Here is a 72,089-nt window from a genome sequence, read left to right on the forward strand (position 1 = left end):
CAGTTAGTCTGCAGTTAGGATTAGGCTACATTTAGGGTTAGGCTGCAGTTAGAATTAGGCTGCAGTTAGGGATAGGCTGCAGTTAGGGTTAGGCTGCAGTTGGGGTTAGGCTGCAGTTGGGGTTAGGCTGCAGTTGGGGTTAGGCTGCAGTTAGGGTTAGGCTGCAGTCAGGGTTAGGTAGTAGTTAGGTTTAGACTGCAGTTAGGGTAAGACTGCAGTTAGGGTTAGACTGCAGTTAGGGTTAGACTGCAGTTAGGGTAAGGCTGCAGTTAGGGTTTGGCTGCAATTAGAGTTAGATTGCATTTAGCCTTACGTTACAGTTAAGGTCAATGTAGGCTGCAGTAAGGGTTAGCATTAGACTGCAGTTAGAGTTAGGTTTAGGTCGCGGTTTGGATTACGCTGACAAGAGCCCAGGTACTTGGAAGGAATGACCAAAACTGAAAGACATGGTCACACCCCCTCCAAAAAGTTTAAAAAGTGCTATGTACGGTGTCACTTTCGCTGCAAATTGGGACAATGCCCCTTTCAGCAGTTGACATGACTATCGCCAGGGCACTCCAACAAGCCGGGACCCAGGTAATCGTTACCCGCTTCCGCCCCTCTCGGCTTAAGCTGCAGTTAGGGTAATGCTGCAGTCAGGGTGATGCTGCAGTTAGGGTTATGCTGCAGTCAGGGTGATGCTGCAGTCAGGGTTATGCTGCAGTCAGGGTTATGCTGCATTTAGGGTTATGCTGTAGTTAGGGTTATGCTGCAGTCAGGGTTATGCTGCAGTCAGGGTTATGCTGCATTTAGGTTTATGCTGTAGTTAGGGTTATGCTGCAGTCAGGGTTATGCTGCAGTCAGGGTTATGCTGCAGTCAGGGTTATGCTGTAGTTATGGTTATGCTGTAGTTATGGTTATGCTGTAGTTATGGTTATGCTGTAGTCAGGGTTAGGCTGCAGTCAGGGTTATGCTGCATTTAGGGTTATGCTGTAGTTAGGGTTATGCTGCAGTCAGGGTTATGCTGCAGTCAGGGTTATGCTGCAGTCAGGGTTATGCTGTAGTTATGGTTATGCTGTAGTTATGGTTATGCTGTAGTTATGGTTATGCTGTAGTCAGGGTTAGGCTGCAGTCAGGGTTATGCTGCATTTAGGGTTATGCTGTAGTTAGGGTTATGCTGCAGTCAGGGTTATGCTGCAGTCAGGGTTATGCTGCAGTCAGGGTTAGGCTGCAGTCAGGGTTATGCTGCAGTCAGGGTTATGCTGTAGTTAGGGTTATGCTGCAGTCAGGGTTATGCTGCAGTCAGGGTTATGCTGCAGTCAGGGTTACATTTAATGTACAGTACACCAAATATGTACAAACCAGCAGATTGTCAAAGGCACCGATCATCAATGACTGTGACCGATAGATTAAAACCATGAATAGAAATGACTGCTAAGAACTTTTGACAATCCCCCTTCTTCCAAGTTAACCTAAGTTATCAAACTCTTTCCTATTCTATTTTATACACTCAGTCCTGTATAATTACGATGTGTTTTGCATATTGTAATGTGTTAGTTGTTGGTGATATATGAATGATTGTTACAGTAATAAATACAATAAAATAAAAATAAACAGAACACTTCATATAATAACATCTGTTAGTGCAAAAACTAAATGGAATCAAAATGACTTAAATATCAATTTTCAATGTGTTGGAAATGTACAGAAAATGTTACCGTCCCGTCTTCATGCAAATGTTCTTCAGCCCATTTCCCGGTTTAGAAAATATGTTGCAGAAAATGTATTTGGTAACAAAGTTATTTGAAGTATTTGTATGTTTATTAAAGGTTTTACAGTTAATATTCTCTCCCTGTGGCTGCTTTCCAATGCATTTTTGTGGCCCCTATCCTACTAGTAAATCTTCATAGTGTGTATACCCTGACATCATCCTTTCAATAAAAACATGCCCACAAACATGAATTCACAACATATGTGGGAAGAACTTGGGCTGAACTTATCTGTAAAACCCCAGGAACAGGTCACAGATGAGCTCAGGACAGCTGCTTGTGCCTCACTGATGTTTGCTATCAGATTTTTATTATTAGATCATATTTCTGTTCATCTTTATTCAGTTTTAATTCATATTTGTGCTTTAATTGCTTCTTCAAGAACTAACTAAGGAGGAGTCATTGTTGGGCCTAGGATATTGATGTATGCCGTCAGGGCTGCCATCAGAAATTGTGGTGCCCGACTCTGACGGAAAAGGCAGGACCCCCCCCCACACACACACGCACATTTCCCTCTGTCTCTAATATCCCTTCTCCACTTGATTGTCAGGTCGCACACGGGATTATGTTCACGAGCCAATCATGGGCGTGACCCGGCTGAGACCCCTGTCAGACAGGTGGCCTGACCCGGCACTGATGCCAGGTCGATGACACCATCTACGTCACGTGATGAGCCAGCACTTCCTATGCAGAGAACGGGACCCGGGTCACATCAACCCGGGTTACTCGTTCACACTGCATGACGAGCGGAGTTAAATACGCATTCAACCCTTATCCTGACCAGGATAAAAATGCTGGGTCATGTGACTCGGCTTATTATAACCCTGCCCTTTCACGCTGCACAATAACCTGGGTTACTGGAGCTAATGGAAAAGGGGTATTAGTGACCCCCACATTTCCCTCTGTCTCTCAGTGACTCCCCCCCACTCCCTTCTCAGCTGTAACATTATTATAATTGGAGTCCTGTTTGAGGGATCTGCCTCCTGCTGCCCCATGTTAGAGGAGGTGTCCGCGGATTTACCCAACCACAACAAGGCCCTCAGAATGATCCGGCCCATGGGTCTCAGGAGTGGGTGCTGCCTAGGGCGGTGCAGAAATCGGGCAATTTGAGTGACAGGTGCGTTCCTGCAGGGCAAGCCTGGGGATATATCAGGCACCCAGCAAGGATCACTCATTTACCCCCTGGCAGGGTGGGCTGAGAGTGGAAGAGAGGGTGGTCCCGACCCATGTCTGAGCTGGAAGATGAGCTCAGTGCAGACAGGGCCAGGGGTTCAGTGCAGCTCTTAATGTAGGAGCCAGGGACTGGCCCCCTCTCTGCCTGAGCCCGGGAATCCAGTCCTGGCTGCCACCCCCCCGGTGGCAGTCCTGTATGCCATAATTGCACATGGACACACCCTCATGCCTCAATATGACCAGTGTTATGTATGCAGACTTGTCATGTAAGATGAAGTAGAGATTGATATTGTCATTTATCCCATTACAAAAAATACATAAAGTTTTGATGGTACTCATGACCTCATTCAGAGTCGGTCGAAACGGCCGCACGGTCGTACGGAAAAAAGGGGCTGGATATTCAAATGATTCCCTCGCAAGTTGCGTCCCTAAGTTCGGATCGGTAGTTGGCCGACCAAGGGGAGGAAGCGGTCGGAAGAGAAAAAAAACGCCCCCTTCTCGTACGCATTGCGCGTCATCTCCGGGCATATAAGGATTAATCGAGACCATCGGGAACCATCAGCACTGGTCGTAGAGCTTAAGGTTGACCATACCCTCTCTTAAGCTCTACGATCATGTCAGTGTAAAAACCTCCCATGTCACATGTGCCATGACGCTACTTTGTTAATTATGCACTCCCATAAACCGTACGCACTCCCATAAAACGCCGTTCGCATAATTAGGCACGCCTGCGTTTGGATTTCCACTCCCCCGTTTTCAAGCACCTTCCCCTGTTACCACCCACAAACGCCTCAATCTGTCACTCAAACTACTGACCTGGCTGTGTTCAAGGAGAGAGAAATTTCTGATCGTAGCGGCTAGTTTGCGCACGCGCATTGCGAGCTTTACGCATGCGCAGTACAGCGAACATCGGTAGCGTACGACCATGCGGCCGCTTCGACCGACTCTGAATGAGGTCCTCAGTGTTTTGTCATAATGCCTCAGTCGATGTACTGTACTGTATTTTAATAAATTTTTTTTGGCTCCAGAAAGTTTTTAGCAAAAATACTAAACAGGGCAGTCCGGACCAAATCCTTGCACACTACAATGGAGCCCATATGTACGTCAGCAATGTATTGGGGCAACAGTACCATGATTTGCAGCTGTTGTGTAAGATATCTGCATTGTATGGGGTTCACCGATCGCCGATTCAGACCATAAAGTGATCAGAATCGGTAATTCAGGTTGTCCAACATGTTAGATTTCACTGACCAATCGGAGCTGTAGATTGCTAGTGTATGGTAGTGATCTGCCGATTTGCCATCCGTTACTGGTAAAATGATGAGACTTTCATGATGGACAGATCTGTTATTTGTTGAAAATGATCTGCAAATAATTGAATACTGACTGAGAAGTTTGAGTGCAGATTGTTAGATTGGAGAATCGTGAAACCAGGGGGAAAAAAGCATTTTTTCCTTAAGATAGCGTAAGATTCGCATTGTAGCCAATTACGGGGTCGCTTTTAATGTACTAAGCACTTAAGATTATTATTTTTGTTGCAAAGGGATTGGTATAAAATAAATCTGTATAAAGTGTAGTAGATGTGTATTATGGTCATGTCCAGTGGTCAGGACATGTTGGGGGTGTAGTGTCCTATGTCTGTATACAGTGTAATAGATGTGTATTATGATCATGTACAGTGGTCAGGTCATGTTAGGGGTGTAGTGTCCTGTGTCTGTATACAGTGTAATAGATGTGTATTATGATCATGTACAGCGGTCAGGACATGTTGGGGGTGTAGTGTCCTGTGTCTGTATACAGTGTAATAGATGTGTATTATGGTCATGTACAGCGGTCAGGTCATGTTGGGGATGTAGTGTCCTATGTCTGTATACAGTGTAATAGATGTGTATTACGGTCATGTACAGCGGTCAGGACATGTTGGGGGTGTAGTGTCCTATGTCTGTATACAGTGTAATAGATGTGTATTATGATCATGTACAGTGGTCAGGACATGTTGGGGGTGTAGTGTCCTATGTCTGTATACAGTGTAATAGATGTATTATGATCATGTACAGCGGTCAGGTCATGTTGGGGATGTAGTGTCCTATGTCTGTATACAGTGTAATAGATGTGTATTACGGTCATGTACAGCGGTCAGGACATGTTGGGGGTGTAGTGTCCTATTTCTGTATGCAGTGTAATAGATGTGTATTACGGTCATGTACAGCGGTCAGGACATGTTGGGGGTGTAGTGTCTTATGTCTGTATACAGTGTAATAGATGTGTATTATGGTCATGTACAGCGGTCAGGACATGTTGGGGGTGTAGTGTCCTATGTCTGTATACAGTGTAATAGATGTGTATTATGATCACGTACAGCGGTCAGGACATGTTGGGGGTGTAGTGTCCTATGTCTGTATATGGTGTAATAGATGTGTAATATGGTCATGTACAGTGGTCAGGCCATGTTGGGGGTGTAGTGTCCTATATCTGTATTAGGGGTGAGCGGGTTCGGATTTCTGAAATCCGAACCCCCCCGAGCCCCCCCGATCCGAGTCCGATCCGAGTCAGGCTCGACTTTTCCCGCCTGACTCGGATCTGAAATCGAGGCAAAACGTCATCATCCCGCCTTCCGAGTCTCGCGGGTTTTGGATCCTATATAAGGTACCCGCGTCGGCGCCATTTTCTCACTCGGCTGTGGACAGTGAAGAGGGAGGGTGGGAGTTAGGGCTGTGTAGTGTAGTGTAGTGTAGTGTAGTGCTGCTGTTGTGCACTACTTCAAAGTCCATAGGGGCTGGCTGTGTTGTGCTGTGCTGCTGTTGTTAATAGGGGCTGTGTCCACTACTTCAAAGTCCATAGGGGCTGGCTGGACTGTGTTGTGCAGTCAGTTCTCCATAGGGGCTGTGTCCACTCCAAAGTCCTGTGCAGTGTCCCAGTCCTAAAGGGGTGCTGTAGTGTTGTCCAGGGGGTGCTCTGCCATCAGGGGTGCTCCCCCCAAGTGCTAAAAAAATAATATATTTTCTGTGTTTGTGAATTGTGTGCGCAGTAGCCGCACGTGCATCAACAAAGTAGTGCCAAGCGTGCGCCTGTGTCATAAGTAAAGGGCCGGCTGGCTTGACCGTTAAAGGGTGCTGTAACCCCCGAAAGTACACTCCAGTCCAAACCAAAAAAAAATTATTTTCTGTGTTTGTGAATTGTGTGCGCAGTAGCCGCACGTGCATCAACAAAGTAGTGCCAAGCGTGCGCCTGTGTCATAAGTAAAGGGCCGGCTGGCTTGACCGTTAAGGGTGCTGTAACCCCCGAAAGAACACTCCAGTCCAAACCAAAAAAAAAATTATTTTCTGTGTTTGTGAATTGTGTGCGCAGTAGCCGCACGTGCATCAACAAAGTAGTGCCAAGCGTGCGCCTGTGTCATAAGTAAAGGGCCGGCTGGCTTGACCGTTAAGGGTGCTGTAACCCCCGAAAGTACACTCCAGTCCAAACCAAAAAAAAAATTATTTTCTGTGTTTGTGAATTGTGTGCGCAGTAGCCGCACGTGCATCAACAAAGTAGTGCCAAGCGTGCACCTGTGTCATAAGTAAAGGGCCGGCTGGCTTGACCGTTAAGGGTGCTGTAACCCCCGAAAGTACACTCCAGTCCAAACCAAAAAAAAAATTATTTTCTGTGTTTGTGAATTGTGTGCGCAGTAGCCGCACGTGCATCAACAAAGTAGTGCCAAGCGTGCGCCTGTGTCATAAGTAAAGGGCCGGCTGGCTTGACCGTTAAAGGGTGCTGTAACCCCCAAAGTACACTCCAGTCCAAACCAAAAAAAAAATTATTTTCTGTGTTTGTGAATTGTGTGCGCAGTAGCCGCACGTGCATCAACAAAGTAGTGCCAAGCGTGCGCCTGTGTCATAAGTAAAGGGCCGGCTGGCTTGACCGTTAAAGGGTGCTGTAACCCCCGAAAGTACACTCCAGTCCAAACCAAAAAAAAATAATTTTCTGTGTTTGTGAATTGTGTGCGCAGTAGCCGCACGTGCATCAACAAAGTAGTGCCAAGCGTGCGCCTGTGTCATAAGTAAAGGGCCGGCTGGCTTGACCGTTAAAGGGTGCTGTAACCCCCAAAGTACACTTCAGTCCAAACCAAAAAAAAAATTATTTTCTGTGTTTGTGAATTGTGTGCGCAGTAGCCGCACGTGCATCAACAAAGTAGTGCCAAGCGTGCGCCTGTGTCATAAGTAAAGGGCCGGCTGGCTTGACCGTTAAAGGGTGCTGTAACCCCCAAAGTACACTCCAGTCCAAACCAAAAAAAAAATTATTTTCTGTGTTTCTGAATTGTGTGCGCAGTAGCCGCACGTGCATCAACAAAGTAGTGCCAAGCGTGCGCCTGTGTCATAAGTAAAGGGCCCGGCTGGCTTGACCGTTAAAGGGTGCTGTAACCCCCGAAAGTACACTCCAGTCCAAACCAAAAAAAAATTATTTTCTGTGTTTGTGAATTGTGTGCGCAGTAGCCGCACGTGCATCAACAAAGTAGTGCCAAGCGTGCGCCTGTGTCATAAGTAAAGGGCCGGCTGGCTTGACCGTTAAGGGTGCTGTAACCCCCGAGAGTACACTCCAGTCCAAACCAAAAAAAAAATTATTTTCTGTGTTTGTGAATTGTGTGCGCAGTAGCCGCACGTGCATCAACAAAGTAGTGCCAAGCGTGCGCCTGTGTCATAAGTAAAGGGCCGGCTGGCTTGACCGTTAAGGGTGCTGTATCCCCCGAAAGTACACTCCAGTCCAAACCAAAAAAAAAATTATTTTCTGTGTTTGTGAATTGTGTGCGCAGTAGCCGCACGTGCATCAACAAAGTAGTGCCAAGCGTGCGCCTGTGTCATAAGTAAAGGGCCGGCTGGCTTGACCGTTAAGGGTGCTGTAACCCCCGAAAGTACACTCCAGTCCAAACCAAAAAAAAAATTATTTTCTGTGTTTGTGAATTGTGTGCGCAGTAGCCGCACGTGCATCAACAAAGTAGTGCCAAGCGTGCGCCTGTGTCATAAGTAAAGGGCCGGCTGGCTTGACCGTTAAGGGTGCTGTAACCCCCGAAAGTACACTCCAGTCCAAACCAAAAAAAAAATTATTTTCTGTGTTTGTGAATTGTGTGCGCAGTAGCCGCACGTGCATCAACAAAGTAGTGCCAAGCGTGCGCCTGTGTCATAAGTAAAGGGCCGGCTGGCTTGACCGTTAAGGGTGCTGTAACCCCCGAAAGTACACTCCAGTCCAAACCAAAAAAAAAATTATTTTCTGTGTTTGTGAATTGTGTGCGCAGTAGCCGCACGTGCATCAACAAAGTAGTGCCAAGCGTGCGCCTGTGTCAATAGTAAAGGGCCGGCTGGCTTGACCGTTAAGGGTGCTGTAACCCCCAAAAGTACACTCCAGTCCAAACCAAAAAAAAAATTATTTTCTGTGTTTGTGAATTGTGTGCGCAGTAGCCGCACGTGCATCAACAAAGTAGTGCCAAGCGTGCGCCTGTGTCATAAGTAAAGGGCCGGCTGGCTTGACCGTTAAAGGGTGCTGTAACCCCCAAAGTACACTCCAGTCCAAACCCAAAAAAAAATTATTTTCTGTGTTTGTGAATTGTGTGCGCAGTAGCCGCACGTGCATCAACAAAGTAGTGCCAAGCGTGCGCCTGTGTCATAAGTAAAGGGCCGGCTGGCTTGACCGTTAAGGGTGCTGTAACCCCCGAAAGTACACTCCAGTCCAAACCAAAAAAAAAATTATTTTCTGTGTTTGTGAATTGTGTGCGCAGTAGCCGCACGTGCATCAACAAAGTAGTGCCAAGCGTGCGCCTGTGTCAATAGTAAAGGGCCGGCTGGCTTGACCGTTAAGGGTGCTGTAACCCCCAAAAGTACACTCCAGTCCAAACCAAAAAAAAAATTATTTTCTGTGTTTGTGAATTGTGTGCGCAGTAGCCGCACGTGCATCAACAAAGTAGTGCCAAGCGTGCGCCTGTGTCATAAGTAAAGGGCCGGCTGGCTTGACCGTTAAAGGGTGCTGTAACCCCCAAAGTACACTCCAGTCCAAACCCAAAAAAAAATTATTTTCTGTGTTTGTGAATTGTGTGCGCAGTAGCCGCACGTGCATCAACAAAGTAGTGCCAAGCGTGCGCCTGTGTCATAAGTAAAGGGCCGGCTGGCTTGACCGTTAAAGGGTGCTGTAACCCCCGAAAGTACACTCCAGTCCAAACCAAAAAAAAATTATTTTCTGTGTTTGTGAATTGTGTGCGCAGTAGCCGCACGTGCATCAACAAAGTAGTGCCAAGAGTGCACCTGTGTCATAAGGGCCGGCTGGCTTGACCGTTAAAGGGTGCTGTAACCCCCAAAGTACACTCCAGTCCAAACCAAAAAAAAAATTATTTTCTGTGTTTAGCCGCACGTATATATCAAATCGATATAACATAAATGGAGGACCAAACTTTCTCCGATAAAAATAAAATAGAGAAAGATCAAGAACCACTTCCTCCTAGTGCTGAAGCTGCTGCCACTAGTCATGACAGACGATAACATGCCATCAACGTCGTCTGCCAAGGCCGATGCCCAATGTCATAGTAGAGGGCACATACAATCCCAAATGGCAAAGTTCAGGAAAATGACCTTGAAAAAGACATTTAAATCAGCTGAAGAGAAACGTAAACTTGCCAATATGCCATTTACGACACGGAGTGGCAAGGAACGGCTAAGGTCGATCCCTAGTATGTTCATGACTAGAGGTTCAGCTTCACATGACGATGGAAGCCCTCCTCCCACTAAAAAAATCAAAAGAGTTAAGCTGGCAAAAGCACAGCGAAGAACTGTGCTTTCTAAGAAGATATCACAAATCCCCAAGGAGAGTCCAAGTGTGGTGGTGGTTGCGATGCCTGACCTTCCCAGCACTGGACGGGAAGAGGTGGCTCTTTCCACCATTTGCACGCCCCCTGCAAGTGCTGAAAGGAGCACCCACAGTCCACTTGCTGATATGCAAATTGAAGATGTCACTGTTGAAGTACAACAGGATGAGGATACTGGTGTAGCTGGCGCTGAGGAGGAAGTTGGAGAGGAGGATTCTGATGGTGATGTGGTTTGTTTAAATCAGGCTTCGGGGGAGACAGTTGTTGTCCGTGGGATGAAAAAGCCCATCACGGTCATGCCTGGGCAGAAGACCAAACATTCCACCTCTTTGGTCTGGCAATATTTCTATCCAAATCCGGACAACAACTGTCTTGCCATATGTACCATATGTAAAGGTGAAATAAGTAGGGGTAGGGACGTCAACCACCTAGGAACATCCTCCCTTATACGGCACCTGCAGCGCGTTCATAAAAAGTTACTGTCAAGTTCAGAAACTTTGGCTAAGACCGTAAGCAGTCCAGGGACACCTAAATCCCGTTGTCCTGTTGTATCCAAGCGCCTGCAAACCACACCGTCAACTCCCTCCTCGTCAATTTCCTCCTTAGTCAGGATCGGAAGTAGTCCTGCAGGCCATGTCACTGGCATGACTGACTCTCCTATCCGGGATTCCTCTGGAGGATCCTGCATTGCTACGCCTACTGCTGCCGCTGCTGCTGTTGCTGCTGCTGGGAGTCGTTCATCATCCCAGAGAGGAAGTAGGAACACCACTACTTTTACTAAACAATTGACCCTCCAACAGTCCTTAGCGAGGAGGATGAAGTACGACAGCAGTCATCCTGAAGCAAAACGTATAACTGAGGCCTTGACTGCTATGTTGGTGTTAGACGTGCGTCCGGTATCCGCCATTAGTGCAGTGGGATTTAGACAATTGATGGAGGTAGTGTGTCCCCGGTTCCAAATCCCGTCTAGATTCCACTTCACTAGGCAGGCGATACCGAGACTGTACAGAAACGTCAGAAAAAGTGTCCTCAGTGTCCTGAAAAATGCCGTTGTACACAATGTCCACTTAACCACGGACATGTGGACAAGTGGAACAGGGCAGACTAAGGACTATATGACTGTGACAGCCCACTGGGTAGATGTATCACCTTACGCAGCAACAGCAGCAGCGTCACCAGTAGCAGCATCTCAGAAACGCCAGCTCGTTACAAGGCAGGCTACGCTGTGTATCACCGGTTTCAGTAAGAGGCACACCGCCGACAACCTCTTAGAGAAACTGAGGGAAATCATCGCCCAGTGGCTTACCCCACTTAGACTCTCCTGGGGATTTGTGATATCTGACAACGCCACCAATATTGTGCGGGCATTACATCTGGGCAAATTCCAGCACGTCCCATGTTTTGCTCACACAATAAACTTGGTGGTGCAGAATTTTCTGAAAAGCGACAGGGGCGTGCAGGAGACGCTTTGGGTGGCCCGAAAAATTTCTGGCCACTTTCGCCATTCAGTGACTGCGTGCCGAAGACTGGAGCGCCAGCAAACACTCTTGAACCTGCCCCGCCATCACCTGAAGCAAGAGGTTGTGACGCGGTGGAACTCAACCCTCTATATGCTTCAGAGGATGGAGGAGCAGCAAAAGGCCATACAAGCCTATACATCCACCTATGACATAGGCAAAGGAGGGGGTATGCACCTGACTCAAGCGCAGTGGAGAATGATTTCCATGTTGTGCAAGGTTCTCCAGCCCTTCGAACTTGCCACACGTGAAGTCAGTTCAGACACAGCCAGCTTGAGTCAGGTCATTCCCCTCATCAGGCTTTTGCAGAAGCAGCTGGAGAAAGTGAAGGAGAAGCTAAGACGGAGCGATTCCGCTCGGCATGTGGGACTTGTGGATGAAGCCCTTCATTCGCTTTGCCAGGATTCCAGGGTGGTCAATCTGTTGAAATCAGACCACTACATTTTGGCCACCGTGCTTGATCCTAGGTTTAAAGCCTATGTGGTGTCTCTCTTTCCGGCCGACACAAGCCTGCAGAGGTGCAAAGACCTGCTGGTGAACACACTGTCAGCTGAAGCGGAACGTGACACGTCAACGGCTCCTTCTTCATTTTCTCCCGCAACTGGGGCTGCCAGGAAAAAACGTAGGTATCCTAAGCAACCCGCTGGCGGTGATGCAGGGCAGGCAGGACCAAGTTTGGACATCTGGTCCGGACTGAAGGACCTGGCAACAATTTCTGACATGTCTACTGTCACTGCATATGATACTGTCACCATTGACAGAATGGTGGAGGATTACATCGGTGACAGCATCCAAGTAGGATGTACACACTGAAGAGGGTGAGGAATCGGTGGATGAGGAGGATGAGGATGACATCTTGCCTCCGTAGAGCCAGTTTGTGCAGGGACACATTAATTGCCAGCTTGTTTTGTGGGGGCCCAAACGAACCAATCATTTCAGCCACAGTTGTGTGGCAGACCCTGGCGCTGAAATGATTGATTTGTTAAAGTGTGCATGTCCTGTTTATACAACATAAGGGTGGGTGGGAGGGCCCAAGGACAATTCCATCTTGCACTTCTTTTTTTTCTTTGCATTATGTACAGTTTGGGGCCTAGTTTTTCTAACTGCCATCCTGTCTGCCACTGCAGTGTCACTCCTAGATGGGTCACGTGTTTGTGCCGCCCACTCGTGTCGCTTAGCATAGTCATCCAGCTACCTCGGTGCAACCTTTTGGACATGAAAACACTATTGTGAGGTGTGAGGTGTTCAGAATAGACTGGAAATGAGTGGAAATTAAGGTTATTGAGGTTAATAATAGCATAGGAGCAGAGAAACCAACAAATTCTGTGATTTTAGCTGTTTTTATGCTTTTTAAAAAAAAAATACAGATCCAAAACACAAAACACAGAACCCAAAACACGGAAGGGTGGTTTTGGCAAAACCAATCCAGATCCAAAACACGAAGAAAGATCCAGATCCAAAACCAAAACACAAAACACGAAAAGTGGCCGGTGCACACCCCTAATCTGTATACAGTGTAATAGATGTGTATTATGGTCATGTACAGTGGTCAGGACATGTTGGGGGTGTAGTGTCCTGTGTATGTATACAGTGTAATAGATGTGTATTATCGTCATGTACAGTGGTCAGGACATGTTGGGGGTGTAGTGTCCTATGTCTGTATAGGATGTAATAGATGTGTATTATGAACATGTACAGTGGTCAGGACATGTTGGGGGTGTAGTGTCCTATGTCTGTATACAGTGTAATAGATGTGTATTATGATCATGTACAGAGGTCAGGACATGTTGGGGGTGTAGTGTCCTATGTCTGTATACAGTGTAATAGATGTGTACTATGATCATGTATAGTGGTCTGGACATGTTGGGGGTGTAGTGTCCTATGTCTGTATACAGTGTAATAGATGTGTATTATGATCATGTACAGCGGTCAGGTCATGTTAGGGGTGTAGTGTCCTATGTTTGTATACAGTGTAATAGATGTGTATTATGATCATGTACAGTGGTCAGGACATGTTGGGGGTGTAGTGTCCTATGTCTGTATACAGTGTAATAGATGTGTTTTATGATCATGTACAGCGGTCAGGTCATGTTGGGGGTGTAGTGTCCTATGTCTGTATACAGTGTAATAGATGTGTATTATGATCATGTACAGCGGTCAGGTCATGTTAGGGGTGTAGTGTCCTATGTTTGTATACAGTGTAATAGATGTGTATTATGATCATGTACAGTGGTCAGGACATGTTGGGGGTGTAGTGTCCTATGTCTGTATACAGTGTAATAGATGTGTATTATGATCATGTACAGTGGTCTGGTCATGTTAGGGGTGTAGTGTCCTGTGTCTGTATACAGTGTAATAGATGTGTATTATGGTCATGTACAGCGGTCAGGTCATGTTGGGGGTGTAGTGTCCTATGTCTGTATACAGTGTAATAGATGTGTATTATGATCATGTATAGTGGTCTGGACATGTTGGGGGTGTAGTGTCCTATGTCTGTATACAGTGTAATAGATGTGTATTATGGTCATGTACGGCGGTCAGGTCATGTTAGGGGTGTAGTGTCCTGTGTCTGTATACAGTGTAATAGATGTGTATTATGGTCATGTACAGCGGTCAGGTCATGTTGGGGGTGTAGTGTCCTATGTCTGTATACAGTGTAATAGATGTGTATTATGATCATGTACAGTGGTCAGGTCATGTTGGGGTGTAGTGTCCTATGTCTGTATACAGTGTAATAGATGTATATTATGATCATGTTGGGGGTGCAGTGTCCTATGTCTGTATAGGGTGTAATAGATGTGTATTATGGTCATGTACAGCGGTCAGGTCATGTTGGGGGTATAGTGTTTTATGTCTGTATACTGTGTAATAGATGTGTAGTATGATCATGTACAGTGGTCCGGACATGTTGGGGGTGTAGTGTCCTATGTCTGTATACAGTGTAATAGATGTGTATTATGGTCATGTACAGCGGTCAGGTCATGTAGGGGGTGCAGTGTCCTATGTCTGTATACAGTGTAATAGATGTGTATTATGATCATGTACAGCGGTCAGGACATGTTGGGGGTGTAGTGTCCTATGTCTGTATACAGTGTAATAGATGTGTATTATGATCATGTACAGCAGTCAGGACATGTTGGGGATGTAGTATCCTATGTCTGTATACAGTGTAATAGATGTGTAGTATGATCATGTACAGTGGTCTGGACATGTTGGGGTGCAGTGTCCTATGTCTGTATACAGTGTAATAGATGTGTATTATGATCATGTACAGCGGTCAGGACATGTTGGGGGTATAGTGTCCTATGTCTGTATACAGTGTAATAGATGTGTATTATGATCATGTACAGCGGTCAGGACATGTTGGGGGTATAGTGTCCTATGTCTGTATACAGTGTAATAGATGTGTATTATGATCATGTACAGCGGTCAGGACATGTTGGGGATGTAGTATCCTATGTCTGTATACAGTGTAATAGATGTGTAGTATGATCATGTACAGTGGTCTGGACATGTTGGGGTGTAGTGTCCTATGTCTGTATACAGTGTAATAGATGTGTACTATGATCATGTATAGTGGTCTGGACATGTTGGGGTGTAGTGTCCTATGTCTGTATACAGTGTAATAGATGTGTACTATGATCATGTATAGTGGTCTGGACATGTTGGGGTGTAGTGTCCTATGTCTGTATACAGTGTAATAGATGTGTATTATGATCATGTACAGCGGTCAGGACATGTTGGGGGTGTAGTGTCTTACAGTATATCTGTGTTTTATAAATGTTTAATACATAAAGCATATTTAACAGTTCACCATGAAAGCTGCCAGGAAAATATTTACAAATGTAATGAAATATAATGTAAGAATTGAATGTTAATCACACTGTATACCCTGCTATTCTGCTAAAGCAAAGTCACCCAGAGATTGTGCTGTAGGTCAGGTAACTGTGTGACTAGAATCTCCCAGCATAATGACAGTATAAATAGCACAATCAGCTTAATGTTGTGATGTATCACTTCGGTACATTCTCACTTCTCTTGTGTCCAAATGGATTCTAATCTCTTTAGTCTATGACCCTTTTTAATAAGTTGATTGAACATATACCAGGTGGTATATAACGGGCACTAACACAACTCAGCTGCTCCTTTTAGAACATTTTATAACTAATCACTGAAATTTTCTCTAATGATCTGAATATTTCGCCAAGATAAAGAGTTTATGTTTTAACACATTACACTAATAAACTGCAATTATGCAAATGTCCAGTGACCCATGACAGCCTATCAGCTATTAGCTTTGATTAATCTAGTAACAAAACTTTCCCATTGTTCTAACAATGGTCTTATATTTCCAGCAGCTAGAATCTCCGTTCCAATGTAGAGAGGCTCTAAGTGCAGCCAAATACAAATAATTTACAAGATTCTATACAAAAATTAACCAAATTAAAATAAACAATAGATAAATGCAATTAGAGATAACGCTATATTGCTGGCTTTTTACAGATGTTTCCTCTCTCTGTTGCACTTGTCACATTTCTCAAACTACATCATTGAAGTCATATAGTTCTGACATATGGTTCTAACTTTACCTTATGGTGGGACATATAGCCCTGATTAAGAGTTACTAAGACCCCTTTTACACCAGAGCAAAAACCTGGGTTTTTGCTGGGTCTACCCGGGTCTCAGCTCAGTGTAAAAGGGTCCCTGAAAAATAATCCGGGTGAAGTGACCCAGCAATCCTACCCAGGTAGCTACCAGGGTCAGACCCAGGATGGACCTGGGTAATTGTTTCAGTGTAAACAGAGCAACCCGGATTATCAGACCTGGGTCATGCCTAAAATGAGCTGATTGGTGGTTGTGGAGCAGTCACCTCCCACTTTTTATGACCTCACAAGTTTAGCAGGGCAAGCCCAGGTTCAGTGTGAACGTGGCTGACCTGAGAATAACCCAGATCGATGGTGCTGTGTAAACGGTGTCTGACCTGGGTCTGAATGAGGTCCCATGTCTGAAAACCTAGGTCGGACCCGGGTTTTTGGTGGAAAAGAGGTATAAATTACAATTAATAGCAACTATTGCTAATTAAGGAAACTTTCAAAAGAATAAGGCCCTCATTCAGACCCACTCGCAAGCGGCTGTCCGCTCGCAAGTGGGTCGATGGTCCGCACTGCGCATTCGCACGACGGAGGGAGCTCCGTCGTGCGCATGCGCGAGACCCTACGAGCGAAGGACTTTCCTTCGCTCGGAGTGTCTCATCAAAGGGGGCGTGCTGTCGATGTTGACTGACAGCACGCCCCCTTTGGTGGGCGTGCCGGGGGTGTGCCTGCCAGACGGAGGTGCTCCCAAGGGAACGCCTACCGTCTGAAGCCGGCCCAACTGACATCACTAGTGATGTCAGTAGGAGTGATTTTGGCTCTGTAAGAGCCAAAATCACTCCGGGCCTTGCGGTTGAAAAACTCAACCGCAGGCTTCTGCTCGCAGTTTTGATGGTCGCGATGGTCAAGACCATCGCGACCATCATCCTGCATGCTCGTATATGCTGTGGGTGGTGACCCACAGCTATACGAGCGTCCAGGAGGACGCTCCATATTAATGGAGGTGGGCCCTGATTCAGAGCGAGCGCTCTGGTCAGAGCATCTGGCTCTGAATTAGGGCCTAATTACTTTAGTTGCCCCTTTCATGGATTCGAAATTTTTTTATCCCCAAAGCAGCAATATTTACACCAATTCAGATATTGATATAACGTTTTTACTAGAGTGCACAATCTCATACAAATGTTACTATTCCTGCTGATTTAAGTCTTTTGTTGGTCAACTCAAACCCACATGTTGAACCCTGTTAGGTGTGTGATTAAAGTCTGACTTTCTTTGAAGGACAGGTGTTTTGTAGGAATTATCTGTCATTGGACCATGGAAAGGGGATGAAGGGATTGCTAAATTACATTAATATGCACATGTAAAATCGCAACAATGCCAGAACATAAATGCATATAAATGATTTTACCTGTAAATATCATGTCAGTGGTCAATTTTACATAATTAAGCTGGTTCATCACTTATATAACTCTAAACACAGTAATGAGCCAATCCACAAAGGAATACATGTAACTAGTACAGTATGCAGACAAAAGTGATTGGACACTGACAGCAAATAGATCAGTGAGATGTTAGTCAGTACTGTGTAGGTCACCACGTGCAGTGATTACTGCAGACACCCTTCATGGCAAACTGGCCACAAGTTCCTGGAAACCAGCAGGAGGTATGTTCTGCTATTCCGCATTACGTACAGTGACCAACTGTGACACTGAGGAATGGCGAGTCGGCCTAGAACACCCCCGTCACTCCAATTCGTCCCAGAGGGTCTCTGGGATCTGTACTCTGAGCCAGCCAGTCCACCCGTGTTACCGAATTTTCTGTATACCAGTCCAGCGTCACCCTTTAAACATGATAGGTGACATTGTCATCCTGATAATAACATTTGTTGTTTCCGTAGAACTGCAAGTGCATGGGCCTCCCTATCAAGTGCATGGGCCTCCCTACCAAGTGCATGGGCCTCCCTACCAAGTGCATGGGCCTCCCTACCATGTGCAAGGGCCTCCCTACCAAGTGCATGGGCCTCCCTACCAAGTGTTCTTGTCGAAACCACCACATTACTGGCCATTTGGAACTCGTTTTTCAATGTGCAATGGTCTGCATTTTGCTTGTGCGGGGGTTACCGATCACTTTCGTCTACAAAGTGTATGTTTAAATTGATTATAAGCAGTTCATACATTTTTACCATGTGCCTTACTGTACGGTATACAGTAGTTTTAATAATCATAAGCATTTTTTGTGTTGTAGGAAAGTGCCCCAAGTATTTGCTCTGATTTCTCTTAAGTTGATCTTCTCTTTTCCTATCACAGACTCTATTTATCTCCTTCTATTCCTTCTCGTAACTTATTTGCAGTGCAAGGGTGAAGAATGACTAGCCTGCTCTCTGCCCCTCCACATTGGTTTGGGTTATCAGTAACTAGATTGTGAAGCCTTTCTTCTAACTCCCCCTGCACAGTTCTTGCTGCTAAGAGGATAGAACAGATCTTAGTACCCAGGCTGGTGCCATTTTGGGGCTTTGTTATCATGATAGGCTCCAGCCCGTTACATCACATTTGAACCAAATTAAATTGAGGGCGAAGCAGGGGCAAGTGCCTGCACCTACCATTTACATCCCACTGTCCAGACGAGTGTGCCCCTGCCCCAGGTGCTGGTATGTCACCGGACTCTGCAGCGGATGTGTGATTAGCGTGACAGGGCCCAAGAAGCCTGATGGCATCAAAGCCATTCTCCAACTGGGCCAGTATCGCCGTGCGTAGTCTGTCATGCCTCACGCCCGTTTTGCAAGTCGCCACTTCTCAGCATGTTTAACCTAAAAATTTTAGGCAACAATGGAATTAAAAAGAAAACACGACATGTTTTGCCTTTTCTATCAATGGCAATGTCAGGACATGGTGGCTTGCAAAAGCGGCTGTTAAATAAACTTATATAGAGATTAAAAGGGTTGATCCAAACTTGCACGCAGGCCGGCCGCAATTGCACAGGGAGATGTGCATAATACCCCTTTTGCCAGTTGTACGCATTTATGGGACCCACCTCCCCTGTCCATATGCTTGGTGTCATAGGGGTCTATTTATCAAGCAGAGAAAAGTGTGGAGAAATGAACCAGTGGAGAAGTTGCCATAGCAACCAATCAGTTTTGAAGTCGCATCTATCAAGTGCAGTCTATAAAAATAATAGGCAGGAGCTGATTGGTTGCTATGGGCAACTTCTCCACTGGTCCATTTCTCCACACTTTTCACTGCTTGATACATAGACCCTTAGTCATCGTCATTATCAGTTCACACTCTACACCAGCCCTATCTCTAGTGCAAAAGATCCATCTGAAAATAGACGATCTCTAAGTAAGCGCAAGTCTACCTTAATATCCTCGACACGCCCTCACTAAACTGAGCCTATGTGCGAATGCCCCATTGCCAACCAGTTACAACCCTCTCGCCACAAGAGGAAACATGACAGAGGTGCGTGTCTCTGAATGAACCATGAATGTGCGCACTCAGCTATAGAGCATGTACAGTGCGAATTATACATGCAAGATCCGTCTGCGTCAGGCTCCCTAAATCCAGCGTCATTAATTTAAGGCACATCGGAGTTTCAGCGTTAAGATTTGTTCAGAAAAACGAGACCTCTGTAGAGGGATATTAAAATCTAAACTGTATCTATAATTTCTTCAGAAAGCAGAGCGTACAAACCCAGAGCTCAGTTCCCCCTGATACTCTTTGAATTTGATCTGCAGAATTTCAGCTGATCCCCGGTATTGTGCCTTTTACTAGAGTACAGATTCAATAGAAGTTGTTAGGTGTTTAGTATGATGAAATACATGCTCAACAAATGCCCCATTGTTCACTTAATGATAGGATTTAGGTGAACAAAACAAGGTTATTCCCAGTAAATATTGCTATGCTGCACTGCCCCGGCTTATTAAATCTCAGTGAATGATTCATATGTATCGCAGTATTATAAAACACACAATACGACGAGGAAGCTCAAGGGTCATTAAAAATGAAATGACACTGCGTGAGAAGGCACAAAAGGACAGAACGTTAAATAGAGACTTTCTTTTCCTGAGAACAAACAGTTGTTTGAGAAAGTGAAACACTTTATTAAGTACATTGAGTCACGTTAAAAATACTCATTTGACTTTTTAAATGTCCTATGCTCATGTCAGGTTTATAACTCATTGCGTATGACCAATGGTGCTCCAGCCAATCAGCTCTCAACTATCATCTGTTTGAAAAATTACAGGAGCTGATTGGCTGGAGTACAATTTATCATACACAATGAGTATTAAAACTCACTGTTTATGATAACACTCATTGATAAATGGGTCCCTTAGCGTGTGCGGCAGCAGCGGGCAAGTGGAGTTGAGATAAAGCACCAACCAATCAGCTCCTAGCTGGCAATATTCAAACACAGCCTGTAACGTGGCAGTTAGGAGCTGAGTGGTTGATACTATCTCTCTCCAAGGCTCAATAGAGGAATCACTGGGAAAATGTTGACTACGCCATTTTCTCGGAGGTATGTGTGTGTGCTGTACAGTGCCAGAGTCTGTCATGTGCCCCAAGGGGGAGGGTTTAAGTGCTCGGACACTGCACATGGGCACCCTTCACCCATAAGACTCCCCTGAGTAATAATAATAACCCCCCTTTTTGGTGAAAAAAATGTCTGTCACCCCTTCATACTTTTCCCCAAGATGCGCTGAGGAGAAGAAGCTAGCGGAGGGCAGTGGCGGAAAATAAACAGCGCAATAAAGAAGATGGCTGACAAGAGAAAGGAGAACATTGAAGTGTAGAATTCTAGCTGTGAGTAGAGAACAGTTGTTAAAAGAGATAGAGGGCAGGATGTACTAAGCATCTCATACGCTATGCGGTACATCCCCCCTCTTACCAGGTACATACCGGGATTAATTCCCCCTATATGCACTTAGAAATGCAATTAAAATTGCAAAGGACATAAGAGCTGTCTTTTACATTAGCCTCGGATAGAGGGACTTCCGGGTGTAACGAGGGGGGAAACTGGGAGGGATCCGATTGGGTGCTTCTAAGGGGGCCTCCCAATAAGAAGTCCATAGGCACATAAGTTTCTATCAGGTAATGCCCATAGTTTTCCATCGGGTAACGCCAATAGGTTTCTATTGGGTAATGCCCATAGGTTTCTATTGGGTAACGCCAATAGGTTTCTATTGGGTAACGCCCATAGGTTTCTATTGGGTAACGCCCAGAGGTTTCTATTGGGTAACGCCCATAGGTTTCTCTTGGGTAACGCCCATAGGTTTCTATTGGGTAACACCCATAGGTTTCTATTAGGTAACGCACATAGGTTTCTATTAGGTAACGCACATAGATTTCTATTGGATAACGCCCATAGGTTTCTATTAGGTAACACCCATAGGTTTCTATTAGAGAACGCCCATAGGTTTCTATTAGGAAACACCCATAGGTTTCTATTGGGTAACGTCCATAGGTTTCTATTAGGTAACACCCATAGGTTTCTATTGGGAAACGAGATCTGAAGATGATGCGCTGGAAACTTAGTACATATGGGTAATGCAGTAAAACCCCTGACATCAGCATTTTCGGGGGTTTTACCACATTTTTCAGTTTAGTACATCCCGCCCAGGAACTGGTACTAGAGGGAGGGGATAGAGGAGACAGATATATGAAACAAAAAAAGAGTTTCCAGACTGATAAAATCAGAGAGAAAGCGGAACAAAATAACATACTGGGAGGAGATGTAAACAGGTCAGTAAGGTTGTGGTTTAGTGATACCTGTCAGCGAAGCTGGGTACACACGAGAGATGAGCAGGTCCGGTTCTCCAAGAACCGGACCCATCCGAACACAGGGTATCCAAGTAGGATGCGAGTACGGCTTGGGTTTTCCAGCCTAACTCGGAATCCAAAACGAGGCAAAACGTCATTATCCCACTGTCGGATTCTCGCGGGTTTTGGATTCTATAAAGGTCGCTGTGATCGTCGCCATTTTCACTATGGCTCTGGAGAATGTACAGAGAACAAACGTGCTCTGTGCTGCTCTGTCTGTTCAAGGGTGCAGTGTTGTCAGGCTGAGGCTGCAGTACATAAAGGGGGGGGGGCTGCTGTGTCACTGATGTCCTGTCAATCAAGGGGCTGCAGTACATAAAGGGGGGGTGCTATGTAGTCCATAAAGAGGCTGGGGCTGCAGTACATAAAGGGGGGTTACAGAACATAAAGGGGTGCTGCTGTGTTGTCCTGTCCATCAAGGGGCTAGAGCTGCAGTACATAAAGGGGTGCCTTGTCGTCCAGGGGTGCTCTGTCAATCCAGGGGTGCTCTTCCCCAGTGTAAAAAAAAATAAAAAGTTAATCAAAATAAATAATTATCATTCCACAAAAAATAAATAAAAAAAGGATCTTTCTTTTCGGTGTGTGCTAGCTAAGCTATTATTGTTCGGTGACACTGCCGGCCAGACCGCAGGTGGTCCGTCCACACTCTGCAGGGGTGCCTTGTTGTCATAAAGGGGCTTCTGCCTCGTCCAGGGCGGCTCTCCTCCAGTGTAAAAAAAATAAATAAAAGTTAAATTAAATTATCATTCCACAAAAAATAAAAAATTAAAGATATTTTTTTCAGGTTTTTTGTGTGTGCTAGCTACGCTATTATTGTTTGGTGACACTGTCTGCCAGAACGCAGTTTATCATCCATGTATTGAGTCGCAGTGCACTGTGTTATTCTTATTCATAAAATATCTTGTGACACTGTAAGTGGTAGCGCAGTGTTTTACTCATAAAAAATCTTGTGACACTGTAAGTGGTAGCGCAGTGTTTTATTATTTTCTTATTCATAAAAAATATTGTGACACTGTAGGTCATTGATACCGCAGGGTAATATTTAAAATAGGTACAAATTGACATGTGTGCTGTACCTCACTTCATTCATGTTTGTTGATATGGAAAATGATCAGTTGAGAGGAGAGCAGGAACCACATACTAGTGCTGGAGCTGCTGCCAGTCCCACCAGTCATGACGATACTAGTCCGTTTACATCATCTACTAAAGCCGATGCCGAAGGGCATACAGGGTTTAACTCAGTGCATCTAAAATCAAAGAACCAGTCTATTACATCTGTAAAGAAAAAAACATCAAAGGGAAAATTAGCTGCAGAATGACATAAAATTGGCAATATGCCTTTCACCGTACTAAGTGGCAAGGAAAGGCTAAGGCCTTGGCCTTTATTTATCACTGGTGATTGTGCCTCTAATGATGATGTAAGCCCTTCTCCCTGTAGACATTTTTAAAAAATGAAAATCGTCAAGGCACAGGAACAAACTGTGTGCTTAGAAACGTCACAAATTCCTGAGGAGAGTCTAATTGTTTTGCCGTGTGCCATGTGTGAGTCTGACCTTTCCAAAACTGTACTTGAAGAGGAGCCTCCTTCCACTTATTGTGTGTCCTCTGCAAATGTGGGGATGAGCAGAACAAGTCAACATGATGACATAGAAATTGAGGATGCTTCTGTGGAACTGCACCAGGATGAGGAGTATATTTGTGTAGCTGACACTAATAAGGATGTTGATGATGAGGATGTTGTTTGTGTAAATAAGGCCCCAGTGGAAGAAACAGTTGTTGCCCATGTTAAGAAAAAGCCCATAAAACAAAAAAATCCACTTCTTATGTGTGGTATAATTTCTGCCCAAATCTGGACATCAATTGTCAAGCCATCTGTACCTGTTGTCACGTCAGAGTAAGTAGAGGTAGGGACCCTAACCATCTCCCTGTTAAATCACTTACATTGCATTCATCAAAAATGTTTGCAAATTTCGGAAACTTTGGCTATAAAAGTAACAACAAGCAGCCCAGTGTCAGCTATCTCCTTTCTCTCAGCTAGATCCAAGCACCTGGCATCTTCACCACCAATATCCTCAGTCATGATCAGAAGTAGTCCTGCATCCAATTTGACAAGGCTAACTCAGTCCTCCCCTATGCAGAATTCCTCAGAAAAATCCTTGGGTGCTACGCCTGCTGCTGATGCTGCTGGGAGTGAATCTTCATCCCAGAAGGGGATCAGGAAGACTACTGGTAGTAGTTCTAAAAAACAATTGACTGTTAAACAATCCTTTGCAAGGGGGAGCAAGTATGACAGCAGTCACTCAGTTGTACAGTGGATCACTGATGCCATAACATCTATGCTGGAATTAGATGTGCATCCAATATCCACCAATAATTCAGTGGGTTTTAGACAGTTAATAGAGGTCCTCTGTCCTCGCTACCAAATCCCATCTAAGATCCAATTCACTAGAAAAGCAATTCCCAACCTGTACAGAGACGTTAAAAAAAACTTAATTAGTGGCTTCCAAAATGCTGTTGTACCCACTGTCTACTTAACCACAGATATATGGACAAGTGGGACAGGGAAAACACAAGATTATATAGCCTGTTTCACTAAGAGGCATACTGCTGACAACCTCTTAGAAAAACTCAAGTCATTGCAAAATGGCTTACCCCGTTTGGACTCTCCTCAGGATTTGTGATTTCTGACAAAGCCACCAATATTGTGAGAGCATTACAGCTGGGTGAATTCCAACACATCCCATGTTTTGCTCACACAATCACCTTGATGGTGCAAATTTGTTTTTAAATTACAGGGCCGTGCAGGAGATGCTCTCTGTGGCCTGCAAAATTTCTGGGCATTTTGCCATTCAGCAGGTACATGTAGAAGATTGCAGCATCTGCAAGAAATTTTGAATTTTCCCTGTCACCAGCTGAAGAAAGAGGTAGTTACGAGGTGGAACTCCACACTTTATATGCTTCAGCGGATAGAGGAACAGCAAAAAGCCAGCCAAAGCTACACAACAAAGTCTTTCTTCCCAATGGACACAGATCTGAAGAGATGCAAAGAGCTGTTGGTAAGCAAATTGCCAGCTCAAGTGGCACATGATGCAGCGATGGCTTCTTCTTCAGTTTCTCCAGCAAGTGTGGCTGCCAGGAAAAAAACGATACTTTCCCAAAAAAATCCACTGATGATGCAGATGAGTCAACACAACCAGGTTTTGACATCTGGTTGGGTTTGTAAGAATTGCCTACAGTTAATGAGACTTCTACCATGACTCCATCTGATACGATCACCATTCAAAGAATGGTTGAGGACTATTTTGATGATAGTGTCCCAATAGGTATGTCTGACAGTCTGTTCACGACTGGCAGGAAAAAAAGGCATTTGAAGTCCCTTGCACAAAATGACTTTGCTTTACTTGAGCTGCCTACCCTCCAGTGTGTACTCAGAAAGAGTTTTCAGCACAGCCGGGAACCTTGTCAGCGATCGGCATAGGAGGCTACTTCCTCAAAATGTGGAGATGATGTTCATCAAAATGAACTACAAATTTCACTAGGAAGACCTTTACCGCCAATTACATCCAAAAATAACAGAGGCACCTGAGGCTGTAATGGTGGATTCCAGCGGGGACGAATTAATATTGTGTGAAGATGATGTACACACTGATGAGGGTGAGGAATCGGATGATTGGGCTTGGTTTTCCTTGATCATAACAGCCATGTTTGGTCAGATGCAACTCAAACACCAAATGGACAGGCTATTTTGTGATGGTAGCTGGAGATGTTCTCTCTACTCCCCTCCCAGCCTTCCCATTCATAATCCCAGAAGCAGAAAGATAAGACAAGTTTAGTACCAGACTTTAAAAATCCATCTGCCCCCTTGCTGTTCAGAGCTTCCATTTTGTGTGCTGCCACAGACAGCATCTCCTGCATGCTCCTTTCCTTTAAAAAAACAAAACAAAAACCTTACCTCCACAAGAGCTCAACTGGGGCTGATGTAAATGAGTCAAGTATTCTTTGAAAATGACTCCCCACCTCCCTCCCTCATAAATTTGCTTTGGAATCAAAAACTTAAATTAAATTTTATATGAATCAACCCTTCCTTTCCCTGCCTTCAACTACATACATACTCCATCTCCTTCATGCCTCTTGATTAATGAAAACATATGTGTCCTTATGTGCCATATTTGAAGTTGAACTGCCACGTGTTTGTGCCGCCCACTGCTGCCACTTAGCTTAGTCAGCCAGCTAGCTTGGTGCAAATTATGGGCCTAATCTGGACGAAAACAAAATTGTGAGCTGTGAGGTGGTCAAAATTGACTGGAAACGAGCGGAAATTAATGTTATTGAGGTTAATAATACTGTAGGAATAAAAGCAGGCCCAAATTATGTGATTTTACATGTTTTTATGATTTTTTTTAAAACAATACATATCCAGAGATTCCTCTCCGGCGGCCCCACTGATGCATTCGCCAGCCGACGCCCACACATGTGCAGTATGCACGCTAGTGGCAGCCTTAGTAAATGCAAGCCGTCATTTTCACGACCGCATTGCGAGTTGGGGCCAAATTTTCTTAATGGATCTAGTTAGGGCATTTGATAGGACTCTTGTCAGTAAGTAGTGGAATATAATTAATGATATGAGCAATGATATAAGGAGATGTTATGAGTCCTGCTTAGCGTAACACATAAAGTTGGAGAGTTATACTCACTAGTTGAAGCTGAGTTACTGTAGGAAGGTGCTATAGATCTTACCACATCATTGGTAAATGTTCTCAAAATTGAGGACTGGGGAAAAGGGCCAAGGAAGGAGGTCAGGTTATTATAGGGGGAACCACGCCACAAACCCGTGCGATAACTAGGTCCCGTCCCAGGTATCTGCACCCGGCACTGTGACAGAGAAGCTGATGGCACCCCCCCCAGCAGACAGGGGTGAGGGGTATGGGAGGTGCATTTCCTTTATATAATAATGTGGTAAATTTCTTTTAGATGAACTCAGCCTGTAATATAAACTGAAAGAGACAAAATCTATGAGCAGCTGATTTAATTATATGTATTGTACAACATCCTAATCTTAGTCATGTTCGGAGAGTTCAGAATCAAGATGTTCCCTACCCTTCTGGTGTATTATTTCACATGATGTTTTGCATTAAAGGGACATTATGCTGAATAAAAAGTCTGATTATCCTCTCAAGATAAAGTTGCCTCCTGAACTGAGCAATACTTTCTTCAAACCTTTTTTCCCCAATGATGTTAAAGAAAGTATTTTAGGGGTCTACTTACTAAGCAGTGTTAGGAGACAGCGTGAAAAGTGATAAGGTACCAGCCAATCAGCTCCCAACTGTCATCTCACAGGCTGTGTTTGAAAAATGACAGTTGGGAGCTGATTGGCTGGCACCTTATCACTTCCTTATCACTTTTCACTCTATCTCCTAACACTGCTTAGTAACTAGACCCCTTAGTATCTCTTCTCTATAGATTCTGCAGTTCCTGTGTCTATTTTTGCCTCAATAAATCTAGGGGTAGAACAGGTAGCAATGCCCTCCCAGGTACTCAAGGTGCATATACAGTACATACATGCCTACACATCCAGGATTTTGGGAGAATACAAAAATGTCAAACGTTCGGCTGTCAGGAGAGTAGGGCATTCTCCTGGCTCCGTACTGAAGTGGGAGAGGTCTTGATTATGCGGTTTACTGCGGTTTATCATGGATCTAAATAATATGGTACAATGAAGCGCCATTCTGCAGCAAAGGGTGGAGCCATTATGGCACAAATTGCATTTCCACCCCACCTCTACCTGCACTATATATATATATATATTTAATTGCACGTACCTAAACAGTGTTGTCCCTTCTATTAAAGACTTTTGCTATTGGTGCTAATAGGTGAGTGAATGTAAATGCAATGTAATGGTGTGTTAAGCATATTTGCTAGTGTAGGAACTTGCAGAGAATTGGGGTACCTTGACGGCAGACTGCAAGGATAAATATATTGATGTACAGTAACTATGAACAAAATTCCCATGCTGTTATTGTTATCTACACACAGATTTGTAGTATATTGTCTGCCTCTACAGTGTGATATCCGTGTTGTGTACAGTTGTATCAGACTGGTCCACTGAATTAATATTATATAAAAGTCCCCGCATAGTTATATAAAAGTCCCTGCATGGTTATATAAAAGTCCCCGCATAGTTATATAAAAGTCCCTGCATGGTTATATAAAAGTCCCCACATGGTTATATAAAAGTCCCTGCATGGTTATATAAAAATCCCCACCTGGTTATATAAAAGGCCCCGCCTGGTTATATAAAAGTCCCCACATGGTTATATAAAAGTCCCCGCATGGTTATATAAAAGGCCCCGCCTGGTTATATAAAAGTCCCCGCATGGTTATATAAAAGGCCCCGCCTGGTTCTATAAAAGTCCCCGCCTGGTTATATAAAAGTCCCCACATGGTTATATAAAAGTCCCCACATGGTTATATAAAAGTCCCCGCCTGGTTATATCAAAGTCCCCACATGGTTATATAAAAGTCCCTGCATGGTTATATAAAAGTCCCCGCATAGTTATATAAAAGTCCCTGCATGGTTATATAAAAGTCCCCACATGGTTATATAAAAGTCCCTGCATGGTTATATAAAAATCCCCACCTGGTTATATAAAAGGCCCCGCCTGGTTATATAAAAGTCCCCACATGGTTATATAAAAGTCCCCGCATGGTTATATAAAAGGCCCCGCCTGGTTATATAAAAGTCCCCGCATGGTTATATAAAAGGCCCCGCCTGGTTCTATAAAAGTCCCCGCCTGGTTATATAAAAGTCCCCACATGGTTATATAAAAGTCCCCACATGGTTATATAAAAGTCCCCGCCTGGTTATATCAAAGTCCCCACATGGTTATATAAAAGTCCCCGCATGGTTATATAAAAGGCCCCGCCTGGTTATATAAAAGGCCCCACCTGGTTCTATAAAAGGCCCCGCCTGGTTCTATAAAAGTCCCTGCCTGGTTATATAAAAGTCCCCACATGGTTATATAAAAGTCCCCACATGGTTATATAAAAGGCCCCGCCTGGTTATATAAAAGTCCCCGCATGGTTATATAAAAGGCCCCGCCTGGTTCTATAAAAGTCCCCACATGGTTATATAAAAGTCCCCGCATTGTTATTTAAAAATCCCCACCTGGTTATATAAAAGTCCCTGCATGGTTATATAAAAATCCCCACCTGGTTATATAAAAGTCCCTGCATGGTTATATAAAAGGCCCCGCCTGGTTATATAAAAGTCCCTGCATGGTTATATAAAAGTCCCCACATGGTTATATAAAAGGCCCCACATGGTTATATAAAAGTCCCCACATGGTTATATAAAAGTCCCCACATGGTTATATCAAAGTCCCCACATGGTTATATAAAAGTCCCCGCATGGTTATATAAAAGTCCCCGCATGGTTATATAAAAGTCCCCACATGGTTATATAAAAGTCCCTGCATGGTTATATAAAAGTCCCTGCAGTCAAAACAACTAGTTTTTTTTTTTAAACAATTTGATGGTTAAATATTTAGCTTTACATTCCACTGTTATTTATATTTTGGTTTTATAAAAATAAAACAAAAATATAAATAACAGTGGAATGTAAAGCTAAATTTTTAACCATCAACTTGTTTAAAAAAAAAACAAAACAGTAATTTTGAATGCATTGTGATAATGTCGTTGGGATTGCTATAGGAGAGGGGAAAGTTTTTCTTAAGGGGGGGAAGGGGGTTGTGATTTTTTTTTTACATGAAGGATTTTAGAATGATTTGGGTAAATAATTTCCTCTGACATGAGTTATTCTTTCACGAACACAGGGCCTGATTCAGAAGCCCATTATCAGGAATCTGCACGATTGTGCAGAATGGGTCCTGCTTAGACACACGCAGACCCTTAAATACCTCTGCCTGATTGACAGGCAGATGCATTTAAGGGGGTATGCCAGGGCGGTGTTGGCCGGCGTTCCCAGAAACAAGTGCGTGTTCTCCCCGTTTTCTGGTAGTGGCTAGCCGGGGCTCTGCGTTGATCAACGCAGTGTCCTGGGCTCGCAAGCAGCCCAGCCTGAGTAAGCTGAGGCTTATTCAGGCTGGCCGGAGGCCCGGAGCCGTCCACCAGGGCCGTAACTAGGGTAGTGCAGCCAGTGCCATGGCACAGGGCACCGCAGGACAGAGGGCGCTGTTTGGGCCTGTCAATTTTCCTGGTTATTGTCATTCTCACTTGTAGCTTCCTCTTCTTTAATCCCCAGCATCTCCTGGCGTCCCCTATCTCTTCCCTGGCCCTTCCCCATGAGGCCATGGCCCTCTCTCAGGTGCACTATATTATGTCCCTATTTATCCCCAGCATCTCCTGGCCTCCCCTAATTCTTCCCTGGCCCTTCCCCATGAGGCCATGGCCCTTCTCTCAGGTGCACTAGATTATGTCCCTATTATCCCCAGCATCTCCTGGCCTCCCCTATCTCTTCGCTGACCCTTCCCCATGAGGCCATGGCCCTCTCTCAGGTGCACTATATTATGTCCCTATTTATCCCCAGCATCTCCTGGCCTCCCCTATCTCTTCCCTGGCCCTTCCCCATGAGGCCATTGCCCTCTCTCAGGACACTATATTATGTCCCTATTTATCCCCAGCATCTCCTGGCCTCCCCTATCTCTTCCCTGGCCCTTCCCCATGAGGCCATGGCCCTCTCTCAGGACACTATATTATGTCCCTGTTTATCCCCAGCATCTCCTTGCCTCCCCTATCTCTTCCCTGGCCCTTCCCCATGAGGCCATGGCCCTCTCTCAGGTGCACTATATTATGTCCCTATTTATCCCCAGCATCTACTGGCCTCCCCTATCTCTTCCTTGGCCCTTCCCCATGAGGCAATGGCCCTCTCTCAGGTGCACTATATTATGTCCCTATTTATCCCCAGCATCTCCTGGCCTCCCCTATCTCTTCCCTGGCCCTTCCCCATGAGGCCATGTCCCTCTCTCTGGTGCACTATATTATGTCCCTATTTATCCCCAGCATCTCCTGGCCTCTTCCAGCATCTCCTGGCCTCTTCCCTGGCCCTTCCACATGAGGCCATGGCCCTCTCTCAGGTGCACTATATTATGTCCCTATTTATCCCCAGCATCTCCTGGCCTCCTCTATCTCTTCCCTGGCCCTTCCCCATGAGGCCATGGCCCTCTCTCAGGTGCACTAGATTATGTCCCTATTATCCCCATCATCTCCTGGCCTCCCCTATCTCTTCCCTGGCCCTTCCCCATGAGGCCATGGCTCTCTCTCAGGTGCACTATATTATGTCCCTATTTATCCCCAGCATCTACTGGCCTCCCCTATCTCTTCCCTGGCCCTTCCCCATGAGGCCATGGCTCTCTCTCAGGTGCACTATATTATGTCCCTATTTATCCCCAGCATCTCCTGGCCTCCCCTATCTCTTCCCTGGCCCTTCCCCATGAGGCCATGGCCCTCTCTCAGGTGCACTATATTATGTCCCTATTTATCCCCAGCATCTCCTGGCCTCCCCTATCTCTTCCCTGGCCCTTCCCCATGAGGCCATGTCCCTCTCTCTGGTGCACTATATTATGTCCCTATTTATCCCCAGCATCTCCTGGCCTCCCCTATCTCTTCCCTGGCCCTTCCCCATGAGGCCATGTCCCTCTCTCTGGTGCACTATATTATGTCCCTATTTATCCCCAGCATCTCCTGGCCTCTTCCAGCATCTCCTGGCCTCTTCCCTGGCCCTTCCACATGAGGCCATGGCCCTCTCTCTGGTGCACTATATTATGGCCCTCTCTCAGGTGCACTAGATTATGTCCCTATTATCCCCAGCATCTCCTGGCCTCCTCTATCTCTTCCCTGGCCCTTCCCCATGAGGCCATGGCCCTCTCTCAGGTGCACTAGATTATGTCCCTATTATCCCCATCATCTCCTGGCCTCCCCTATCTCTTCCCTGGCCCTTCCCCATGAGGCCATGGCTCTCTCTCAGGTGCACTATATTATGTCCCTATTTATCCCCAGCATCTCCTGGCCTCCCCTATCTCTTCCCTGGTCCTTCCCCATGAGGCCATGGCCCTCTCTCAGGAGCACTAGATTATGTCCCTGTTTATCCCCAGCATCTCCTTGCCTCCCCTATCTCTTCCCTGGCCCTTCCCCTTGAGGCTTTGGCCCTCTCTCAGGTGCACTATATTATGTCCCTATTTATCCCCAGCATCTCCTGGCCTCCCCTATCTCTTCCCTGGCCCTTCCCCATGAGGCCATGGCCCTCTCTCAGGTGCACTATATTATGTCCCTATTTATCCCCAGCATCTACTGGCCTCCCCTATCTCTTCCCTGGCCCTTCCCCATGAGGCGATGGCCCTCTCTCAGGTGCACTATATTATGTCCCTATTTATCCCCAGCATCTCCTGGCCTCTCCTATCTCTTCCCTGGCCCTTCCCCATGAGGCCATGGCCCTCTCTCAGGTGCACTATATTATGTCCCTATTTATCCCCAGCATCTACTGGCCTCCCCTATCTCTTCCCTGGCCCTTCCCCATGAGGCGATGGCCCTCTCTCAGGTGCACTATATTATGTCCCTATTTATCCCCAGCATCTACTGGCCTCTCCTATCTCTTCCCTGGCCCTTCCCCATGAGGCCATGGCCCTCTCTCAGGTGCACTATATTATGTCCCTATTTTTCCCCAGCATCTCCTGGCCACCCCTATCTTCTACCTGACCCTTCCCCATGAGGCCATGGCCCTTTTTGAGGTGCTCTACCTTATGTCCCTCTTTAAAAAAAATGTGATGGGTGGGCGCCTATGCTCTTTCTGGCACAGGGCACCTAAAAGTCTAGTTACGGCTCTGCCGTCCACCATCACGACCATCCACCACCGTTGGTCGTGATGGTGATCCCTGCGCAGTGCTAGGATAGCAAATGCAGCAGGGGGTGTCATACAGGGGGGGGTGTCATACCTCCTGCTGCGTTTGCATAATAGCAAGGACGCTGCCTGCGTGCACCTTTGCAATTGCAATCCCTTACTGAATTAGGCCACCATTCACACATGACAATTTGGGGGTTTAGGTTCCCCTTAAGCAGAATGCATGAATGTAAATTAGTATCGTCCACAAAAAAAAAACCAAAACAATTCTGACTGAGACTTTTGTATCTCTGCAACATTCAGAAGACAACAGGACAGTGGTGTTAATGATGGGATGAGATTATTAGCACAGACAGGATTTGGAGAACCTGTTTAACTAACAAAGTCTTGTTTCTCAACAACTGTGCAAATAAAGTGGATTAGTGGGAACTGGCACCTAGCTGGGCTGCTGTGCCCCCCTGCTGCCCGGCCTGCCCATCAGATGCATTGTATCATACAGGCCTTTCTGTACAGAAGCAGGGGGGACTTCTTCACACAATACAGACACCCTCACATGGCATGTGGGGGATTAAGGAAAGTGCATACATAGAGAAGTCCTATTAATCCTTGCTGCAAACGATCCTACAAAGCACATTCAACACGGATGACTGATCGTTCATGTTTCGGGCTAATGGGAGATGTTAAATGTTATCAGTTTGTATATATTACTGTGTACATTACACATTTCTGTTGATGACAGTATGAAATTCACAGTTCAACACAGTTCAGCTTTACCAAACAATTTCAAATGATAAATCCGATTTCTAATTAAGGAAGACAGTCGCCTATTTTTTTTGGGCAAGAACAAAAATGTTCTGACATTCATTTTTGTTTCGGCAGAGAGAATGATAAATCGCAACGATTGCCCCAAGATTAGGATATTATTCATAGACTTAAAAAGACCAAGGCCACGGGCAGCCAGATTATTAGGAGAAATGGTAGAATGTTTGATATGGCTGTGCCAAGTAATAATGTCTGCACTTTTTGGGAAATGGCAATACTCTTATTTTTTTTGGCAACAACAAGGGCACAAAGTGCACACTGCAATCTCAATGCGTCATTTTTCAATATAATGAATCGGGGTAATAATAAATATCCATTATATGTGTAAGGGTCACCCTTGGCAGAACGCACAGTAAAAATACTTTTCAGTCCAAATTGTGTCAGTGATAAGGAATTGCAGAATGCTACAGTATTTGTCTAGAACACACGTTTGTCCTTGTGTGCGCCTGTCCTCATGTGCGCCTGTGCGTGCATGTGTCAATTGTTAAATCAACTGAGGCATAGATTGATTTGCAAAAATAAAGTTCACTATTGATACAGCACTGAGGAACATGTTGCTATTTAAAATCTTCTTATTATGATTATTTTTGTTATTATTATTATTATTATTATTATTATTATTATTATTATTATTATTATTATTATTAATATTTGTATTTATTATTATTAATATTATTGTTATTATTATTTATTATTATTATTATTATTATTACTATTATTAATGTTATTATTGTTATTGTTATTTATTATTATTAATAATATTATTATTATTATTATTATTATTATTATTATTATTATTAATCATGACAGGGTGAGATTTGTTTCGTAGGCCCTGGCATCAGTGACTGCTATGAAGTATTAGATGTTACCAGTAACGACAATACTTAAGGTGCATGCACATTGAGTATTCAGCACATGTTTCTCCTGCACATGAGATCCGTTCCATTCCATGAACACATGTAAAATACGTTTATAAAACCCCAGTGGATAGGGGTCCTTGGTGAGAGCTGTCACATGCAGGGTTTATATACATATTAAAGAGTAAAGAAGCAAACTAAATATATTCAAGATGCGACAGAATCTTACATATATTCCTAAATGAAACCATGCACAACTAAATAACAAAGGTGAAAACGTAAAAGCACACACTACCAGTGACAGCCTGGGGCATGAAGGGCCCACCAGGAGAATGCAATAATAGGGGTGTGAACAGACACCCATAGGGGCAGGGGCATAATAAGAGAGTAGGAGGGGTGAGTGTATTCCCCATCCAGTGACCCCTTCTCTCTCCCTGGCGGCCGGCAGAAGACTGACGCATCTGACAGCCGACCGCAGCATCAGTAGTATCTGGCCACTAGTCTGTGCCCAGAGTCTACTGTGCATTCACAATTTGCCAGGGAAATGAGGGGCCGCCATTTTCCCGGCGATTTCCTCACTGCGCATGCACAAAACACTGGAAAAATGTCCGCGGCGGCCATTTTCCGGCGTTTTGTGCAAAACTGAGACACCCGACGCGGGACCACGGAGAGGTAAGTATTAGATAATATTAGGGATGTGTGCCGACCCCGTGTTTTGGTTTTGGTTTTGTATCTGTATCTCCTTGTGTTTTGGATCTGGATTAGTTTTGCCAAAACCACCCCTTGCGTGTTTTGGTTTTGGATCTGTTTTTGTTTTCAAAAATTTATAAAAACAGCTAAAATCACATAATTATTTTTTTTTTGTTCCTACAGTATTATTAACCTCAATAACGTTAATTTACACTCGTTTCCAGCCAATTTTGACCACCTCACAGCTCACAATACTGTTTTCATCTGGTTTAGGCCCGAAATTTGCACCAAGCTATCTGGCTAACTAAGCTAAGCGGCAGCAGTGGCCGGCACAAACACGTGGCATTTCAGCTTCCAACATGGCACAACAGGAAACAAATGTTTTTATTATTCAAGAGGCCTCAGGGAGTTGGAGTATGTATGGAGTTGAAGGCAGGGACAGGAAGGGTTGATTCAATTTACTACCAATTTATTTATTTTTGTTCCGAAGCAAATTTTTGAGGGAGGAGAGGAGAGCATGGGTGAACAATATGTCCAATGTTTTGCCCACAAAATCAACTTGGTGGTTCAGAATATTTTTTTTTTTATTAAAAGGCATACAGGAGATGCTATCTGTGGCCATAAACATTTCTGGACATTTTTTGCATTCAGCAACCACATGTCAAAGATTGTAGCAGCAGTGGCAGTTCAACTTCCAACATGGCACATCAGGAAACAAATGTTTTTATTATTCAAAAGGTCTGAAGGAGTTGGAGTATGTACAGTATGTAGTTGAAGGCAGGGAAGGAAGATTAGTAGTAAATTTAATAGAATTTTTTTATTCCAAAGCAAATTTATGAGAGGGGAGGCATTTACAAAAAATACTTTACTCATTCACATCAGTCCTTCCCCCAGTAGAATCCTTGAGTGCTATGCCTGCTGCTGCTGCTGGGAGTGGATTTTCATCCCAGAAGGGGATCAGGAAGACTACTAGTAGTACTTTTATAAAACAATTGACTGTTAAACAATCCTCTGCAAGGGGGATCAAGTATGACAGCAGTCACCCAGTTGCATAGCAGATCACTGATGCCATAGCATCTATGCTGGTATTAGATGTGCATCCAATATCCACCAATAAATCAGTGGGATTTAGACAGTTCATTGAAGTCCTGTGTGCCTGCTACCAAATCCCATCAAGATTCCACTTCACTAGACAAGCAAATCCCAACCTGTACAGGGCATTAAAAAATCTTAATTAGTGGCCTCCAAAATGCCATTGTACCCACTGTCCACTTAACCACAGATATGTGGACAAGCTGAACAGAGCAAACACAAGATTTAAGATATAAGGTTTAAGTCATATGTTGTGCTCTTCTTCCCAATGGACACAGATCTGAAGAGATGCAAAGAGCAAATTGTCAGCTCAAGTGGCACCTGATGCAGCGATGGCTTCTCCTTCAGTTTCTCCAGCAAGTGCATCTGCCAAGAAAAAACTAAACTTTCCCAAAAGACCCAATGGTGATGCAGATGAGTCAACACAATACACAAACATTTTTTGGATGGATGCGCTGCAGATGATGTAACAGGGAGGATATTCCTAGATGGTTAAGGTTCCTACCTCTACTTACTCTGGCTTTACAAAGGGTACAGATGACTTGACAATTGTTGTCCAGATTTGGGTAGAAATAATTCCACACATAAGAAGTGGATTCTTTTGTCTTGTGCCCAGGCATGACAATGGGCTTTTCCTTATCATAGGCAATAACTGATTCTTGCACTGGTGCCTGATTTACACAAACAACATCAACATCAAAAACATCCTTATTAGCATCAGCTACACAAGTATCCTGCTCATCCTGGTACACTTCCACAGAAGCATCCTCAATTTCTATTTCAGCATATTCACTTGTGCTTACATCATCATAAGAGGCAGAACCACCAGTCATAAATAAAGGCCAAGGACTTAGCCTGTCCATGCCACTTTTATGTTTTTTCTTTACCACTGCAAAAGATTGTTTTTTATTTTAGATGCCCTGACTTAAGCCCTGTATGCCCTTGGGCATTGGCTTTAGTAGATCATGTAAATGGATTAGTATCATCATGACTGGTGGCACTGGCAGCAGCTCCAGCACTAGTATGTGGTTCCTGCTCTCCTCTCGACTGTGTTTTCCATATCAACAAACATGAATGAAGTGGAATATAGCACACATGTCAATTTGTACCAAATTTAAATATTACACTGTGGTATCAATGACCTGCAGTGTCACAAGATTTTTTATGAATAAGAAAAGAATAACACACTGCACTGCCACTTAGTGTCACAAGATTATTTATGAATAAGAATAACACACTGCGATACCACTTACAGTGTCACAAGATATTTTATGAATAAGAAAAGAATAACACACTGCGCTGCCACTTACAGTGATGTCATTATGTTTTATATATAACGCATGTTATTTAGCACTTTGTTGTGGTCTTGTAGTCGGCGTGTAGACTAATCATTTATTCACTATTGAGGTAAGAAGTAAAAAGTTGAATATTAGACTGCGCTACCACTTACAGTGTCACAAGATTTTTTATTAATAAGAATAACACACTGCGCTACGACTTATAGTGTCACAATACGTGGACAATAAACTGCAGTCATGCCGGCAGTGTCACCAAACAATAATAGCGCAGTTAATTTGCTAACGCGCACACACACACACAAAAAAAATAACTCTTTTTTTTAAGTGTAAGGATTTTAATTTAAACTCCCTTTTATTTTTTGGACACTGGGGAAGAGCACCCCTGAATGAGACAGCAGCCCCTTGATGAACAACACAGACAGCACCCCTTCTTTATGGACAACAAAGCACCCCTGCCAAGTGTGGTCAGACCACCTGCAGAGTCACAAATACGTGGACGATAAACTGCAGCAGTGTCACAGAACAATAATAGCGCAGCTAAGTTGCTAACGCATACACACACACATACACACACATACACACAAATTAAAAGTACTTTTATATTTTTTACACTGGGGAAGAGCACCCCTAATTGAGAGAGCTCCCCCCCTGGACAACACAGCACCCCTTTATGGACCGCAGCCCTAGCCTGATGGACAGGACAACAACACAGCAGCAGCCACAGGTAATTGACAGGACAAGTGACACAGCAGCTACAGCACCCACTGAAGGAAGCCCTCCTTTATGTACTGCAGCCAAAGCACCTTTATGGACAACACAGAAGCAGCCTTCAGGCCAAGACCCTGACTGGACACACACTGAGTGACTGACAGTGACTGACTACGTCTGCTAGCTTCTCTCTCGAAAATGGTGCCGATTGCGGGGATAGTTATATAATCCAAAACCGGCGAGAAGCCGACAGCGGGAGGATGATGCATTTTGCCTCATTTTCGGATCCACGGCATGCGGGAAAACTTGAGCCGGATTCGAATCTCGCCTCGGAACACGAAGTTCGGGTGGGTCCGGTTCTCGGAAAACTGGACCAGCTCATGTCTAGATAACATTGGTGCAGGGTGTATGGTGTGTGCATAAGGGTGTGGCTAACCATTAGAGAGTGCACGGTCTGAGTCCTTATATGTATATACGCACACTGTATGTAATACATATATATATATATATATATTCATATAGACACAGATATCTTAAATACTGATAGTGCATGAATAATAATGTACCAGACTGATAAAAGCAATACTCTGTAGTGAATGCACCATAATCCTGGGAATGAGGTGTAATGTAACATAACATATGTAGAATAATTAAGCACATGATGGTGATACTATCTATATATACAACATTAATGCACTGTACATATGATAGGGGAGTGGCCAGTATGTAAATGAGAACTGCATTAGGTCTGGTAATGGTGAAATACAGGCAATTATAAAAAATTCAGCTATCTGAGCTCTTACTACAGCGATGACGTAATTGTAGGTTAGTGAATGACTGCAAAGCGACAATGTCATTCCCATCACTGGCAGGACCTGTGCTCATCACGCTAAAGCCCACAGCCAACAAGAGGAGGGGACACGGGTGCTGGAGGGCGAACTTTGATGTAGTTTCTATAGAAGAGAACCAAGCACCCATGTTCATCAGTGGTCCTGCTTCACCAGGTAACAATGTATCATTTTGGTGAACTGTCTGAAAGGTGGCCCCCAGAGGAGGGAGTGGGCACCAATAGCTTTACTTAGCTCCTGTCCGCCGCATGCACAGACCTCTGTTACTAGCTTCAGAAATATGGTACAGATCCCATATTTCTGGAGTAAGAAACAGAAGGTAACATATTTCTGAGGACTATGCTGGACATAGGTGCATGCACACAAGACTCTGTCACTGTGCAAGAGACTTTCATAATCTGTGCATGCACCAGGTTTTTGTTCTAGGGAAGAGGACGTCAACACATGGCCCCCTCCCATCCTAATACTGTACTACTTCTATCCGTATGGCTCCTCTTTCAATGTGTGCGGCTCCTCAAGTGTGTATGGCTTCTCTATCAATCTGACTGGCTCCTCTCGCTGTGCCATCTCCTCATTTGCTGTGCAGAGCTCCTCCATCAATCTTTCTGGCATTTCTCTCGTTCCATTCTTGGTGTGCATAGTTCTCTCTCAATGTGCAGGGCTCCTCTCTCAATGTGCAGGCCTCTTCTCTCAGTGTACAGGGCTCCTCCCTCAATGTGCAGGCCTCCTCTCCCAATGTGCAGGACTCCTCTCTCAGTGTGCAGGCCTCTTCTCTCAGTGTGCAGGGCTCCTCTCCCAATGTGCAGGGCTCCTCTCTCAATGTGCAGGGTTCCTCTCTCAGTGTGCAGGCCTCTTCTCTCAGTGTGCAGGGCTCCTCTCTCAGTGTGCAGGCCTCTTCTCTCAGTGTGCAGGGCTCCTCTCCCAATGTGCAGGGCTCCTCCCTCAATGTGCAGGCCTCCTCCCTCAATGTGCAGGCCTCCTCTCTCAATGTGCAGGGCTCCTCTCCCAATGTGCAGGACTCCTCTCTCAATGTGCAGGCTTCCTCTCTCAATGTGCAGGCCTCCTGCAACTGGGCGGCCGCTTGCATCCTGACCGTCCGCCTCTGTTTCGGTCGTTAGGCTGTGGGTTTACACCCACAGCTCTAACGACCGCTAGGGTAGGGTCTCACTTGTCGTAAGCCCCGGAGAGCTTCTGGCTCTGTCAGAGCCGGAAGCTCTCCACTGACATCACTAGTGATGTCAGTGGGGCCTCCCCCAAACGGCAGGCGTTCCCATGGGAACGCTTCCGTTTGGGCTGCCACCCCCCCGGCCCGCCTTCCAAATGGGGTGACCTGTCAATCAACATTGGCAGCTCGCCCCCTTTGGAAAGAGACCAGCTACGACCGGCGCCGTCGGTCGTAGCGGGTCTCATGCATGCGCACGAAGGGGCCGGCTCCCTCGTGCGCATGCGCACTGGACAAACATCGAGGCGGACGTGCGGTCGTAGACCGTACGGCTGCCTCTGAATAAAACCCTCAATGTGCAGGCCTCCTCTCTCAATGTGCAGGCATCCTCTCTCAATGTGCAGGCTTCCTCTCTCAATGTGCAGGCCTCCTCACTCAATGTGCAGGCCTCCTCCCTCAATGTGCAGGCCTCCTCCCTCAATGTGCAGGCCTCCTCTCTCAATGTGCAGGGCTCCTCTCTCAATGTGCAGGCCTCCCTCAATGTGCAGGCTTCCTCCCTCAATGTGCAGGCCTCCTCTCTCAATGTGCAGGGCTCCTCTCTCAATGTGCAGGCCTCCTCTCTCAATGTGCAAGCTTCCACTCTCAATGTGCAGGGCTTCTCTCTCAATGTGCAGGCCTCCTCTCTCAATGTGCAGGCCTCCTCTGTCAATGTGCAGGCTTCCACTCTCAATGTGCAGGGCTCCTCTCTCAATGTGCAGGCCTCCTCTCTCTCAATGTGCAAGCCTCCTCTCTCAATTTGCAGGCCTCCTCTCTCAATGTGCAGGCCTCCTCTCTCAATATGCAGGCCTATTTTCTCAATGTGCAGGGCTCCGCTCTTAATGTGCAGTCCTTCTCTCTCAATGTGCAGGCCTCCTCTCTCAATTTGCAGGCCTCCTCTCTCAATGTGCAGGCCTCCTCTCTCAATGTGCAGGCCTATTTTCTCAATGTGCAGGGCTCCTCTCTTAATGTGCAGTCCTCCTCTCTCAATGTGCAGAGCTCCTCTTTCAATGTGCAGGGCTCCTCTCTCAATGTGCAGGCCTCCTCTCTCAATGTGCAGGGCTCCTCTCTCAATGTTCAGGGCTCCTCTCTCAATGTGCAGGGTTCCTCCCCCAATGTGCAGGGCTCCTCTCTCAATGTGCAGGCCTCCTCCCTCAATGTGCAGGCCTCCTCCCTCAATGTGCAGGCCTCCTCTCTCAATGTGCAGGGCTCCTCTCTCAATGTTCAGGGCTCCTCTCTCAATGTGCAGGGTTCCTCCCCAAATGTGCAGGGCTCCTCTCTCAATGTGCAGGGCTCCTCTCTCAATGTGCAGGCCTCCTCCCTCAATGTTCAGGCCTCCTCCCGCAATGTGCAGGCCTCCTCTCTCAATGTGCAGGGCTCCCTCAATGTGCAGGCCTCCTCCCTCAATGTGCAGGCCTCCTCTCTCAATGTGCAGGGCTCCCTCAATGTGCAGGCTTCCTCCCTCAATGTGCAGGCCTCCTCTCTCAATGTGCAGGGCTCCTCTCTCAATGTGCAGGCCTCCTCTCTCAATGTGCAAGCTTCCACTCTCAATGTACAGGGCTTCTCTCTCAATGTGCAGGCCTCCTCTCTCAATGTTCAGGCCTCCTCTGTCAATGTGCAGGCTTCCACTCTCCATGTGCAGGGCTCCTCTCTCAATGTGCAGGCCTCCTCTCTCTCAATGTGCAGGCCTCCTCTCTCAATTTGCAGGCCTCCTCTCTCAATGTGCAGGCCTCCTCTCTCAATGTGCAGGCCTATTTTCTCAATGTGCAGGGCTCCTCTCTTAATGTGCAGTCCTCATCTCTCAATGTGCAGTCCTCCTCTCTCAATGTGCAGGCCTCCTCTCTCAATTTGCAGGCCTCCTCTCTCAATGTGCAGGCCTCCTCTCTCAATGTGCAGGCCTATTTTCTCAATGTGCAGGGCTCCTCTCTTAATGTGCAGTCCTCCTCTCTCAATGTGCAGAGCTCCTCTCTCAATGTGCAGGCCTCCTCTCTCAATGTGCAGGCCTCTTCTCTCAATGTGCAGGGGTCCTCTCTCAGTGTGCAGGACTCTTCTCTCAGTGTGCAGGGCTCCTCTCCCAATGTGCAGGGCTCCTCCCTCAATGTGCAGGGCTCCTCCCTCAATGTGCAGGGCTCCTCTCTAAATGTGCAGGGCTCCTCTCCCAATGTGCAGGACTCCTCTCTCAATGAGCAGGCTTCCTCTCTCAATGTGCAGGCCTCCTGCAACTGGGCGGCCGCTTGCATCCTGACCGTCCGCCTCTGTTTCGGTCGTTAGGCTGTGGGTTTACACCCACAGCTCTAACGACCGCTATGGTAGGGTCTCACTTGTCGTAAGCCCCGGAGAGCTTCTGGCTCTGTCAGAGCCGGAAGCTCTCCACTGACATCACTAGTGATGTCAGTGGGGCCTCCCCCAAACGGCAGGCGTTCCCATGGGAACGCTTCAGTTTGGGCTGCCACCCCCCCGGCCCGCCTTCCAAATGGGGTGAGCTGTCATTCAACATCGGCAGCTCGCCCCCTTTGGAAAGAGACCAGCTATGACCGGCGCCGTCGGTCGTAGCGGGTCTCATGCATGCGCACGAAGGAGCCGGCTCCCTCGTGCGCATGCGCACTGGACAAACATCGAGGCGGACGTGCGGTCGTAGACCGTACGGCTGCCTCTGAATAAAACCCTCAATGTGCAGGCCTCCTCTCTCAATGTGCAGGCATCCTCTCTCAATGTGCAGGCTTCCTCTCTCAATGTGCAGGCCTCCTCACTCAATGTGCAGGGCTCCTCTCTCAATGTGCAGGCCTCCCTCAATGTGCAGGCTTCCTCCCTCAATGTGCAGGCCTCCTCTCTCAATGTGCAGGGCTCCTCTCTCAATGTGGAGGCTTCCTCTCTCAATGTGCAAGCTTCCACTCTCAATGTGCAGGGCTTCTCTCTCAATGTGCAGGCCTCCTCTCTCAATGTGCAGTCCTCCTCTCTCAATGTGCAGGCCTCCTCTCTCAATGTGCAGGCATATTTTCTCAATGTGCAGGGCTCCTCTCTTAATTTGCAGTCCTCCTCTCTCAATGTGCAGAGCTCCTCTCTCAATGTGCAGGCCTCCTCTCTCAATGTGCAGGCCTCCTCTCTCAATGTGCAGGGGTCCTCTCTCAATGTGCAGGCCTCCTCTCTCAATGTGCAGGGCTCCTCTCTCAATGTGCAGGGCTCCTCTCTCAATGTGCAGGGCTCCTCTTTCAATGTGCAGGGCTCCTTTTTCAATGTGCAGGGCTCCTCTCTCAATGTGCAGGCCTCCTCTCTCAATGTGCAGGGCTCCTCTCTCAATGTTCAGGGCTCCTCTCTCAATGTGCAGGGCTCCTCTCTCAATGTGCAGGGGTCCTTTCTCAATTTGCAGGCCTCCTCTCTCAATGTGCAGTGCTCCTCTTTCAATGTGCAGGGCTCCTCTCTCAATGTGCAGTGCTCCTCTCTCAATGTGCAGGGCTCCTCTCTTAATGTGCAGTCCTCCTCTCTCAATTTGCAGAGCTCCTCTCTCAATGTGCAGGCCTCCTCTCTCAATGTGCAGGGCTCCTCTCTCAATGTTCAGGGCTCCTCTCTCAATGTGCAGGGTTCCTCCCCCAATGTGCAGGGCTCCTCTCTCAATGTGCAGGGCTCCTCTCTCAATGTGCAGGGTTCCTCCCTCAATGTGCAGTGCTCCTCTCTCAATGTGCAGGGCTCCTCTCTCAATGTGCAGGGGTCCTTTCTCAATGTGCAGGCCTCCTCTCTCAATGTGCAGTGCTCCTCTCTCAATGTGCAGGGCTCCTCTCTCAATGTGCAGGGCTCCTCTCTCAATGTGCAGGGCTCCTCTCTCAATGTGCAGGGCTCCTCTCTCAGTGTACATGGCTCTTCTCTCTCGATTAGGTGTACTAAGTTCTGGAAAGTAAAGCTCTAGCTCTTGGGAGTTAGAGACTACCAACCAAGCAGCTCCTGTCATTTTAGTCTCCAACATGACAGTTCTGAGCAGAGTGGCTGGGAGTTTATCGCTTTCCAGAGCTTAGTACATCTCCCCCTCTGTCTACATGGCTCCTCTCTCAATGTGCAGGGCTCCTCTCTCAATGTGCAGGGCTCCTTTCTCAATGTGGAGGGCTCCTTTCTCAATGTGCAGGCCTCCTCTCTCAATATGCAGGGCTCCTCTCTCAATGTGCAGGGCTCATCTCTGAATGTGCAGGCCTTCCCTTCTCAATGTGCAGGGGCATAGCGACCGGCCCTGAATCGACCCCTCAGGCTGAAGTTTGACAGTCTCACAATGCTTTAGTTGTCTTTTGGTCCTCAAGTTTGTTCTAACGCGTTTCATTTTTATTCAGCCTTTTATTTGCCTTGAGTGATTGCGCAGTTGGGTGATATTTAATGTTTTTATAATGGATATTTTTTAAGCTTTTTTTTGTATTGCTTTCTTCCTATTTGAAATATGACAGGTAACAATTCATAGCCCCCGTGAATTGTTACCTATGGGCCTGATTCTGAGCCGGACGCAATTAGCCCTCGCTCATCCAGAAAATAGGGGTGGCTATTCAAATGAACCATTCGCTCTTTGCGGTCTGTTCACGCCTCTAGGTCTGAACGAGCGAACAAAACTTGCGTTCGTTTTTTGGAAAAATACGCCCCCTGGCCGCTCGCATCCTACGTCATGTCCACTATTTATTAGAGTAATCGAGTACATCGACCAGCGTATGAACTGCTCGCTATTCTTGTGGTTGGTTTTTGCTACCACAATCTTGCGAGCAGTTCTGGCTATAAAATAACCCAGTGACGTGGTCAATGACGCTGCTGTTTTAAATATGCACACCCATAAAACGCCCGTTTTGACCTTTAAGCACGCCTGCGTTCTGATCTCCACTCTCCGTTTTCAAGCACCTTCCCCTGTTACCACCCACATACGCCTCTTTATGTCACTCAAATTTTCAGGCATTCGCTATTTTGCGAGCACATGAACTTCGACCGCACTGACTGGTTCGCGCATGCGTATAACGATCTGTACGCATGCGCAGTTGGGCAAACATCGCTCGGAGCGAACTGTTATAGTGAATTCCAGTCTGGGCTAATAATCACTGGAGCTTGGTGAGGATTTGACTCTGAGAGATCTCAGTCAAATGATAGATCGTAGAATTATTTTGTCACACAGTAGATACTCTGTCAAAAAAAATATTTTTGCTTTTTGGTAAATTTTTTAAATCAAGGAAAATTTGGTGGGATTTTGGACTTTAAATAACATTATTAACAAGTCAGCATTCTCCTTTCGACGTTACACTGTGTAGGATACTGTAAGTTATCATAAACTAAGAAACACCAGCAACACAACCCCCCAATCCAAGAATTAAAAAGATACAGGACATAAGAGTAATATATGCTTAGAACTAGCAATATTGTTGGCTCAGTCAAAGTCTCAGGGGTAAAATAATCTTGGAATCTGGGCCCTGATCTAATGAAAAGGCCTCATAATCTCCTTCAGAAGAAACACACAGGGCCCAACACACCAGAAAGAACCTCTAAGATAACATTTAGAATCTTATATCTTGTTATCCTTGATGGCAATAATGCCATGAAGAGGGTGATGACGATGGTGATGAGGGTGATGATGATTGTGATGAAGATGATAGTAATGATGATGAAGAGGGTGTTGATGAGGGTGATGGTGATGATGAGGGTGATGAAGATGGTGATAATGATGATGGTAATGAGGGTGATGATTATGCTAATGAGGGTGATGATGATGGTAATGAAAGTGATGATGGTGACTCATCACCATCATCACCCTCATTACCATCATCATCACCCTCATTACCATAATCATCACCCTCATTACCATCGCCATAATGGTAATGAGGGTGATGATGATGATGGTAATGAGGGTAATGATGGTGATTATGGTGATGATGATGTTGATGATGGTAATGAGGGTGATGAGGGTGTTGAAGATGGTAATGATTGTGATGAAGATGGTGATGAGCATGATGATGATGAAGATGGTGATGAGCATGATGATGATGGTGATGAGGGTGATGATGGTGTTGAGGGTGATTATGATGGTAATGACGGTGATGAAGATGATGATAAGGTTGATGATAATGGTGGTTAGGGGAATAAGGGTGACGAGGGTGATGAAGATGATAATGAGAGTGATGAAGATGGTGATAAGCGAGCTGAAGATGGTGATGAGGGTGATGATGGTGATTAGGTCAATGATTGTGATGAAGATGGTAATGAAGGTGATGAAGATGGTGATAAACATGATGGTGATAAAGATGGTAATGAGCGTGGTGATGAGGTTGATGATGGTGATTAGGGCAATGAGGGTGATGAAGATGGTAATGAAGGTGATGAAGATGGTGATGAGCATGATGATGATGGTAATGAGGGTGATGATGATGGTAATGAGGGTGATGAAGATGGTAATGAGGGTGATGAAGATGGTAATGATCGTGATGATGAAGATCTTGATGAGGTGATGATGATGGTAATGAGGCTGATGAAGATGATGATGAGCGTGATGGTGATGATGAGGGTGATGATGATGGTAATGAGGGTGATGAAGATGGTGATGAGGGTGATGATGGTGATGATCATGGTAATGAGTGTGATGAAGATGGTGATCAACATGATGATGGTGGTAATGAGGGTGGTGAAGAGGGTGACGGTGATGAGGGTGATGATGATAGTGATGAAGATGATGATGAGGGTGATGATGATGTTGTCCATATTGATCAGCCTGGGACCGAAGCTGCAGCTGATGGCAATTATAAAGTGTAAATAGTTCTTGTTAAGTTCACTTAATGTTTTCAATACTTTCCCAGGAAAATTGTAAACCCTCCTCAACTCCGGCCACCAACCACCATGGATAGATAGAATTAAACAGAGGGGAAAAGTACAGCTGGATACATTGTCTGTGGTCAAACAAGTAGGGTTCAAATTTAGGCAAGCAATTCAAAACAGAATTGGTTCGAGGTCACAAACAAGAATGAAGAACTGGAGTCATCAGCCAACTTTTAGCCCATCCATCAATCTAGCCGGGTGCAGTTGAAAGAACAATGCATGCAAAGCCATAGATGATTGGCGGACCCAGAATTTCTCTGAGTGTCCCTAAGAAAACCCAAACTGGAAATAATCCCGTCACAAGCCCCCACCCCCCCCAACAACCAGAACACCACAGATTGCTTATTCCAAGCCAGTAGCATCAGAGGACTTTGCTGGACACAGTAAAAATGTCTTTTGTGAGTAGTTCTGTCTACTTAAACTTTTTTTTGTATGTGTGTTGCATATTTTTATATTGCTCCTTGTATCACTATACTTATCCTCACAAGCCTCACTTAGATTACACAAAGAATCAATATGAGCTACTACTGATGACCTCCCTCCTAGTGTAATTTAGCATCAGAAACCAGAGGAAAAATTAACATGAGAAAAGATCTACAATACTTTAGGAAAATGTCAAACAATTATGTATGTGTAATTTGCCACCGCTGTGCTGCAGCTACTTATTACAGATTCAAAGGACTTAAATGCATGTCTCCTTCACCTGCAGACAAAATCATTTTTTTGTTGGGATAATGAGGTAAGTATGATAAAATCTGCAAATTAACATTTCATTTCTCTGTGCTGTCAGTTATATTGTATGTTTGGTTTGTACAGATAACTGTAGCTTGTTGAACCTATCAGAGTCATACGCAGGGTGTCTGCGTTACTGTGCGTGGATGCAGGAGACTCAGCTTGTGTCTTTCCTCAGTTCTATGTCCAGTAAGTGACAGTATAGGCCCTCATTCAGAGCCAGACGCTCTGAGCAGAGCGCTCGCTCTGAATGAGGGCCGTCCTCCATAAAAATGGAGCGTCCTCCAGGACGCTCGTATAGCTGTGGGTCACCACCCACAGCACATACGAGCATGCAGGATGATGGTCGCGATGGTCTTGACCATCGCGACCATCGCCAGTGCGACCAGAAGCCTGTGGTCGGGGTTTTCGACCACAAGCCCTGGAGTGATTTTGGCTCTATCAGAGCCAAAATCACTCCCACTGACATCACTAGTGATGTCAGTGGGGCCGGCTTCTGACGGTAGGCGTTCCCTTGGGAACGCCTTCGTCTGGCAGGCACGCCCCCGTGCTGTGCTGTCAAACAACATCGACAGGACGCCCCCTTTGATCAGACACAACGAGCGAAGGAAAGTCCTTCGCTCGTCGCGTCTGGAGCATGCGCACGACGGAGCTCCCTCCGTCGTGCGCATGCGCAGTGCGCACCATCGACCCACTTGCGAGCGGACAGCCGCTTGCGAGTGGGTCTGAATGAGGCCCATAGTCATATACAGTTTATAATACTCAATCAGAGTCATTCTCTTCCCCATGTTACAGCAGCGGATTCAGAGAAGGAAAAAATATATTCATAACTGTTCCGTGGAATATTCATATCATCGCTCATTAGGCCACCTATCGGGGGCTATATACACCGGTATGTACTTAGAAATGCAATTAAAAAGACAAAGCACAGCTCTCCTTATAAGAGCTGTCCTTTGTGATTGCTAGATGCTGGTGGGACTTCCGTGTTTATTACCCAGAAGTCCCTCTGCGCATGCGCAGAACGCCATGTGCCACTGCGGGGGACCCTGGGAGGGATCTGATTTGATCCCTCTCAGAAGAAACCCAACGAGGAGCCTTTAGGTCTCTATTGGATGGTGTTACTCACTGGGTCCAATTTCGGCAATGTATCCCATTCTGGAGCTTAGTACATATGGAAATGCACCCAAAACTCAGAAAACAGTATTTTCAGAGTTTTGGCAGCATTTTCGTGCTTAGTACATCTTTGTCCTTAAGTGTTTCCAGTCCAACTGCACCTTACAGGGGAATGAATCGTCACTAAATCTCTATTTATAAACTAGAAAATGTGAGTTTACAAATAAAGGTGTCAATTCAATTAGGAGCGAGTTGGGTTCATGAAATTTGCGCCGCAAATTATATTTGAAGTTCAATTGCAAACTCATAATCATTTATCTCTGTAAATGTTATTTTTAATTGTGTGTAGCCCCCTGAGCAGGAGAAAAGGTAGGGGGGCGTCTAGGGCCAGATTCAGCAGGGTACACAAATGCCACAGCAAATGCAGATGGGCCGATTGTTCAGTACTGTACAGGCATCGCACTGTGTGCGCGCTGCAATCCCATTGCGATTACACACACAGATAGGAATCTATTGCAGAGTGAGTGACAGGCTGTGAGCGTTTGGGGGTGGTGTATACACAGCACTGTGAGGTATTACAGATGTGAGATAGCAGTAGTGGGTGTCTCTATGCTGGCTGAGCTGTGGCTGATGTTACAGATGTATACACAGGACTGTGAGGTATTACAGATGTGAGATAGCAGTAGTGAGTGTCTCTATGCTGGCTGTGCTGTGGCTGATGTTACAGATGTATACACAGGACTGTGAGATATTACAGCTGTGAGATAGCAGTAGTGGGTGTCTCTATGCTGGCTGAGCTGTGGCTGATGTTACAGATGTATACACAGGACTGTGAGGTATTACAGATGTGAGATAGTAGTAGTGGGTGTCTCTATGCTGGCTGAGCTGTGGCTGATGTTACAGATGTATACACAGGACTGTGAGGTATTACAGATGTGAGATAGTAGTGGGTGTCTCTATGCTGGCTGTGCTGTGGCTGATGTTACAGATGTATACACAGGACTGTGAGGTATTACAGATGTGAGAAAGCAGTAGTGGGTGTCTCTATACTGGCTGAGTTGTGGCTGATGTTACAGATGTATACACAGGACTGTGAGGTATTACAGATGTGAGAAAGTAGTAGTGGGTGTCTCTATGCTGGCTGTGCTGTGGCTGATGTTACCGATGTATACGTAGGACTGTGAGGTATTACAGATGTGAGATAGCAGTAGTGGGCGTCTCTATGCTGGCTGAGCTGTGGCTGATGTTACAGATGTATACACAGGACTGTGAGGTATTACAGATGTGAGATAGCAGTAGTGGGTCTCTATGCTGGCTGAGCTGTGGCTGATGTTACAGATGTATACACAGGACTGTGAGGTATTACAGATGTGAGATAGCAGTAGTGGGTGTCTCTATGCTGGCTGAGCTGTGGCTGATGTTACAGATGTATACACAGGACTGTGAGGTATTACAGATGTGAGATAGCAGTAGTGGGTCTCTATGCTGGCTGTGCTGTGGCTGATGTTACAGATGTATACACAGGACTGTGAGGTATTACAGATATGAGATAGCAGTAGTGGGTGTCTCTATGCAGGCTGTGCTGTGTCTGATATTACTAATGTATACACAGGACTGTGAGGTATTACAGATGTGAGATAGCAGTAGTGGGTGTCTCTATGCTGGCTGTGCTGTGGCTGATGTTACAGATGTATACACAGGACTGTGAGGTACTACAGATGTGAGATAGCAGTAGTGGCGTCTCTATGCTGGCTGTGCTGTGGCTGATGTTACAGATGTATACACAGGACTGTGAGGTATTACAGATATGAGATAGCAGTAGTGGGTGTCTCTATGCTGGCTGTGCTGTGGCTGATGTTACAGATGTATACACAGGACTGTGATGTATTATAGATGTGAGATAGCAGTAGTGGGTGTCTCTATACTGGCTGAGTTGTGGCTGATGTTACAGATGTATACACAGGACTGTGAGGTATTACAGATGTGAGAAAGTAGTAGTGGGTGTCTCTATGCTGGCTGTGCTGTGGCTGATGTTACCGATGTATACGTAGGACTGTGAGTTATTACAGATGTGAGATAGCAGTAGAGGGTGTCTCTATGCTGGCTGAGCTGTGGCTGATGTTACAGATGTATACACAGGACTGTGAGGTATTACAGATGTGAGATAGCAGTAGTGGGTCTCTATGCTGGCTGAGCTGTGGCTGATGTTACAGATGTATACACAGGACTGTTAGGTATTACAGATGTGAGATAGCAGTAGTGGGTGTCTCTATGATGGCTGTGCTGTGTCTGATATTACAGATGTATACACAGGACTGTGAGATATTACAGATGTGAGATAGCAGTAGTGGGTGTCTCTATGCTGGCTGTGCTGTGGCTGATGTTACAGATGTATACACAGGACTGTGAGGTATTACAGATATGAGATAGCTGTAGTGGGTGTCTCTATGCAGGCTGTGCTGTGTCTGATATTACTAATGTATACACAGGAGTGTGAGGTATTACAGATGTGAGATAGCAGTAGTGGCGTCTCTATGCTGGCTGTGCTGTGGCTGATGTTACAGATATATACACAGGACTGTGATGTATTACAGATGTGAGATAGCAGTAGTGGGTGTCTCTATGGCTGAGCTGTGGCTGATGTTACAGATGTATACACAGGACTGTGAGTTATTACAGATGTGAGATAGCAGTAGTGGGTGTCTCTATGCTGGCTGTGCTGTGACTGATGTTACTGGTGTAAACACAGGACTGAGAGGTATTACAGATGTGAGATAGATGTAGTGGGAGTCTCTATGCTGGCTGAGCTATGGCTGATATTACAGATGTATACTCTGGACTGTGAGGTATTACAGATGTGAGATAGCAGTAGTGGGCGTCTCTATGCTGGCTGTGCTGTGGCTGATGTTACAGATGTATACACAGGACTGTGAGATATTACAGATGTGAGATAGCAGTAGTGGGTGTCTCTATGCTGGCTGTGCTGTGACTGATGTTACTGGTGTAAACACAGGACTGAGAGGTATTACAGATGTGAGATAGATGTAGTGGGAGTCTCTATGCTGGATGAGCTGTGGCTGATGTTACAGATGTATACACAGGACTGTGAGGTATTACAGATGTGAGATAGCTGAAGTGGGTGTCTCTATGATGACTGAGCTGTGGCTGATGTTACAGATATATACACAGGACTGTGAGGTATTACAGATGTGAGATAGCAGTAGTGGGTGTCTCTATGCTGGCTGAGCTGTGTCTGATGTTACAGATGTATACACAGGACTGTGAGGTATTACAGATGTGAGATAGCAGTAGTGGGTGTCTCTATGCTGGCTGTGCTGTGGCTGATGGTACAGATATATAGACAGGACTGTGAGGTATTACAGATGTGAGATAGCAGTAGTGGGCGTCTCTATGCTGGCTGAGCTGTGGCTGATGTTACAGATGTATACACAGGACTGTGAGGTATTACAGATGTGAGATAGCAGTAGTGGGTGTCTCTATGCTGGCTGTGCTGTGGCTGATGGTACAGATATATAGACAGGACTGTGAGGTATTACAGATGTGAGATAGATGTAGTGGGAGTCTCTATGCTGGCTGAGCTGTGGCTGATGTTACAGATGTATACACAGGACTGTGAGGTATTACAGATGTGAGATAGCTGAAGTGGGTGTCTCTATGATGACTGAGCTGTGGCTGATGTTACAGATATATACACAGGACTGTGAGGTATTACAGATGTGAGATAGCAGTAGTGGGTGTCTCTATGCTGGCTGAGCTGTGTCTGATGTTACAGATGTATACACAGGACTGTGAGGTATTACAGATGTGAGATAGCAGCAGTGGGTGCCTCTATGCTGGCTGTGCTGTGGCTGATGTTACAGATGTATACACAGGACTGTGAGGTATTACAGATGTGAGATAGCAGTAGTGGGTGTCTCTATGCTGGCTGAGCTGTGTCTGATGTTACAGATGTATACACAGGACTGTGAGGTATTACAGATGTGAGATAGCAGCAGTGGGTGCCTCTATGCTGGCTGTGCTGTGGCTGATGTTACAGATGTATACACAGGACTGTGAGTTATTACAGATGTGAGATAGCAGTAGTGGGGGTCTCTATGCTGGCTGAGCTATGGCTGATATTACAGATGTATACTCTGGACTGTGAGGTATTACAGATGTGAGATAGCAGTAGTGGGCGTCTCTATGCTGGCTGTGCTGTGGCTGATGTTACAGATGTATACACAGGACTGTGAGGTATTACAGATATGAGATAGCTGTAGTGGGTGTCTCTATGCAGGCTGTGCTGTGTCTGATATTACTAATGTATACACAGAAGTGTGAGGTATTACAGATGTGAGATAGCAGTAGTGGCGTCTCTATGCTGGCTGTGCTGTGGCTGATGTTACAGATGTATACACAGGACTGTGATGTATTACAGATGTGAGATAGCAGTAGTGGGTGTCTCTATGGCTGAGCTGTGGCTGATGTTACAGATGTATACACAGGACTGTGAGTTATTACAGATGTGAGATAGCAGTAGTGGGGGTCTCTATGCTGGCTGAGCTATGGCTGATATTACAGATGTATACTCTGGACTGTGAGGTATTACAGATGTGAGATAGCAGTAGTGGGCGTCTCTATGCTGGCTGTGCTGTGGCTGATGTTACAGATGTATACACAGGACTGTGAGATATTACAGATGTGAGATAGCAGTAGTGGGTGTCTCTATGCTGGCTGTGCTGTGACTGATGTTACTGATGTAAACACAGGACTGAGAGGTATTACAGATGTGAGATAGATGTAGTGGGAGTCTCTATGCTGGCTGTGCTGTGGCTGATGTTACAGATGTATACACAGGACTGTGAGGTATTACAGATGTGAGATAGCAGTAGTGGGTGTCTCTATGCTGGCTGTGCTGTGGCTGATGGTACAGATATATAGACAGGACTGTGAGGTATTACAGATGTGAGATAGCAGTAGTGGGTGTCTCTATGCTGGCTGTGCTGTGGCTGATGGTACAGATGTATACACAGGACTGTGAGGTATTACTGATGTGAGATAGCAGTAGTGGGGTCTCTATGCTGGCTATGCTGTGGCTGATGTTACAGATGTATACACAGGACTGTGAGGTATTACAGATGTGAGATAGCAGTAGTGGGTGTCTCTATGCTGGCTGTGCTGTGGCTGATGGTACAGATGTATACACAGGACTGTGAGGTATTACTGATGTGAGATAGCAGTAGTGGGTGTCTCTATGCTGGCTGAGCTGTGTCTGATGTTACAGATGTATACACAGGACTGTGAGGTATTACAGATGTGAGATAGCAGCAGTGGGTGCCTCTATGCTGGCTGTGCTGTGGCTGATGTTACAGATGTATACACAGGACTGTGAGTTATTACAGATGTGAGATAGCAGTAGTGGGGGTCTCTATGCTGGCTGAGCTATGGCTGATATTACAGATGTATACTCTGGACTGTGAGGTATTACAGATGTGAGATAGCAGTAGTGGGCGTCTCTATGCTGGCTGTGCTGTGGCTGATGTTACAGATGTATACACAGGACTGTGAGGTATTACAGATATGAGATAGCTGTAGTGGGTGTCTCTATGCAGGCTGTGCTGTGTCTGATATTACTAATGTATACACAGAAGTGTGAGGTATTACAGATGTGAGATAGCAGTAGTGGCGTCTCTATGCTGGCTGTGCTGTGGCTGATGTTACAGATGTATACACAGTACTGTGATGTATTACAGATGTGAGATAGCAGTAGTGGGTGTCTCTATGGCTGAGCTGTGGCTGATGTTACAGATGTATACACAGGACTGTGAGTTATTACAGATGTGAGATAGCAGTAGTGGGGGTCTCTATGCTGGCTGAGCTATGGCTGATATTACAGATGTATACTCTGGACTGTGAGGTATTACAGATGTGAGATAGCAGTAGTGGGCGTCTCTATGCTGGCTGTGCTGTGGCTGATGTTACAGATGTATACACAGGACTGTGAGATATTACAGATGTGAGATAGCAGTAGTGGGCGTCTCTATGCTGGCTGAGCTGTGGCTGATGTTACAGATGTATACACAGGACTGTGAGGTATTACAGATGTGAGATAGCAGTAGTTTGTGTCTCTATGCTGGCTGTGCTGTGGCTGATGTTACAGATGTATACACAGGACTGTGAGGTATTACTGATGTGAGATAGCAGTAGTGGGCGTCTCTATGCTGGCTGAGCTGTGGCTGATGTTACAGATGTATACACAGGACTGTGAGGTATTACAGATGTGAGATAGCAGTAGTGGGTGTCTCTATGCTGGCTGTGCTGTGGCTGATGGTACAGATGTATACACAGGACTGTGAGGTATTACTGATGTGAGATAGCAGTAGTGGGGTCTCTATGCTGGCTATGCTGTGGCTGATGGTACAGATGTATACACAGGACTGTGAGGTATTACTGATGTGAGATAGCAGTAGTGGGTGTCTCTATGACGGCTGAGCTGTGACTTATGTTACTGATGTATACATCAGAAACTCCCCTCACATCACACCTCTCCACTCAGAGCACAGACCTCCTCCCCTCACATCACACCTCTCCACTCACAGCACAGACCCCCTCCCCTCACATCACACCTCTTCACTCACAGGACAGACCCCCTGCCCTCACATCACCTCTCTCCACTCACAGCACAGACCCCATCCCCTCACATCACACCTCTCTACTTACAGCACAGACCCCCTCCCCTCACAACACCCCTCTCCACTCACAGCACAGACCCCCTCACCTCACATTCACCCCTCTCCACTCACGACACAAACTTCTTCCCCTCACATCACACCTCACCACTTACAGCACAGACCCCCTCCCCTCACATCACACCTCTCCACTCACAGCACAGACCCCCTCCCCTCACATCAAATCTCTCCACTCACGGCACAGACCCCCTCCCCTCACATCACACCTCTTCACTCACAGGACAGACCCCCTCCCCTCACATCACACCTCTCCACTCACAGCACAGACCCCCTCCCCTCACATCACACCTCTCCACTCACAGGACAGACCACCTCCCCTCACATCACACCTCTCCACTCACTGTACAGACCCCCTCCCCTCACATCAAATCTCTCCACTCACAGCACAGACCCCCTCCCCTCACATCACCCCTCTCCACTCACAGAACAGACCCCATCCCCTCATATCACACCTCTCCACTTACAGCACAGACCCCCTCCCCTCTATCACCCCTCTCCTTTCACGGCACAGACCCCCTCCCCTCACATCACACCTCTCCACTCACAGCACAGACCCCCTCCCCTCACATCACACCTCTCCACTCACAGCACAGACCCCCTCCCCTCACATCAAATCTCTCCACTCACAGCACAGAACCCCTCCCCTCACATCACACCTCACCACTCCCAGCACAGACCCCCTCCCCTCACATCACACCTCTCCACTCACAGCACAGACCCCCACCCCTCACAGCACAGAACCCCCACACCTCACAGCACAGACTCTTATCCCCATAGACACCCTAACCTTATAGCATAGAACCCCCTCACAGCCCACACCTTCCCCTGCACAGCACAGATCTCTCTGCCATCTTAGCACAGGCAGTCCATCCTATCAAAGCATAAACCCCATTTCTTTCTTAGCATAGACCCAAAAATCTCAGCGGGCGCCTGGTAAATGGAGCCTCCCACCGGACTGAGGTGTGTCGGAGGAGGCGGAACTGGTTTAGTCCCCAAATAGAAGTGACGGAACTTAGTTCCGCCCCATTCCGGCCCACTTTAACCCCTGCCCTTTACTACTCATAATTATATTCATATTCCTCTCCCTCATCTACAAAGCTCTCACCAAGCCTCCTGTACAGTATCTCCAGCCTTATTTCCTCACTCAGAGGGAGATGTATCAAACCTCGGAGAGAGATAAAATACCAACCAATCAGCTTCTTACTGCCATGTTACAGGCTATATTTGAAAAATGACAGTTAGGAGGTGATTGGTTTGTACTTTATCTCTCTACTTTATCTCTCTCCAATGTTTGATACATCTCCCCCACACTCCCTCCTGCCCTCTTTGCTCTGCTAATGATGGCCACCTCACCTCCTCCACTGATTACCACTCCCCATTCTCTCATTGAGGATTTCTCCTGGGCTGCTCCTAACCTCTATAATGGTCTCCCATTGCACCTTTAGAATTGTGGGCCTGATTCACACCCTCAGCGCTCGCAAGCAGGTCGATGGTGGCCCAGTGCGCATGCGCACGACGGAGCTGGCTCCGTCGTGCGCATGCGCGAGACCCGGATAGCGACGGGCAAGCCATCGCTCCGGGTCTCATAGCAAAGGGGGCGTGATGTCGATGTTGAGTGACAGCATGCCCCCTTTGGTGGGCGGGCCGGGGGTGTGGCTGGCCAGATGGAGGCGTTCCCATGGGAACGCCTACCATCTGGGGACATCCCCACTGACATCACAAGTGATGTCAGTGGGAGAGCTTTCGGCTCTGGAAGAGCCGATAGCACTCTAGGGCTTGCGGAAACGAGACCCTACCACAAGGGTCTCGTCGCAAGCCCGATGATCGAGATGGTCTTGACCATCGCGACTATCTTCCTGGCCGCTCGCTATAGCTGTGGGTGGTAACCCACAGCTATGCGAGCGGCCAGGGGGCCGCTCTGAAAAAACAGAATGTTCACCCATACTCCTTATACATTATAAACTCATATGAGAAGTGCCCTCTATCTTTTGTCTTCTCTACATAATATGCTAAATGTGCTATGTAACTATGGGGGTCATTCAGACCCGCTCGCGAGCACAGGACGCTCGCAAGCAGGTCGATGTTCCCCCACTGCGCTTGCGCACGATGGAGGGAGCTCCGTCGTGCGCATGCGCGAGACCCGGGGAGCGACAGGCTCTCCATCGCTCCAGGTCTCGCACCAAAGGGGGCGTGCTGTCGATGTTGATTGATAGCACGCCCCCTTTGGTGGGCATGCCGGGGGCGTGCCTGCCAGATGGAGGCTCCCATGGGAACGCCTAACATCTGAAGCCGGCCCCCCTGACATCACTAGTGGTGTCAGTGGGAGTGATTTTGGCCCTGATAGAGCCAAAATTACTCCAGGGCTTGCGGCAGTGAGACCCTACCGCAGGGTCTCCGTCGCAAGCCCGATGGTCGCGATGGTCAAGACCATCGCGACCATCATCATGGACACTCGCATATGCTGTTGGTGGTCACCCACAGCTATGCGAGCGGTCAGGAGTCCGCTCCATTTTCATGGAGGAGGGCACTGATTCAGAGCGAGCGCTCTGGTCAGAGCGTTCCGCTCTGAATAAGGCCCTATGTATCTATGTGACTATAATAATAATAATAATTATATACAGAGTAGAGGCCACCATTTTTAGCGACAAACCAATATTAAACCTATTAATTATTTTTGTGACCAAGTAATTGATTGACAAGTGAATATTGATTCAGCTCAGAACATGATTACCACCACTGTGTATAGTTAATTTTAAAATAGCCTAACGTCTATTTGGTTGCTATGGGTTACATATATTTGATTATATAACTATAGCAACAGTTTATTGCAGAACAGGCAGAAATTCTGCTTCTTTTTTAGCAATATCAGGTAATCAAGTAGTAATGAGGTTTTTCTGAGAAACTAGCTTTCTACGGTTACGGTATTAAAAACTGCATGAAATTGCGCACAGAATGTAGGAAACAAGATATAAGCTAAAAAGTGTACTCATATATAATATATGCAGTATCTTGTTCAGCTCAAAAACCGTAGCATTCACGCAAGGTGTCCGTCAGTTGTATGTCAATGTCATCCATACAAGTGGTTACATTACGCCTAAGGATAGCGTAGACATGAGGCGTAATAGCTTTAGCATTCAGAGAAGGTGTTGCTGTGGATTGCTGACTCATTAACATATAAATTAATAGGCAATAGATTCCATTCATTAACAATTTGTGAGCAATGAGTGAAACATTTCAGAGACTTCTGAGAATCTGCGGATTTCAGCGTTCAGCTGCCAGCGATTCCTTTTCAAAGTCCTTTAAAATTTGTTAAGAAAAAATTTCAGCTTTTTTTTTTCATTCTATTTTTTTTTTCCGCAGAATTTAAAACCTAAATATTCAGGAATAAAAGGAAACAGTAACACATTGAACAGAGGGCCTGATTCAGAGCCGCTCGTAAGCGGCCGCTCGTTCGCTATGAGCGATGTTCGCACAACTGCGCATGCGTATAGGTCTTAATGCGCATGCACAAACCAGTCATTGCGGTCAGAGATCGAGCGCTCGCAAAACAGCGAGGGGCTGCTAATTTGATTGACAGAATGTACCGTTTGTGGGTGGTAACGGGAAGGTGCTTGAAACCGGGGGAGTGGAGATCCGAACGCAGGCGTGCCTAACGGTAAAAAGGGCTTTTAATGGGTGTGCATAATTAGTAAAGGAGCGTCATCGACCACGTCACTTGGTTGTCTTTTAGCCTGAACTGCTCGCAGTGATTGCGGTAGGAAAAACCTACCACCAACACTGCGAGCAGTTCAGATGCCTTTCGATGTACCCAATTAATCAAATAAATACCGGAGATGACGTGTGATGCGAACGGCAAAGGGGCGTCTTTACAAAATTGCGAGCGCATTTTTCGTTTGCTCGCTCAGACATAGAGGCGTCAACAAACCGCAATGAGCGAGCGCTCAATTTAAATAGCCGGCCCCTTTTTTGGAACGAACGTCCGCAAATAGCGTCCGGCTCTGAATCAGGCCCAGAGTACTTTATAAACAACTCTTATTAAGTTATTTTGATTGGAACAAGTAATAAAATCACTGAATTGATTTACAGAACGTATAACTATTATAAATTGTTCTGCTAGAGATTTGCCCGTCTACCGCGAGTTTGTACATATTAGAAATTGGTTGTTCCGCTCAAGAAACAGCCAGCACAGAATTAAATCAAACAGCAGAGGACGTGAAAGTAGGTGACGGCTGTTCCCGATCGCCCTTTTTCATATTTCTCCTGGGGACCATGTAACACGGCGGTAATATTCATTGCAGGCAGATAACACTTTGTACTGTCCTTCTGTACAATACCCTACTCTCTCTACCACTGCATATCCATATACTGCATGATAGTGCAAAGAGTAGGTTGCTAAAGTTTCACCTCTTCCAATAAAAATATTATTTGGTTAATTTGACTATTTTTTTTACTTACTTATTTTTTCCCGTATGATGCCGTTTGACATTGAGCACCTATTTTTGCATCGATGCGATCATTTTTATGGGAAGTGGTCAGTTTGATGCGTCAAGGTAATTTCTCATTGAAGGTGTAAGATGGTTAAGTGAATAGGTGGAGAATAGATTGTTATTGAACATATGTCTTCCCTGCCCCAGATAAAGTCATTGGACTTTTATTGTTCATGGGGACGGAGATCCGGCCTATTCATTGGAGTGTCTTTTGCACAAGTGCGCCTATATAATTATTTTTAGCATTATACACTTGCTGCTTAGAAACTCTATTTATAGAACCCTGCTGTTTGTGTTTCTTGGTTGAGCATTAGAACCATGGCCCTCATTCAGAGCCGTACGCTCTGAGCAGAGCGCACGCTCTGAATGAGGGCCGCCCTCCATAAAAATGGAGCGTCCTCCTGCACGCTCGTATAGCTGTGGGTCACCACCCACAGCCTATATGAGCGTGCAGTTTGATGGCCGCGATGGTCTTGACCATTGCGACCATCGACACTGCGAGCCGGAGCCTGCGGTTGAGCTTTTCAACCGCAAGGCCCGGAGTGATTTTGGCTCTATCAGAGCCAAAATCACTCCCACTGACATCACTAGTGATGTCAGTGGGCCGGCTTCTGATGGTAGGCGTTCCCTTGGGAACACCCCCGTCAGGGAGGCACACCCCCGGCACGCCCACCAAAGGGGGCGTGCTGTCAATCAACATCGACAGCACGCCCCCTTTGATCAGACACAACGAGCGAAGGAAAGTCCTTCGCTCGTCGCGTCTGGCGCATGCGCACGACGGAGCTCCCTCCGTCGTGCGCATGCTCAGTGCAGACCATCGACCCACTTGCGAGCGGACAGCCGCTCGCGAGTGGGTCTGAATCAGGCCCCATGTCTTTATGAGATGGACAAGTGAATTAATAATTGATATACTGCCAGTTAGCCAAAAAGATCTGTATAAATCCTAATCACTAGCAACTTTCTAGTAGTCAGTAAAACATCAGATGTTCCAAGTGCAAGCTTTGATCCTTAACAAACTTGTATTGCAAATGAGGTTGTGTGAATAGACTATTGATACTGATGATATTACATGGAAATAAACCCCAGAAAATAATTGTTCAAACTAAATATTTTATCGACTGACGTGGAAACATAAAATGTCTGATATTACAGCATGGTAATTATATGTTGTATCCACAAAAACCAACCAGACAATAGCTTAAATGTATTTACCTTAAAGTGGGCCAGTCACTGACAGTGGAAGCAGACATTGTGTGGGCTGAATTAATATTCATGAGAAGTTAGCCAATGAATACACTGTAAAGCAGTACCTCATGAATATAAGTCAGGATACATGAATATAAGTCAGGTTATGTACAATCCACAAAATGGGCACTTCCACTCTGTACTGGTGACAGTTGCACTTTACCTTGTACTTGTCAATATCCCAATAGATGACCTCTTAAACCCTGAACACCTCTCTCCTCCTCTTTTGCCCTCTCCCAATGTACCTCCCCCTGTTCTTACATCAACAGTCACTTTATTGACCGCTTCCTCTCTCATATCTGATGATTTCTGATTTCAGCAACTTCCTCCTCTCTCTCTTTGACCATCATCTACTCTCATTCAGCATTACCCTTCCCCTTACTCCACCCCCTTTACCCTAAAACCACTCTTAGTAGGCCCTTGACCCCATAAGTGTTTCCCCTTCCTCTAGACTCCCTAATTTCCCCTTTTACTACTGTCAATTACACTGACCAAGCTGTCTCCTTCTGGGACCATACCCTTACTACTGCCCTTGACTCTACTGTCCCAGATGTTACCATCAATATTTGATGGTCCCTTCCCCAACCTTGGCACTCTACTCTGACCCTCTCTCTCTAATAGTACCTTCGCTCCCCTAAGCACCTCTGAAGGAATTTCTGCTTTTGTGCTTACTTCCTCCACTTCCAGTTCATGCTCTCATCCTATAGCTCTGCTCTCTCATTTGCTAAACAATCCTACTGAAAGCCCTCACCTTCTCCTGGACCTTTAACCCTTACTGCCTCTATATTACCTTAAACTCCCTTCTTTCCTCTCCACTCACGTTTACCCCTTTTCTTCCCCCAGATTTGATTTTGCCACCCACTTCATTTCCAAAATAGTCCATCCAGTATAAATTCTTATCATGGCACATTGCTTCCTGAAACTCAATATTTCAAAAGACTGAACTCATTGTCTTTCCCCCAGCTAAGGCTCCAGGCCCCCTTCTCTTTTCCCTTAGACATCTTCCATTAGTGTGCTTATCTCTTGCTTTTGAAATTGTTAACAAATTTACCTCACTTCCCTGGACCTTTCTCCATCTGACCCATCCTGAGTCACCTCCTGACTGAACTGAAGGTCTTTCCCTCACACAAGGCCCCCTCTAGTCCCACCCTCACCTGCTCTCTTGACAATGTATCGATTACCTCTGTTCACCAAGTCCATTGTTTAGGTGTCACCCATGACTCTTCCACTTCCTCAATATAGTAAGATTCAGGCCCTTCCCCAACTTGGAAGCTACTAGAACTCTCATTCATGCCCTTATCATTTCCCACCTTGTTTATTGTTCTCCCCCCTCTCCAGTCTATTCTCAACTCGGCTGTCTGCCTTTTTTTTCTCTTGTTGCTCTACCTCTGCTACCCCTCTCTGCCAGTCACTGCACCGACTTCCTATACTACTAAGGGGTCTATTTACTAAGCAGTGTTAGGAGACAGAGTGAAAAGTGATAAGGTGCCAGCCAATCAGCTCCTAACTGTCACTTTTCAAACACAGCCTGTGAGATAACCGTTGGGAGCTGACTGGCTGGCACCTTATCACTTTTCGCTCTGTCTCCTAACACTGCTTAGTAAATAGACCCCTAAGAATGATATTCATTCTCCTCTCTCTCACCTACAAAGCTCTCACCACTCCTACATCTCTAGCCTCATTTTCTCACACACTCCCGCCTGCCCTCTTTGCCCTGCTAATGATGGCCACCTCACTTCCTCCCCGATTATCACTTCCTATTCTCTTATTCAGGATTTGTCCCCGGCCGCTCCTAACCTCTATAATGGTCTCCCTTGCACTATAAGAATTGTATCCAGCCTACCAGCATGCTCATAAAACTCATGTCTTCATTCTAGCTTTCCAACCCTCCCCCTAACTCTGTAATCTCTGCTCTCTTCTCACCATTGTGTCCACCTATATTCCCTATAGATTGTAAACTCATATGAGAAGTGCCCTCTGCCTTTTGTCTTCTCTACATAAATATGCTAACTGTGCTATGTAACTATGTAACCAGGTGACTTTTATATTTATATCCTGTCTGCATTAGGCTGTACTATTATTGTCATTTCTATCCTATTGTACGCCACTATGAAACATTTGGTGATAAAAAGATAAAAAAATATATTATTATTATTATTATTAATAATATACAGTAAAAGCCACCATTTTTGGGGACAAATCAATAATAAACCTAATAATTTTTGACCAAGTAATTGATTGACTCATCAATATTGGTTCAGCTCAGAACATGGTTACCACCGCTGTTTATAGTCAAGTTTAAAATAGCTTAATGTCTAGTTGGTTGCTATGGGTAACGTTGTATATTTGATTGGAATGGGTATGAAGTCCTGGCAGCTGAATTGCCATCAGTTCATATCCCAACACCGGAAGCCCGAAGGATGAAGATGCCGACAGTGGTTGTAAGTATGCTACCTCTACCCCTCTCCCCCCCTCTAACCTTAACCCTCCCTTAGTGGTGTCTAATCCTAACCCCCAATCCCGCACCCTAAACGTAACCCTCCTGGGTGGGTGCCTAGCCCTAACTTCCCCCTGGTGGTGCCTAAGCCTAATCCCCCCTCCCCGTAGCCTAACCCTAAACCTCCCAGGGGGGTGCCTAACCCTAATGTCCTCCTGGGGCCCCTAATACTAACTGTTACAGGGCCTCGCTTACCTTCGTTTGGGATGCCAGCTGTCGGGATTTCGTCATCATGCTAAAGATAGGTGTAAGGATTTCAACACCTATATTTAGTCCCGGGTTGGGATTCTGACGTCGGGATTCTGACGTCGGGATTCCAACGCCCGGCATCCCGGCCACCGGAAAATTAACTACAGGTTGAGTCTCCCATATCCGTTATTCTATTAACCGAAATATTCCAAAAACCGAAGTTTTTTGGGGCAGCCGTGACGTCATGACGTGACCTGGCATCATGATGTCACAGATCAATGACCAATCATTAGCGGCGTGGGCATGGTCTATATGCCGCGCTCCCCCAAATGCAGCACAAGCCAGGCACTTAGTGACACCCGCTGGACTCCCCCGCATCACCTGATGTACCCTATTGCAGGACCTACCCCTGCCGCACATGCCGGGCCTCACGTGACACCTGCCGGACTTCACCCAACACCCGCCGGATCACTCACGACATCCACCGGACACCCCAGCAGCACACACCAGGCCTCCTGTGACACCTGCCGGACCCCTCCACTGCACACGCCAGGCTTCCTGTGACATCTCCTGGACCCCCCGGCAAGGTATTCTATTAACCGAAATTATCCAAAATCCGAAATGCTCCCGGTCCCGAGCATTTCGGATATGGGAGACTCAACCTGTACATCCCATTTGATTATGTAACTATAGCAGCAGTTTATTGCAGAACAGGCAGAAATTCTCCTTCTTTGTGAGCGATATCAGGTAACCGAGTAGTAATGAGGGTTTCCTGAGGAACATGCTTTCTATATTTGGAAATTATTTGGGGAGAATAAAATGTTTAAACACATCAACAGTCTCACCACTCTGCCAGATGGCTATTTTGCATAAGATCTAATTGATATTTTAATTAAAAGCTATTATTATATATTCAAGGTAACTACTCTTTGTATTGTCATAGTCAGTTTCCAGTAAGGAAAGCGCAAGAAAGAAAATTCATGGGAAAGAATATACTGTATGCCGTAGTGCAGAATAAAGAGCATGGCTTGGAGATATTTCATTTTTATAATCCAAACCATTCATTGTACAATATGGAACCGCATTTTGTATTTTATTTGATGCTTCAGTTGGATACACAAAGAGAGGTACGATAATTGGACATTATATATATATATATATATATATATATATATATATATATATACTGTATATTTTGTTTCTTTTTCTCCCAATTGGAGTCATTTTTAAAACTTCATATTTTAGAGACAGACGGACGCATACATACATAAATATGGGATAATCATGAACAAGGTCCCAGGGTTCAGCAGGTTGGCGATGAAGCAAGAGGACATTAGAATGAGCACTGCAGTCGCACTGCGTCAGCCACATTTTGCCGGCTTTGCTTGTGTCTACTTTTTGTAATTTAAGTCTTATTGAAGTGTCAAGATGGACAAAGCATTTTATTTCTGGCATGTAGAATCTGCTCTCACTTTCATCCATCCAACACTGTCCGAAACATATCTTACATTGCCGTTACGCCAGTTGAAAATGGAGGGCCGGTCGGATGTAATAGCTCATTCTATATGTTGGTGTAACTTTATGAGTATTGGCTCTGTCGTGCAGCATTCCAGGCACGTGAATGGAGCCTACTTACATCAGAGACAATGGAAAATAATGAGGAGCTTTTGATGGCTTCTCATTCCCTTCAAAGAGTTGGTGATCTCCTTCGTGTGCGCAATGAATAAAGAATGTGGTGTTGTCATCAAGGCCATGACCACATACACAAGGGTCCCCGAGCTTTAGGCATCTGCTCAAGTCAAATAAACCACCAATTTTAAATTTGGCCCCGGTTGGCACCGAAGCTCCGGGCTTTAGAGAAACCTCATTTCTGTTTGGCATGTTTGCAAATAAAAAAATAAAATAAAATCTGAATTTGGTTACGAAAGTTAATTGGCAGATTTCACAATCAATCCAATTTTGAAATTCTTAGTTTATTTTGAGAATTCGTATAATAGGATCGGATGTCTTTACTGGAAATACACTGTAGCATGTACAGTATTTGCCTATGATGCATAGTTTAAATAAACTGGAATATCAAGAAAATGGCAATATATTGGGGTTTGAACTGAGAGGAAAAAAGAGTTGATAAAATGCCAGGAGGTATATTAGAGTCAAATGAAGAATGCAACAAGATGATGAACTAATTAGAACATAAGTTTACGGGGAAGAAACGAAAGCTGGAAACTCCAATTATGATGGGTGGTCAGTGCCAAAAATATAACAAACATGTGAAAGCTAGCGGGCGATCTGCATGGCTCCTTCACCACCATTAGGCACAGACGCAACAGCGCGCACAACAGCCTCACGACTGGGAGTTTAACATTTAGGAGAGGACGTCAGTTTTTATGTCCACGCTGCCACTCACTGCCTCAGCAAAGACTGATTATGCAACTGGCATTATACGCATCAGGCAGGCTTGATAGTGGCCCAGTAAAATCAATAAACAAATTAAGCATAACACTTTTCAGCAGTCGCTTCCTCCAGAAAGCGCATTTCTCAGATTCAGCTGAGTACGGCTGATGGACATAAAACCTGAGGTCCTAAGTCTGGCTCCATACTTGGTGCTTGACTTTCCAACATGGAGGCTGCAAATTCTGTTCCTACATTCCACAGAAGATATATACACTCTGGAAAGCGCAGCTTTCTGGAGCTTGTGCCCGATAGGTATTCGGGATGAAATGCATCCCGCCAGTCTTTGCATGCATGCCGGCGTTGGTAGCGCCCGGCATGCATGACGATCACCGCAAAGGACCACTCTCTTGGTAAGAGCGGGGTTGTTGCTAGATCCAAGTTGGAGTAATTGCCTCTGATGCCACAAGCGTGTGACTGCTACGGCAAGGCCGGTCCACTATCAGTCTTACTATTCATGTGGGTATAGAGGGGGAATATAAACCTGTGGCAATCGAAACGAGCCACCGTGTCTGAAGCTTGTCACGTGGATGTGACGTCAGAGGTCCAGTACACCACCTCATTCTAGACCTAATCGTAAGAGCGGCCCTTTACGATGGAGGGACTTCCAGGTCTATGACCCAGGATCCCCCCTGGTGTCCTTCTGTGCATGAGCAGATAACATTACTCACCGCACCTAAGCCCCAGAGGTCATCACATTGACCCCACCGCACCCAAGTCCCAGAGTGCATCACATCACATTGACCGCATTTCTCACCTTGTTGCATCCCGCCCCTTATCATTGCTCATTTTTACTCTCTGTTACTTTTTCCTTTTTTATACTTTTATTCACTTTTTTCTCTTATTTTCATTCTTTTTTTTTCTGTCCCCTTTTTCTTTTTCAACTTTTTCTTTCCTTTCCACTCTTTTTTTTTTATCTCTTTCACCCTTTCAATCTTCCTTTTATACTTTTACTTTCTCCTTTGTACTTTTTTCTATTTTTCACATTTGTTTTTTCTATGTATCCTGTTTTATCATTATTTTTTCTCTCCTCTTTTCACTTCTCTATTTTTCTCTTAGCTTTTCTCACTCTTTTTTGTGCTCTCTATGTCCTAATATTTTGCCCTTACTGGGTTTCATTATATCTCTTTGTGCTTTTTTTTCTCTAAGTTTCACTCTATATGTCACCTTATTTTTTTTTAAAACAAAATCTTTTTCACACTTTTCACTCTCATTTTGTCTGTCTTTTCTCACCTCTTCTCTGTATGTTTCTCTGCCCTTTAAACATTTTCTCTCTCAATCCAATGATTTCCCACAGCAGAAGCTCTCTCAAAACTGAGCTCTTTATAGCATGTTCCACTCTTAAGGGAGAAAATTAAATATTTCAGGAAAAATTTCATGTGGAACACGAGATACCCGACGAGCAACACGTGCAAAATTCTGCAAAATAGTTTTGAAAAATGATGCTAATCTCTAAAAGAGGTAAGGTAGGGTGTAGGGGATGGCACATATGGTACTTTTCAGCTTCTGTGTTTGTTTGAAACATATCTAAAGCTGGGCCCATAGAAACAGTAGTTTGGCCTCCTATCCCTGTGTACTCCAAATGGATAATAATGTCATGTTGGAACATGTGTTTTTGCTGGGTGAGCGAGCAGGCTGCGATCGCACAGAGTAGTTCACGCATGCACAGAACGAAGCATGTGCGTTTGCAAACCATTGGGCCGCTTGCGAGTGCACAGTGCTTGTGAGCGGCTCTGAATGAGGTCCTATGTGTGCAATCATCCAGTTACACCAATAGGCCACCACAGGTCCAGAAATGATCCATCCATTCACACTGGATCAACTCATTTCCATTGGATACTTCATGTACTAATTAGAGGCTCATCTTAATGTGTTCAGATAACCATCCAATAAGAGACTCATCTTAATGTATTCTGATAACCATCCAATAAGAGACTCATCTTAATGTGTTCAGATAACCATCCAATAAGAGTCTCATCTTAATGTATTCTGATAACCATCCAATAAGAGACTAATCTTAATGTGTTTAGATAGCTATCCAATAAGAGACTCATCTTAATGTGTTCAGATAACCATCCAATAAGAGACTCATCTTAATGTATTCAGATAACCATCCAATAAGAGACTCATCTTAATGTGTTCAGATTACCATCCAATAAGACTCATCTTAATGTGTTCAGATAACCATCCAATAAGAGACTAATCTTAATGTGTTCAGATAGCTATCCAATAAGAGACTAATCTTAATGTGATTAGATTACCATCCAATAAGAGACTCATCTTAATGTGTTCAGATAACCATCCAATAAGAGACTCATCTTAATGTGTTCAGATAACCATCCAATAAGAGACTCATCTTAATGTGATCAGATAACCATCCAATAAGAGACTCATCTTAATGTGATTAGATAACCATCCAATAAGAGACTCATCTTAATGTGATCAGATAACCATCCAATAAGAGACTCATCTTAATGTGTTCAGATAACCATCCAATAAGAGACTCATCTTAATGTGATCAGATAACCATCCAATAAGAGACTCATCTTAATGTGATTAGATAACCATCCAATAAGAGACTCATCTTAATGTGATCAGATAACCATCCAATAAGAGACTCATCTTAATGTGTTCAGATAACCATCCAATAAGAGACTCATCTTAATGTGATTAGATAACCATCCAATAAGAGACTCATCTTAATGTGTTCAGATAACCATCCAATAAGAGACTCATCTTAATGTGATTAGATAGCTATCCAATAAGAGGTCGTAACTTAGCAACGACTTAATTTCCATTTGTACAATACTAGTTAACAAAATTAAATTTAAATGTATTATATAAAATAATGTATGAGAGATTCAGGATTGGAAGTTGTTGGAGGGCGTCATTGGGAAAGTCGTCTCACCCTTGTTAATACCTTCATTTCCCAGAGAGCAATGATTGCTTCCCTGAGTCCCAATGTGTCTCACAGGGTCTGTCGCGGTTTAAACAATGTTTGTCAGTGACGTAGTTATTATAGTTTATTCATTTCTTTGAGGCTTTCTGTTACCAGAAAAGGATATTTCTTATTCAGGGCACACTCCTGTAATGCCTCACACGTGTGCTGTAATAATGCCTCACACGTGTGCTGTAATAATGCCTCACACGTGTACTGCGTGATCAAATAACTGTACATTTATATCCTGTGATTGACACAGTCAGATATGTTTGGGTAATAGCTGAATAACATTAATCTGCCAGTCAATAGTCTGCATAATGTAAATTATCAATACAAACAGCTAGATTCCTCTTGTCCTGTGTGCCGGTGCACTCTGCCACTTCTGTTTATGTAAAAATAAATATGAATAAAATTTGCATTGTAACTAATAGTTGAAAGACTAGAAACAAAAGTGTAACCCACTCCAGATGCTACAGTGTTTTACGCTGCAGATGCCCAAACGGGATGTAGGCAGGATGCTGACCGCCAGAATCCCGACACTGAAAGCCCAGCATGGGACTAAAGATAGGCATCTAAATACCGACGCCTATCTTTAGTCTCACGCCGAAATCCCGACGCCCCGGCATGCCGAACGTAGGTATTCTGGCTATTCCGCCCTATGGCTGCCCCTCAACTGACTGGGACATTTGTGTATCCCGAAGGCCAGAAACCAGTACAATCCCGGGTAAGCCAGGAAGTATAGCATCCCTATCTATACCTATTGAGCTGGACAAGGCACATGATGTAAATGTACACTGTATAGAGCAGATACAGTTCTACAATGTGATGCAGTTTTTTGGGGATAAATTCTGTTTTTTTGATAATGAAAATGTTTAACTAGCAAAAGTGACTCCTGAGACACCTGGATTCTGACTCCTGAGACACCTGGTTTCTGACTCCTGAGTCACCAGGTTTCTGACTCCTGAGACACCTGGATTCTGACTCCTGAGACACCTGGTTTCTGACTCCTGAGACACCTGGTTTCTGACTCCTGAGACACCTAGATTCTGACTCCTGAGACACCTGGTTTCTGACTCCTGAGACACCTGGTCTCTGACTCCTGAGACACCTGGTCTCTGACTCCTGAGACACCTGGTCTCTGACTCCTGAGACACCTTGGGGTAAATTTACTAAGATTCGTGTTGGTCCCGATTTGCATTTTCGGATGATAATATCACTTTTTTGCAAATCGTGAATTTACTATCATTAAAGTCGGGTGATTTCTTCATTTTTTCAGGTTGAAATTGAATGGTTTAATGCTGCAAATTCGGCCGTTTTGAACACTAGAAATTATATCACCATCGGCTCAAATCAGAAGTACTTTTCACTTTTCTAATACAAATCGTGAATTTACCATTATTCATTTTGCTAAAGTCACCCGTTTTACACTCAAATTGGGGACTCAATAGAAGTTTTAAATGCACCACCTTCTGAGCTGCGAGTTGACATCGAACATACACAAATCAGTGTAATTTGTGTGTGTTCTAAGGGTTATTAAATAAAAAAAAATGATGTGAGGTTCCCCCCCAAAAGGCTAACCAGCCCCGGACTTGCCAACCTGTCTTGGTACCTAAAATTATGAGGAACAAAATGAGTAGGGTTCCACCGTAAATTAGGTACCAGCACCAGGCGGCAGGGCCAGTCCTAGTTTTAATTATAGGGGGTAAAAAATTGCATAGGGGTCCCCTTATAATTAAAACCAGCACCGGACTCTTTCTAGCGGGGGGCTGATGCCACAGCCACGGGAGCCCTTTCACCGGGCCCCCCAGCCGCAGCATCAGTCCTGACCGCTAGTCAGCCCAGGCCAGGGATCCCTGGGGAGTTGGAACCCCCCATTAAAGGAGTCCCCCTCTCCAGGGCACCCCTGGCCTAAGCTGAAAGCCCATGGCTATCCCCGCCACCCTAGGGTGGTGGGTGGCGGGTTGAAAGTGTATGTAGTGTGTAAAAAATAGAAATAACAACATTGTCTTTACAGAGGACCTACAGGTCCCAGCAGTCCTCCCCCGCATGCTGGTACTTGGAGAACCACAAGTACCAGCACGCGGGGCATTAAGGGCCCGCTGGTACCTGTAGTTCACCTGTAAAGAAATGTGTAAAAAAAAACACACAACACACACACCATGAAAGTACAGTTTTATTACATACATACATACACATACTCACCTACATTACCAGGGGTGGTCCCCTTGTCCAAAGTAGACATCCAAGGTCCTCTTAAAACAAAAAAAAATATTCTCTTTCCTTCAGAACACGTGCAGCGGGAGAACACGCCAGATAAGCTGCGCAGGGTTATGTACGCATATGTTTGTCATCAGCGGCCTGGATTCTAAGGAATTCTGTTGGGATTTTATGAGGGTCACTATCATTTTAGGGGCCCACACATGGTCGGCTGTGTGCGGCCCATGGCGGGGGGGCACTCAGCTGCCTGTCAAGGCACCCAAACTACCGCCATTACTTTTTCCCTCTTACAAAAAAAAATAATCGAAACGAAATTACAACTGTACTAATAATGTACAAAACTATTCACAGTTTTTTGTGGTGAGCGTCTTATCAATTATAGGATCAGAAACTGTGTCGCCAAAAACATTTACTTCTCGCTGCCTCGCTGTAGGGACTCTCCTGCGCATTGAGTGCGGTGACATCTAGGATATGTCCCCTGTTGTATAAGTAAATGATTGCACCGTGATACATGATATCAGCGCTGTCCTCCTTCAGTCTCTCCCACCACTGGTGTCATTCCAGTAGCCACTTTACTGCAAATGAAATGTCAGATTGTGGTTGGTAAGAAGTATC

The 72,089-nt window shown here is 45.5% G+C and overlaps 1 pseudogene; it reads left to right on the forward strand.

Moving 5' to 3' along the window:
* The first annotated feature begins 38,282 nt into the window (after positions 1-38,282).
* Positions 38,283-42,305, forward strand: LOC148501564 (uncharacterized; annotated as a pseudogene).
* Positions 42,306-72,089: the final 29,784 nt, after the last annotated feature.

This window comes from Taudactylus pleione, unplaced genomic scaffold (genome assembly GCF_031769625.1).
Source record: "Taudactylus pleione unplaced genomic scaffold, aTauple2 ptg000514l, whole genome shotgun sequence".
Taxonomy (NCBI): Eukaryota; Metazoa; Chordata; class Amphibia; order Anura; family Myobatrachidae; genus Taudactylus; species Taudactylus pleione.